This window comes from Rhinatrema bivittatum, chromosome 2 (assembly GCF_901001135.1).
Source record: "Rhinatrema bivittatum chromosome 2, aRhiBiv1.1, whole genome shotgun sequence".
NCBI lineage: Eukaryota > Metazoa > Chordata > Amphibia > Gymnophiona > Rhinatrematidae > Rhinatrema > Rhinatrema bivittatum.
Window position 1 is genome coordinate 524302871 of NC_042616.1, and position 72089 is coordinate 524374959.

Below are 72089 nucleotides of genomic sequence, written 5' to 3' on the forward strand. Positions count from 1 at the left end.
ATGTTTGGGCACATGTACGCTCGTTTTAAAACTATAAGCTTAATTCACACATCATTCTATTTTCGCATATATCAACAACTCCTCAAAGGAGAGGGAGGAGAAGCAGGACCCTCCTACTGCTGAAGCTCTGCGCCAGTACCACCACTACCAGTAGGTCCACAGATACCCTAGCCCCATCATACCAGGATCCACCAGAAGATGCACCAGCACTACCCCTTTTAATTCCCCCCACATAGGGACATCTTCCCTTTTGCCCTGGAGCTTGGGGACAGAGCTTGGGCCTTGGGTTTTGGCAAGATTATGGAGCATACAGCAAGCTAATAAAACATCACAGGCATTAGTGGGGCTGTACAGGAGTCATCCCCCTGATTTTCCAGGTATCTAAAGTGGCTTTTGAGTAGGCCAAATGTCCCTCTCTCTCTGACAGACCAGGTCTACGAATCTTTTTGTGGTGTTCACCTGCTGCACTCTCAGGGCATGCATGGGGATCATCAGCCAAGTTTTAAGGGGTTAATTTCTATCACCTGAGGGGGAGTAGGCAGAGAACAAGTGTATCAGAGAGGATGAGTACACTGTTGCTGGGCCTTGATGGAGAAACAGATGGCCTCCCAATCATCAAAACATGAAACAACCTCTAAGAAGCTGTTTGAGCATTGGAAAATGAAGATAATTCATTCTTACAAAGCATGAAAAGGCCATAAAAAGTTTTTCTAAATGCTTTAAACTAGCAATTTGAGTTGTTGGAAACATCGATATAAAATGGAAGTTACATGGAACTGTTGAAGTCAAGACGTGATCTGGAAGGCCAACAAAAATTTCTGCTAGAACTGCCTGAAAACTGATCCGAGCTGCAAAAGAGAACCCAGAAATCACTGCAAACAGGCTGTTGGAAAGTTTAGCTTACAAAGGATCAGTTGTCCACAGATGCAAAGTACGGCATTGCTTACAAAACAACAATCTGCATGGGAGAGTTGTCAGCAGGAAACCTTTCCTACGACCTCATCACAACAAAACCTCAATAAGCCTGAACTTTTTTGGAACATAATGCTGTGGACTGATGAAACAAAAATTGAACTGTTTGGCCACAACTACACAGGATACAGTAACTTCCATTTCTTAATGATTCTGAGAGTTGTAATTGCTAGCTGGAAACCTCTGGGCTTCCCCTGTTTTGTAACAGTGATTTACTGTATCTTCACCTTCAAATTCTCAAACACTTATAGTAGTAATGACTTAACTGGAAGGCTATCCGAACTTTTTCTCATGCCATATTCACTGTTTTATTATTTTCAAGCTGTTAAAATCAACAAATATATTTATACCATGCAGAAGTTGTGCCAGCTCCTGTTCATTGAAACATAGTTTGACCAGGTGTGCTTAAACGTTTGTATACAACTGTATTTATACATTATGAGTGTCATTTTCAAAGTTATTTGTACATGTAGAATCTAATTTCAACAGTCTGTGTAAGTCATCAAATGTATACGCAAGTCGACGTGTATAAATTTTCAGCAGTGTTTTAGAAACTGTGCAGCAGGAAATATAGTGCATATCTCTGCCTATGTTTCAGTGTGCGCACATTTGTAATGCGTACTTTCCCTATCTACTTCATTAAAGTAGACACACATATTTTATATGTGTAATGTCTGTAGCATGTTCTTGGAATAACCATCACTTGTACATGGAAACAGATATTTTAGAATGTGCATAATCCGCCTATGAAAGTTCCCTGTGCACGTACTTGGAATCACGGTTTCACCAGTACCTCCACCAGTTCATCCAGATCTCCCACCCAAAAATTACATATGACAAGTATGATTTCAGATCTGCAAGTCAATTGGCAGGTGTAAAAGCATGCGGACAAATTTGGTAATTTATGCATCGCTTGCAAAATAGCAACTAAACTTGTGCATGTATTTCCGAACCCCATCCTGGAATGCCTCTACACCACCCCTTTTTTCCACTTAACATTTGCACAAAATACTGCTACTATGTGTGTACTTCAGGCTTTTGCAAAATACTATTTAGCTTGTACGTGCTACTTACCGTACATATGTAACTTCCAACTTTACTCTCGTATACCTTTTGAACATTCACCCCATAAAACATAGGTTTATGCATATAAAATGACTTGTTATAAAATTGTGTGGAGCTTCAGTGCATAAAATTATTGTGTAACTTATTCTACGCATATTTTTATGCGCACAAAAAATAGATTTTCCGAGGACCGGAGTTGGGGTTTAGATGTATACTTTTGAATTTAAAAAGTGTGTGCATAAATTAACTCACACAAATTATGCTCTGCAAAAAAGCAGGGATAACTTTGTAAGGTTATCTTTGGCATGTTCTTAGGGACAATTTGTGTGCATTTAGGGATCATTTTCAAAGTGAACTTATGAGCATAAATTTGCTTTCAAAACTGGCATAACTCACGCACTTTGGCAATGCATATATTACATGGATTGCTATAAAAATTACCCTCTTATAGGCTCAATTCACCCAATATAGATTTGGCCCTTGGAAGACAAATACTGAAAAAAAGCTGAATATCAATAATAAAAGTAGATATGAATAGTAACATTAGATATTCTAAGATATTTGGCTCAAGAAAAGGTATTCAAAATGACACAAAAAAGATATGTGTGGTGTATATGAGTAGGTGCCAGCATGAACATTCCAGTGCCTGTGACCTGCCTATAAAGCCTATTTTACAATATGCATATCATATCTTTTAGTTACTTCTGCTAGCCCTCAGAATTAATAATTTAACTCCTGCCTGAAGCTGGAGGAATCCTGGGCAAGACCACAGACAAAATTGTGTAGCTCACCTTCATGTTAATTGAAATAATTCTGACATTCCAAAAAGCTTTTCTAGCTTGGGGCAACGAGGAAATCTTCATCTTTGGAACAGTGATATTTTATTCTAACCAAAATATCTCCCTAAAAAAAAATTATACAAATACTATGTTTGCACATTTCCAAAAGCTTATAATGCAAAAATCTATATTAAAGGTCAAGTGCCACTTTTCCCAGTTCAAATTAGTTATGCTTGCCATTTAAAAACTGCTTTTGGTTTCCAAATGTCTATTCTATCTAATACAATATTCATACTGTCTCTCTCTCACATTCTAATATAAGCAAACTTTTAATCATTATTATTTCATATGTCACACACTTATTTAATTACACCTCACACATTCATATGCCACACACCTTCTGAAAATGAAGTCTTGCTGGTGAATGTATCACTAATGTGAAAATTCCAACATCCACACCATATATCTGAATCTATTTTTTACACCATAGGGAACAGCTGACCTATGAGGAAAGGCTAAAGAAGTTAGGGCTGTTCAGTTTGGAGAAGAGACGACTGAGGGGGGATAATAGAAGTCTACAAAATCATTAAAGGACTTGAACAAGTTAATGTAACTCGATTATTTACTCTCTCAGATAATAAAAGGACCAGGAGGCACTCCATGAAATTAGCAAGCAGGTCATTTAAAACAAATCGAAGAATTTTCTTTTTCCCTTAGTGCATAGTTAAGCTCTGGAATTCATTGCCAGAGGATGTTACAGAAGTTAGTGTAACTTGATTTAAAAAAGGTTTGGATAAGTTCCTAGAGGAAAAATCCATATACTACTATTATGGTAATTAATGTGTTGCACTCACTGACCAGTCCTGGCCTACTTTAGGCCCAGTTCTACAGGACTCCCACGACTTGGCAACGAGTCTCCTGCCTCCCTAGTGATGATTCCCAGCACTTCTTCTGCTCAGTACCTTCCTTCTGTTCCAGTACCCGTTCCTGTTCCTGCCTCCAGCTCCTCAATCCATCTTCCCTTGCTCCTTCTTCCCTCAGATGGACCTCCCTGGCTTAGGACTTCGGATCGGACTTCAACTTGCTTGCATGCTGCCTGCCCAGGACTTTGGATCGTACTTCTTCCTGCCAGGTCACAGCCGTCCCTTGTACCTCGCTTCTGATACTTCGTCGGAGCTTCCACACAGGGGCCACCTAAGTCCAGCTGGCCCCGGCACCCAAGGGCTCAACCTGCGGGGAAAAGGGTTGGTAGTGGTGAAGCTCCAGCTGGCCTCTGTCTTCCTCCAGCCTTGCCTCCTGACATTGGGAACCTGAGGTAGGTCTTTCTCCTGGGTTGCATCAATCTCAACTCAGGCTAGGGGTCCACAGTCCACATCGAGGTCCCAACAATAAGCAATAGTAGCTTGTGATTTATCTAATGTTTGGATACTTGTCAGGTACTTGTGACTTGGATTGGCCACTGTTGGAAACAGGATACTGGGCTTGATGGACTCTTGGTCTGATCCAGTATGGCATATCTTATGTTCTTATGTTCTTAAAAATTATCAATAAAGGGTGATCATATGTCCAAAGGTATTTCTAGCATCTGTAATGTATGTTTATAATTATTGGATCCCCAACAAACTTTTTTATGTGCTTACATTTTGCATTTAAAAACATTCTGGAGAGACCATGTGATGCAATGAGCTGCGCAGGATGCGTGAACCTGCTGCTCCAGGTTCCTTCCTACTCCATCTTTCTAAACTATTGTTGCGACCGTCTCTTCCTGATGGCTTTTACTCTGCTTACCTTGCCTTTTTTTGCGGTTCCTTCTGCTCTTCACGGATGCCTGGCTGCCGCGGCAACCGCCTGCCGTTCCTCTCCGGCGTCCCTGGACCGGCTTGGGCGCTGGCCTACCACCATTTGTCTACAGGTACTTAGGCGCATGCGCCGCACGGCCCTCATTCTTTATTTCCTCATTGGCGCGTTCCTCAGGGGCATCCACCTGTGATGATTCATGCTGCCAGGATATTTAAGCCTACCAGTTTATTGCTTAGCTGGTTGAGTTAGCATAACAGGGATTCTTACGGATGGATTCGTTCTCCGTTACCCACGCTAATCTGCCGTTCCAAACTTCCCCATCTGGACTCTTTTGCTTAACGGGTGGTACCGGCTCCTCGGGGGCCTCTTTTGCTTCTTTCAGGTCGCTATCAGGTAACGGTACTCGCTCCTCGAGGGCCCATGTTTCCTGACCCGCGGGCCTGCATCTATCTCCTCTTCTACTTGGAAGAATTCGCTACAGGACACCATCAGTGAGTACGACTACCATCCACTCCTCAGAAGCTGTCTCCCCTGGAACCAGGTACCGCTCCTCGAGGGCCTGCCTCCGTTCCAACGCCAGTGCCATCTCCTACGTGGAACCGCATGTGTGAGTACTTTGCCAATGAGTCTCTCTGCTTCCAGGGATCTGGTACTCGCTCCTCGAGGGCCAGTTCTCCCTATCTCGGGGCTTCTCCATATTGGGACTCTGTGAATGTTTTATTGTACTCACTTTCTCAGTTCTCTCCACTACAGCCACTTGCTACCGGAGGGAACCGCTGTTCCAGTGCCCTGGGGAATACTAGCCAGCCGGGCTACATCTTCTACCTCACTACTGCCACCTCTGGTGGCTTCTCAAACTGTCTAAATAAAGAAATAACTGTGTTTGTGTGTCCAGAGCTGACCCTGACCTGTGGCCCCTCACGGGACTTCCCCCGTGGGCGTGGTCAGCTGCCACAGTGTCCAAGGGTCCACCCAAACTTCACTAATTATAACAAATATTTCCATTTTTATGCAACCAGTTTAATGGTGACCCTTCTCCCAACTACTGAAAGACTGGAGAGCTGGACAGGTACACAGTTTAGCCAGTTATGTCCACTTGTCTTGGGCGAAAAAAATAAAAAAGAGAAGGAGAAGGGTAAGGGTAAGCAGACTGACCTCAAAATGGCAGAGGAATCAATTGTCCCGGTGACCATGCCATCAACTGAAATGGAGGTCACAGAAATCATAGCTGCAGTGGTTCTAGAGTTAGAGGCCAAATTTAAGAAGTTTTCTGAGAAACTAGATGAAGTAACAGCGACATTGTCCACTTTTGAGAATCGGGGCTCTGATGTAGAGCAGCGCATTTCTGATTCGAATGATGAAGTTAATACACATTCTCCAAAGTTGTCTCAATGAAAGGAACTGGCAAAAAAAATTGAAGACAAATTAGATGACCTGGAGAAACAGATCTAGATGTAATAATCTATGCTTCAACGGTCTGCCAGAGAGCGAAGAAGATGTGGAGCTTCAGAGCTTCCTTGAGACTTGGATTTCCCAGGCACTGGCCATTGGAACAGAGCGGGAAAAACTGCAGATGAATGGGCCCAATATCCGGGTAGCAAGGAGGCAGGCTGCAACCTGACCGCAGGTGGTAATAGCACTCCTGCGTAATTTCAGCCACACAAATGGCTATTTAAAAGCCCTTCATTTTGGGAAGCAGCTGATACAGGATAACAAGAAGATCCTCATTTCCAAAACCGCTTGACTAAATGCCAGTCCTGTGAATTTGCTCCGGTCTGTTCGAAGCTTCATTCCATGGAAATTACTGCATGCCTACTCTACCCAACTAAATTGCAAGTCTCCTATCAGGGGAGTATTAATTGGCTTCATTCCCCAGTGGAAGCGCAGGCTTTCTTAACAAAGTTGAAGGGGAGGCCTTAAATGTCACTTTATTGAGGTGTGCTTCAGTCTCAAGGCAGAGAGATGCAATGGCCCATTCTCAAATAAGGCATCCTTGTGAATTTGGCAGAGTCTGCGGGAGACAGCCCCCACTATGCATTTTTGCTGTGACTTGCACTATGCTTCCGTACCAGGTTGGAGGTGTAGACTACTATGCACCACCCATGCTGATTTTTCTGTTTAGTTTTGGGAACAGCACTTCAATTTTGTTTTTACCAATTAAACCAATACGCCTTTGCTTATTATATTTTATACTGCGATTGCCATTCTATCCCAGATATGTCAGATACTTTGTTGGAGTACTTTTGTTTGTCCCTTTCTATATTTTAAACAGAGACCTGGTATTCTCAGCTCAGTACTATTGGGATACAATGCCTCTGCTTTCTTTACATTCTCTTATGTTTTCCATTTTTAGAGGCTATAATTGTTTTTCTCAGTTCTCTTTTTTCCAGTTTATTGAGGGTATTTTGTTTCGATGGGATGGAGTGGGATGGTACCCTGCCTCACATATATAATCTCCCAACCTGGGTGGTGGGAGACAAGATATGATTGAGTTTATGGTATATGAAGTGAAGGGGGTGGGAAATGGGGGGCATAGGGTGGGAAAGAGGATGATGGGACGTGAGGTGATATGGTCATGAGCCCTTGGGCTGTGGCATGATTGATGCAGCCTAGCAAGCGAACATACTAGGCCCACACCAACAGCAGGAGGGACTCACTCTGTTAGGACTGGAGCTGGAGCTTCACCTATGCCAGCCTCGTTCCCTGCAGGTAGAGCCTTTGGGTTTTAGGGGTCGGCAGGGCTTAGGTGAAAGTCTTATAAGGAGCAGCCTCATGAAGTCAAGACTTGGGTAGAGATCTGGGATGGCAGTGAGCAAAAGTATCTGGAACCAGACCAAGGTCAGGGAAGGCAGTGAGCAATCAGTATCTGGGTGCAGGCCAAGATCAGGGCAGACAGAGAGAAGGCAGGTTTAGATCCAAGCTGGGGTCAGAACAGAAGAGAAGTCGGTATCTATAGCAAAGGTCAGAACCAGGAATCAGGCAGAGACAGATGGATAAGATAAGACAAGGCATAGGCGACCAAGACACAGGCATGGTGGACACAGTAAGGTGATAGGCAGAGCAAGGCAAGAAGGAAACAACAAGACAAGACAGGGCAATGAACAGGCAAGACAAGGCAAAGGCAGACAGACAACTAACAACATGCACTTCAATGCAGGAGAACCTGTTGCTGAGGCATCGGCTGTCGCATGGCTTGTGTTTAAATACCCAGCCATATGACATCATCAGGGAGACGCCTCTGTTGGAGTTTCCCATGATGGGCCCTTCAAAGGCCAGTGTGTGCCTAAGGAGGGAGCATCAGTGGGTAATATAGGCTGGAGGTGATGACGTTTCTGCCATGAAGATGGTGCAGCAGCATCAGGGTGAGTGAGACCCAGCAGCATCATGTTATCAGAGAGACACCGCTGTTGGAGTTTCCCATGATGGGCCCTTCAAAAGCCAGCATGTGCCTAAGGAGGGAGCATCAATGGGTGACAGGGTATGGGTATTTGTCAATTGGAAAGGGTATATTTATAGTTTGCTAATGGGAAAAAGGATAAGTGGGGGGCCTAGGCTGAGGGGTCCTATCCTGATGTGGCATATATATGTATTTATTTATTTCATTTATTTATATGCCACAGTTCTAAGTGGCTCACAATATTAGAATTGTTGCTTCTAGAATATTATACAAATATGGAAAATGGGTAGTTCCACAATTAAGATTATCATTAAGCATGTGGCAGTTATTAATTCTGTTGTTAAAAGACAAAAGATTTTGAGTGCCCTGAATAGGTTAAAAGCTCTTATCGTTATGCTCCAGGAGACTCATCTCAATAACTTAGAACACCAAAAATTAAAATGCTGGGAGTCACATGATGCAGTGAACTTGGGAAGCCATGTTTCTGAGGCTCTGGGTGCCTTCCCTCTAGATTGAATACCATCTGGATCAAAGCACCTCCTTTTACCTGTATTTGTTTTTTCAGTGGTGGTCCCACTTCACTTTAGACAGTGTGGGTGGCTCTCCACTATGGCATGTCCATCCCTTTGATGAAAAAGGAAAAGGAGAAAATGAGTGAACCGGAGGGGAAAATGGCTTCCGCTAAAGAACCTGCTCCAATGGTAGTGCTTAATGAATCTGATGTGTCCGATCTGACAGCAGTGGTGGTGGTAGCTCTGGCGACCAGATTTAATGATCACTCAGCACAAATTGCAGAAATCAAAGGCTGCTTATCAGATTTTCACATTATTTGAAATTATCGAGGGCCAGATAGGCTGGTTGAAGATGACATACTCGCGCTGACTGCGAAGGTAGAAAAACTTGAAAATTTGATCGGAGCCCAAGAAACCAAGATCAACAAGCATGGAAATCTTTCACGTTGCTCTAATCTGCACTTTGTGGGCTTTGCTGACAATATTTCAGATGGTAAGCTACATGAGATTTTGGAACAATGGCTGCCGTTGGAACTGGGCCTAACTGATCTAGGAGTTTGCCTGCAGATTGAGCGCATGCATCATGTGGGATCTGTATCAATGGACAAATCGAAGCCGAGAATAGTCCTTGCTAAAATCTTGAACTTTGCCTATAAGGTCCGTATTCTTCAGAAATATCACAAGCGCAAGATTTATTATGATGGGCTGGTGCATACTAATTTTTCAAGATTTTTCGGCGCGAGTCACAGCCATACAAAGAGAGTTCAGGCCAATTTGTTCTGATCTTGTGAAACAGCAAATGCATTTCATCCTGATTTACCCTGCCAAATTGAAGATATGGAAGAAAGACTTGAAGAAATTGGATTATGTGACAAAACAATAAACTGGTTCAGATCCTACCTAAACAACAGGTTCTTTCAAGTCCAGATAAAAAAACACATTATCAGAAAAATGTAAACTTGAAACAGGAGTACCTCAGGGTTCAGCGCTGTCTGCTACCCTCTTTAACATATATATATACTACCCTTATGTCATCTGCTGGCAGGCCTAGGGATAATTGAAATTAACTGAAATGCCATTCAATTCTCCACCCTCTCCCCATGCCCTGTTGCCCACCCTAACCACTTGCCCTCCTCAATCTCCTTCTTCACCTTACATGCCCCCCCTTCCCTTATGATATTAATTAGCTTTAAATAACAGAAATATCCTCGGTACAATATAGTAGTTGTATCCATTCTCAGAACCTGTTTTGTATTAGATACTATTTAGTTTTTGTGTTGTTTTTTTTTTGTTTTTTTTTTTTAAGGTTTAATAATTACATCAATATTTTAATTGCATGTTATACATTATTGGATGGTCCACAGTCTGTCCAGCCTGTTTTCTGTCAAAACTGTTATATCGATTTTAGTATATGTAATACCTATTAATAATGTCAATGTAAAGCCTGTTGCTAAGTTATTGTTAAATGTAAACCGCGGTGATGTATCTCTTTACGTACTGCGGTATATAAAAACCCTTAAATAAATAAATAAATAAATAAATAAATAAATAAATAATACATTACATTTACGCAGACGACATTCAATTAATTCTACCAATAGACGACACAATTGAAAAAACATTAAGTCTAGCTAACATGTACCTAGACATAATTAAACAACTACTAAACCAGATGGAACTGGTTATCAACATTGACAAAACTGAATTTCTTCACCTTGAGAGAAAACATACTAAAATCATTCAAACACCGATAACCCTAAGAAATAACCAAAAAATTGAGCTAGCCGAAAAAGTAAGGAATCTGGGAGTAATAATGGACCCAGAAATCAACCTGAAGCAACACATATCTATAAAAGTAAGAGAAGGCTATGCAAAAATTATGGTCCTCAGAAGATTGAAAACCATTACTCACACCTGCCTACTTCAGAACAGTATTGCAAACACTTATCTTTTCTAGCACTGACTACTGCAACGCACTCTTACTAGGACTCCCAAGCACATCGATAAGACCGATAAGACCACTCCAGATACGTCAAAATACTGCAGCCAGAATACTAACGGGAAAAAAGAGGAGGGACCATATAACCGAAACTCTAGCAGACTTACATTGGTTACCCATCGAATACAGGGAGGAAACTTGATTTTCATTGCTTGGACTTTGCCTTTGTGTGTATAATTCACGCCTACTCCACATAGTTTGTAAAATTCCATTACTTAGGTTGGATCGATGGTCCTGCATTGTTACTTTAGTTCCAATTTGAGGTTTTCCCTGTTCACTTCTTGTCATGCTCCTAATCATATTGTTTATGGTGGGAAGCTAGGGGCTGTTTCCTCTCTATTTCTCTTTTTATATTTCTTTTTAGGGAAACCACCCAAGTTCATCTATGTGCTCTGAGCTCTCTGATGGTAGAGAGTAATTGGATGTTAGCTTTTTTTTAGTATTGGAGAGGGTGATATTAGGGTAGGGATGGGGAGAGGTTAGGCCAGGGGAAGGGTAACAGGAGCTATAATTCTCATAGTATGTTTGGCAGGTGTATCAGCTGTTCTTTTTATCTTAGACTGCAGTTTTTATTTGGCATATTCTGGGGCTGCAGGTCTATTCAGGGGGTGAGCTGCCCATCCGATATTTTTAAAAGTATCCCCTTTCTTTGTAATAACATGAGGTTTATAGATGCCTGGAAGGTACTACATCCATACTCTAAAGATTTTACTCACTATGCCAGAGCCAGTGATTCCAAATCCCAATTAGATTATGTTACTTTTTGAATCTTTATTTTCTCAGTTGACTGGGACAGAGATTGAAGCTATGGTTATTTTGGACCACTGCCCAGTCTCCTGTGTTTTTAGGGTCCAAATGTGGGAGGAGCTTATGTTAATTGGAAAATGCCTCATTGGCTTATTCAAGATAAAGCTTTTCAACAATTCTTGATTTCTTGTTGTCAAGAATTTGAGCAAAATAAGGCCCAACACAAAGTGGGGGCCTATTTTGTTTTGGGAAACCGCAAAAGTGGTTCTTCATGGGGATATAATCAGTTGTGTCATAGCTAAGAAACGGGAGTTAGATAGGGACATTCTGGAGCTTACAAAACAGTTGAATGTGTTACAACAGGAGGAGATCGGGCGTCAATTTCTCTCTAGCCATAAACTGCTTAATGATAGTATTGTTGCATTCGTGCCTGTTCTTGCCCTCGCTCCACCCTCTCTACCTCTGAGGCGACTCCCTTCGGGTCTGATGACCAGATGCTGCCGCGGCTTCTCCTCGCTGTTTCTTCCTGGAGTCCCCGGGCTGGCCTGACGCTGTGGATCCGCCATGTTCCAGATGACGTAGGGCGCGTGCTCCAAAGTTTGTACCAGCAAGGGCGCGAACCTCGGTGGCATTCCTCCGTAGTGATGTCAGCTACTTCCAACACAAAAGGTCTTTGCTTACGCTTCAGTATTGAGTTAGCAAGGGGTTTGATTGTGGGGATCATTCCGACCCACTTCATCCTCCACTGCTCTGCCTCTTCGAACTTACCAGGGGTACCCGCTCCTCGGGGCCCCGCTCTCTCCTCTTGTTTTCAGATTGCTAAGATGGGATCCGGTATTCGCTCCTCGAGGGCCTATGTCCCTGAATGCTCAGAAGACTCCCTACTGCCTGGAAGAGCTCGTAGACGTGAACATTGTGAGTTTCCTTTCCAGTCGCATATAGGAACCGGTACTCGCTCCTCGAGGGCCCATGTTCCTAGAACTGAAGACTCTCTTCTGTCTAAGACGCTATCGCAGGTACGGAGATTGTGAGTTATTACAGATTGCAGATAGGAACCGGTACTCTCTCCTCGAGGGCCGATATTCCTAAAACCTTACAAAGACTCACTTCTATTTCAGAAGCTATTTCATATACAGATATTGTGAGTTCTTATTACAGTCTGCCTAGAGACCATTACAGAGATAATTAACTGTGAGTTACCATCGCTCTCTCAGAGCGGTTCCTGGAACCAGGTAATCGCTCCTCGAGGGCCTTACTCTCTCCAGCTACTGAGCTTTATTATAATCTATGTGAGTGTATCATCTACTTCTGGTTATGTATCCAGCATACCCTCTCTCTACAGCTCAGCTAACCCGGAGATTGCAGTTCCAGGATCTGAGGGACTTCAGCCCTGCCAGGCACATCAGCTCACTACTGCCATCTCTGGTGGTTCTACTATCTGTCTAATAAAGGACTATCTGTGTCTGTCTCCATACTCCAGCCTAGTCGGTTGTCCCTCTCTTGATATCCTCTTGAGGGTGCTGTCATCTGCCATCGACCCAAGGATTCACCATTCTACATTAGAGTGCTCATCTCTCACACTTCACGAGCTGAATACAACAAACTGCTACCTTACAGTCTACCCTCAACTGTTGCTAACATCTTCTGCCTCTTCTTCCTCTTCTTCCATTTTCTACTTCTTAGCAGGGACCATACAGAGGGCCTACACCTCCCTCCTGGGAGACTCTTGTATATCAGGTTGCCACTCTGTACGGAGATTCATAAACAGATACTATTTCCTCCTCTCTGGAAGAACAGATCTTGATGGTGACCTCTTCTCTCTGGGGAGCAACTCCATAGCAGCTCCTATTACAGATTGCTACGCAGCAGTCCTAATCTATAACATACTTTTAACTCCTAGCAGACTAACAGATTGATCATTCCGCCTCCTAGCGGGGTAAGCCATAACAGACTGCTAACCCCTCTCTTCTACAGGAGTCAGATTACAACAGATTGCTACTCCGCCCTCCTGGCGGGGAAATCGCTAACAGATTCCTAACTCCGCCCCCCCTGGCGGGATGATCGACAACAGATTGCTAACTCCCTAGCAGGATTGATACCAGATTGCTAACTCCACCCTCCTGGTGGGGTGATCGATAACAAGTATACACAAGAAAGCAAATTCCTCCTTGCTTTCTTTGAAACAAACTATTTTTGTTTGGCAACCGCTCAGGCAAAATGTTAGCAAACCTCATGCAGGGTGACTATAAATGTGTTTTTGTCTCTGTACTGCATTCATGGAGGGGTGACCTGGTTACTTCAACTCAGAGAATTAGTGACATTTTTCGGGAATTTTATGAATCCCTATATACAGCATATGAGGATGACCTATTAGCTAGAAACAACTTTTTCGGTAAGGTCAATGTCCCTTCTTTGACTCCTTCACAGCTGGAGGGCCTCAATAGACCTATTGAGAGGTTGGAAATTGCATCTGTGATTCGAGATCAACAAAATTTCAAAGCACCAGGGCCTGATGGGCTACCAGTGTATTTTTACAAGGTGCTGACTCCGCATGTGTTAGATAGTTTGGTGAACTTGTTTGATGAGATGATTCAGGTGAGTGCTATGCCAGAGACTTTAAGAATGGTGCATATTATTGTTCTTCCTAAACTGGGGTGGGATCCCCAACTAGCATCCTCCATATCATCCCAGCTCATTGTTGAATATGGCTATCAAAATTTATGTGAAATTATTGGCCAATAGATGATCGGATATAATACCTTTCTTGATTTCTAAGGGTTAAGTAAGTTTTGTTAAAGGGTGCCACTCTAGTATAAATATGTCATATTCTACTTCTGCTAGAACTTTGTAAGCATGGTCATTTTGTGGATCCTGTACTGGTAGGCTTTGATGTGAAGAAGGCCTTTGATAGAGTCTCGTGGGACTTTCTTAAGTGTGTCTTGGATCTCTTTCGGTTTTCAGGCTTTATAACACAGACAATTGAGGTGTTTACAGCAACCCCATGGCAAAGATTTGGGTAAATGGAACTCTCTCGAGTCAATTCCATTTATCTAGGGGGACCAAACAGGGGTGTCCTTTGTCCCCTTTATTGTTCATTTTAACTATGGAGCCCCTGACTGCTAGGTTGTATAGCATTCTCCAGAATCATGTTGTTTTATCGTGATGTCCCTTTTTTGGCCTCCTTTCTTTTTGCCGACATTATTCTTTTTATACCACAAGCTAAGAACTTGCTCCCAACTGTATTAGATGTTTTTAAAGACTACAAATTAATCTTGGGTCTCAAGTTGAATTTGGAAAAGTCCCCAAGATGAATTAGTTTTGTTGCCACCAGTTGAATATCTTTGTTTCTAAACCACTATGATAAACAAATATACATGTTTTAATGTCCAGTTTACCAAACTTTAAATAAAATATTAGATTTTTTTAAAATTAAAACGAAGGTGTGTCTGACCTATTGAGAACTTCTTGATCTTAGTTTTATTTTCTGCTGGACCCAAGTGCTTTTATTCCAAATGGAAGTGAAGCACTGCAGTATGATAGGAATTGTTTCACTTCTTGCAGTTTGTACTTTGATAAGGCAAAAAGAAGTCAAAGGGAGGATTTTCCTGAAAAGGGAGATATTCAGCCACTATTCAAGCTATTTTGGAACACACAAAGACTAATTCATAAGGGCTTAAAAAAGATATTTAGAGTATACAGGAGGTAGAGCCTACCTATATTTCCTGTCACCATGTTCTGGTCCACTTCTAGCCCCACCACCAAGAGTTATTTGCTGTTACACTTGCCGACCTCAGGGCTCCACGGTCGGTGTCACTCACTTCCAGATGTTCTACAGCCGCGGCAGCGGGCCCAGCCTCCCTGGCTGCATCGGGGAGCCACTGCCAACACCAGCTGTACCTCCCTCAGGCCACCGGAGTCTCTCCCTCCTCTCCAGTGGCCGGGACGCCACCGACTCCCGCTCCTCCGTGGGCTCCTCCTATGCATGCGCGCCTCCTCCTGGGCCTTAAAGGGCCGGTGGAGGGAAATTGCTGCTGGCCCTCCCCGATGACATTTCCACTCCAGCCTATTTAAAGCTACATCGGGCACAGGCAGCTTGGCAACAGGTCTCCTCGCTGTCTTCTCCAGTTTTCTTATTAGGCTGTTCCTGCGCTCCTGATCCTGCATTCCAGTTCCTATTCCGGTTCCTTACACCTCTTCCCTCAGACTGACCTTAGCTCTTGACCCGGCTTGCTTCCTGACCATGTCTTCTGCCGCCTGCCTCTGACCTCTGGACCGACCTGACCACGTCTTCTTCCGCCTGCCTCGGACCTTTGGTCCCTCGTGACCATCTGCTTTGCCTGGCTGTGCCCTAAGAGATCATCAGCACAGAGGCCCACCTAAGACCAGCCGGCCCCAGTACCCAAGGGCTCAACCTGCGGGGAACGAGGGCTGGTAGTGGCAAAGCTCCTGCTGGCCTCTGCTTCCCGTCTGGCCTCGCCTCTTGATGGAGGGGACCTGCGGGGTCTCCCTCACAGGTAGCACCAACACCACCTCAGGCCAAGGGTCCACGTCAGCAACATTTGCCCACTATGATATTCAGTTTTCTTCATCTAACCAAGGTCTCTACCCTGAATAGATCGATTCATTTTCAGGCTAGGAATAAGTCTGGATAACCTTCCTCAAGTCCACATTTATTTATTTAACCAATTTCTATTCTGCCAATCTGAAAAGCTTGGCGTATTACAATTTCATGTACATAGTCCGACAGATAATATGAAATTGGGTTACGTAAAAATTAAAGCAAAATATGACAATAAAAACAAATTCAAATCAGGTACAACCATAACACAAATAGGTAAACTCAGTCAGCAAAGCGAACTGAAAAAGATGGATTTTGAGGAGCTTTCTAAAATGGAGAAAGTCTACCTCTGCCTTAATCTCTATGGAGAGGGAGTTCCAAGTTCAGGACCAACAATTTTAAACAATCGTACTCTTGACTTGGATAAACGAGCCACCTTAAGAGAAGGAATTTCCAGAAGATGCTGCTGTGATGATTGAAGTGCATGTGAGGGATGATATTTCTGTATTGATTCTGCAGGCAAGGGGCAGATTGACCATGAAAGGCCTTAAAAATTAATGTCAGTATCTTAAATTGTGCATGCTAGGCAATGGGTAGTCAGTGAAGATTAGAATACTGGACAGATATGTGCATGAGAAGGAGTGCCTGTTATTTATTTATTTAACATTTTTCTATACCGACCTTCAAGGTTAAATACCATATCAGGTCGGTTTACATCGAACAGGGGTAGATCAGTGTAACATAACATAACAAAGGAACAACTTTTTATAATTAGTGGAGGTAAAGCAGAAAAGTAAGAAAGTTACATAATAACAAGGACCATGAACTAGGAAGCTGAATTCAGCTGGAAAAAGAGAAACCTTAAGAATGTATTAAATTAAAATACTAGGAGACTAGTAACTGATGAGAATATTGAAGGGGCGAAGTTCCAAATTCAATGCTTTCACTAGACAACTACAACTACTCAGCAGCCTGTTACTAGGCAAGCTGCTGATTTCTGGATAAATTGTAGAGCTCTGATGAGGGACCTGGGTGGACCAAAGAAGACAGCATTGCAGTAATCTAATGAGCGAGTATGATGGATTGAGTAACCATGCAAAAGTCAGCAGAAGAAAGAATTGGTTTTAAAGGCCTGAAAAGGTGAAGCCTGATGTAAGAAGACTGAATCAGTGAATTAATATGGGGACACAGAGACAAGGAGGAATCAACCAAAATCCCCAAAATGCGGACCTGAAGTTTAATGGGGATAGAAAGTCCTTCAATGTGAAAAAAGAAGAAAAATCAAATCAAATAATCTGTTTTCTGTAGATTCAAAGCCAGAGAATTGTCCTGCAACCAATTTGTCGTGTGAGCCAGGCATAAGTATAAATTCCTATGGGAGGAAACATTTTTTTTCTCTTATCCTCCCAAGGAAAATCATGAGAGATGGCCACGCCATCCATTTTCCTTATACACTATTCAAATCCATTGGAATGGAATCAGAAAAAAAGTGGAAGGAAAAAGTGTAAGGAAGTCTGGTTACTGCAACACATTGTTCCATCAAATCTCTTCTCTTATGGATGCCTGCTGGGAATGCAGGAGAGATGATGCAAAGATAGAGCCCAGGTGTGTAACAGATGAGATCCAGTGCTTCTAGCCTTGCTGACATTTGTGGAAGCATGCTGTGAGTTTATCTTCCAATTCACCGTTATTCAGCCTCCTGTGCCTTCAGATTTGAACAGCAATTTTTATATTCACCAGCTACAGTCTCCTTTGCATCAAATTGGGTAAATTGACCTGTTCACATTAGTAGGTGCAAGAACACATGGACAGGCTATGATCTATGTGTTATCAATATCAGTAGCAAGGCCTGAGAGTACAGCAAACTATCTCTGTACTTCAGATTAGTAAAAGCAATAGGGGAATATGTTGCATCAGTCAAACTCTCCTTGCAAAACCAGATACTTAGCTAATTGTAAAGATGGATGATCGAACTGTCCGGATGGTCCTTGCCTAAATCAGTGGGACACTTTGTCAGGCTTGCTGACACCTTTCCTTTTATTTTATAAATTCACAAATTTCCCCCGTTTTTTTTTTTTTTTTTTGTTTGTGCTGCCTATTTGCGGTAACCATTGGTTCTCTATTTGTTATTATGTTCCAAAATTGATGCAAACATAAATGTTTTCTGTAGACAACTGAATAACTGTTGCTGTTCAGAGGCCCATTTGCATAGAAATCCTTTCTTTAGAACTTTCAGCAGCAGAGCCATCAACTTGGAGAGTTCTTCAATGAATTGCTGTTAGAAATTTACAAAACTTTAAGAAGCACCGCAAATCCATTTACATCCTTTGAGACTGACTATACCGTCACTGCTGAAATCTTGCACAGGTTCATACATAAGTATTCTGGTCATATCATGTAGCCAAGGGATTTTATGGACTTTTTGTTGAACTTACATTCTTCTAGGTTTAGGACTAGCCTATGTCTTATGAAATCTAGAACATGACCTACCTATTGGTTATAGTCAGCTGCATTCTCCGAGCATATCAGAATGTCATCTAAACAGACCATTATGTACTGTCTTAATATAACAATTCATATTAGAGATGTGAATCGGAACCGGAATCGGTTCGGATTCCGGTTCTGATTCACATGTGGGTTTTTTTTCATTGGGCCCGATCATGGTTTTTTGTTTATCGGCTGCGCCTGAGCTGATAAACAAAAAACCCACCCTGACCCTTTAAAACTAATCCCTTTGCTTCCCCCACCCTCCCGACCCCCCCAAAACATTTTACAGGTACCTGGTGGTCCAGTGGGGGTCCCGGGAGTGATCTCCTGCTCTCGGGCAGTCGGCTGCCCGAGAGCAGGAGGGAGCACTGGATGGCCGGCGCCATCTTTAAAAATGGCACGGGCCATCCAGTGCTCCATGTGACAGGGGCCGGCCAATGGCACGGATACCCTGTCACATGGTAAGGGCAAAGGGCCATCGGCGCCATTTTGATTAGTGGCAGCCGACAGCCCGAGAGCAGGAGATCACTCCCGGGACCCCCACTGGACCACCAGATACCTGTAAAATGTTTTTGGGGGGATCGGGAGGGTGGGGGAAGCAAAGGGATTAGTTTTAAAGGGTTGGGGTGGGTTTAGGGGTTATTTTTGTGTGCCGTTTTTCCCGCCCTCCCCCAAAATGATAAGAGAACACCCACGATCAATATCATGGTGTTTTCCTATCGTTTCGGGGGAGCCCCCGATTTCTGATGATTTTGAAAATATCGATGATATTTTCAATCGTCCGAAGCTCGATTCACATCCCTAATTCATATACAATGTTCTTGAATGAAGCTGGAGCATTCCTTAATCCAAATGGCTTTACTAGGTACTCAATGTATCCATATCGTATACAGAATGCTATTTTCCATCATCCCCCATCCCGGATGCAAACTAGTTAGTGGGCTTCCATAACATCTAACATGGTGAAAACATGAATGACCTGAAGATGTTTCAGGAACTCCTTAATAAGAGGGAGCCGGTACTTGTTATGAATAGGGACTACAGTAAGAACCTGTTAATCCACATAGAATTGTATAGAACCATTTTTGGTTTGAAGAAGATGAAGTCTCTTGCTAGGGAAGTCCAAAGTCGGATGAACCAATTTTTCATGTTATCTTGCAGATAATCACATAAAAGTCCAAATTTAAAAGGAGTTGTCTGGTTAATTTTTGAGTTACCCAATATCCACACAGACATTGAGGTTTAAATAACTGGCTAAATTTTACCCTAGTGAGTAATTAAGCTGGTAAAATTTAGCTAGATAAATCAGAGGCATTCTGGAATTGGACAAGGTTATCCAGATAACTTAGCTGGATAAGTTATCCAAGTAAGTCTGGTCATACCTGAGAGCAGCCCTAAATTTATGCAGGAACATGTTCCCAGAGAACTGCCAGGTTGATAGGGCTGATTCCCCAACCTCCTACCCAAAAATACTTTAAAAAATGTTGAGGCTTAGAATCTGATCCCCCAACCCCTCTGGTTCTGCCTTGAGATTTGGGGGCTTCTATGGTCTGCAAGGGTGGTGGTAGGCATTTTGGGCGAGAGGTATAAGGGAGTACTGAGCCAGAACTTTTATTCAAATATTTTATGTATTTATTTATTTATTTCGATTTGCTTTTTGCACTTTTTGGCACTTCAAAGTGGATTTCATTCCAGTACTGTAGGTATTTTCCCTATCCCCAGAGGGCTTACAATCTAACCCCTAGATTCATCAAAATGCTTTAATAATGCATGGATAATGCCCACGGTAAGAAAATGGGGTGAGAGAATATAGTAGAAATCTCAACTTTGTGAGACTTTCCTCTCTCCAAATGACGTCAAATCTTCACCAAGGTGTACTGTGCTGTTCATACATCTCACTCTGCATGGAAAACTGCCCTCTAAACTACCAACACCTCACCTCGAGCTTTTAGCTGGCCCTTCTATAGTGACATAAATAGTTGAATACTGTGAAGGTCTCCCTAGAGAGTCTGTGTTTCTCTCTCTCTTTTTCTCTCAAGCAGAAATGGCCAAAATGCAATTGTGTATTGCACAGTTGAATACCAGGAAATAAGGTGTAGTTATATTCCTTGATTTTGTTTGATGAATGATTTATGAGGACAAGTGATGTTTCTGTTTCTCCATTGCTGCATTGCATACAGAATCTGGCTTGTTGCAGTTTGTAGCTTCTGGTTCAGTTTCTGGTTATAGTTTATAATTTCTTTATTCTGAATTTGGTGAGCGTGAGTCTGTGTTCTGCATATTTAATTGAGGTAGGGTATTCTGTGTTTAAAAAGAAAAAGGAGGGGGGCAGCACAGTAATTGTTGGCACAGGGCAACAAAAGTGCTAGCACCAATCCTGTGTATACCTCTATCATATCCCTCCTCAGCCCTCTCTTCTCCAAGCTGAACAACCCTAACCTCTTTTGCCTTTCCACAAAAGTAAACACAAGTCAGTTTTAGCTATAGGGTGAACTGAATTCTAAAAGTTTATAATGTTACTTACAATTTCCAGATTAACATTTAGCACAAGTTTGAAACTTGGAAACAGTTACGTCATTGTCATCAAGGTCATTCTTTTCTTATAAGCTGGTCAGGACTTTTCAAAAGGGCTTTTCTCCATTTTATGCCTAAGGGAAAAAAAATATTGACTACATCGCTCGGTCCCATGTCTATCTCACTGATGCAGACAAAGAAAGATTAGTAGACAAAGCAGGGTACTGATTTAGCACGGTTTTATTTTTTTTATTCTAAAATACCCCACAATTTATGTTGTTTATGTCAAAAAGTTCTGCTCCCTTTTAGTTCTATAAAGACACAGCATAAAATACTTTTCAAAAAGTGACTTAGGTGTGGGCATCCGCTTTAAGCTTGATCTCCTTGCTCTGTATTGAAATCCTGATTTTCGTATAGCCAGCACGGTTCTTCTACACCATTTCAGATGTATATGATGTCATAGGAGGAGGAGTATAGCCAAATAGGAAAAATGAGGGGAGAGATGATAGTGAAGCTGATAATGTAATTTATGGCTCATAGAAGCCATCCTAGAATCCCTGATATCCATCCACCCTCAGTAGGGTGTGTTAAAGAATGATAAGGGTCCATCAATTAATCCCTTATATGAAGAACTTCAAATTCTGTGTAGCTATTTCAGGTTGCACAAATTGATATTACAAGTATTTAGGTCTGGATTCGCTGAACCATAAATTCGAATAACAAGTTCTTCCATGACAGGAGCACCCCCGCTCCAAGTTCCCTTCCTGCCCTTTCAGTTCATAGCAAAAAGAAGAACGCCAAGTCCCCTACGATCCCTGTGGATGGCTCCGCGTTCATGCCCAGCCCCCTCCGTGATGCCACGCCGTGGAGAGCCTGCCTGGCCTGCGCCCTGCTCCTCCTACGCCGGAGCCCAGGCGGCCCGGGCTGCTGCTCAGTGCGCAGGCACGGCGAGCGGGGCGCCGGCACGGGAAGATAACACTCAGTGTCTGAGGCTGGAGCCGCTCAGAGGGGATGGGACCGGAGCGAGAGAGCTGCTGCTGTCACTGCTAGGCTGCGCTGTTCAGCCAGCAAAGGCAGGGGATCGGGACAGGTAAGGACACGGGGAGCTCTCTTTCTTTCTTTCTTTCTTTCTTTCTTTCTTTCTCTCTCTCTCTCTCCCTCCTGAACGCTATGCATGCATCAGGGTCAATCCCGGGGATCGGGATCCGCACGGAGGAGGTGTGCGCCCCGGACGCGCTTTGCTGAGCGAGCTCGGAGAATCGAAGTGCGATCTGGACACAATATAAATGTGCTTCATTTTCTCAAGTCAGGGAACAAGCTGGGTTTTGGGGGTGGGGGTTGTATTTTAGTGTCCCCTGCAGACTCGTTCTAACTAATACTACGATTTAGCATTTAGAAACCGCCCCTAGTCATAACGTGCAAAAGTGTCAAATTTAAATATGGCGAAATGCACCGGAGGATGACAGGGTACTGTGCAGGATGCATGTTGATCGACAGGGCTGGATAGGAAGGGATTGTGATTCAAAACAGGAGACAAGTTAAAAGGAGGCAGCGCATCCAATGTTCTCCACGCAGATATAGGGGCATCGGTGGCTAAAATATACGTTAATGACAAGCGTGTTTTTATTAGAATGTTTTAAGATGAATAAAAAGCAGCTAAGCATAACAAAGTAATTGCTAAATGTGGACAAGTACTGGGCTGGCTTCCTGCTCGCCTGGATTGTGCAGCGCTCTCTCTTCAAGGAAAGGCGCGAGCTTACTCTGCGAGAGGACAGCGGCGTCACTGGTTACGTGGTTAGAGTCGGGGATTCATTTCAGCACCAGGGAGAGCTCTCCATGCACTCGCAGGGCATTGGTGAAGGGCACGAAGGGAGGAGGCAAGGCCATTATTTCAGTCCAGATAGAGCAAGAAGAAAGAGCAAACTATTTCCTCGTCTTGGATTCTGCTAGTTAGACTGCTGCTAGTTAGACCTTCCCCATAAAATAAAAAGATTGTATCTTTACGGTTAGTATTTAAATATGATTCATTTGACAGTACAGCTTTGCAATTTTATGTTGGCATTATTTTAACTTCCTTTGGTAGGTCATTGGAGAAAATCCTAGATTTAAAAAAAAAAAAAAATAATAAAATAACATTCTGACCATCCCTCTGGGGTTTATCTGAAAAAAAAAATCTGAAGGTTGATTCAATAAAACATAAAACAACATATCCGAACTATAGCACAACCTGTCCAATGGCAATAGTTTATTGCATACAGTGGCAGAATACTATAGAGCAGGGCTATCTTATAAGGGTAATGATTCATATCGGACATATGAAGGTTAAAAGAAGGAAACTGAACGCAGTCTGGGATACATTATATTTCCTACATACTGGATACATAGAGAAGTGAAAGTAATATTTAATAATCATTGTAAAACATGTATTTGTCCATACATGAAATTGCATTAACATTGTTTTAAACCACATTCTTAGAACCCTTGGATCAGACAAACATAATAGAACTATAGGTTTAAAAAAAATCTTTAATAACTGAAATACAAGAACAGATTGCCACAACCTCTTGTTATAAAATTAAAAAATGAACAAAAAATGGATGGATTTTTTTTTCACATATCAAATTCTATACACACTCTACCTTAATTAATTACTGAATTGTATTTGAATCCATATGCTATATCTTCTTTTCTGGCAAGATGAACACCTAAGAGAAGAATTAAGAGTGTGGGTGATCAGGAGGAGAAGATCTTAAAAGTAAGTACTTCCTAAACTGTATTTTATATTGGTTTATAAAGTGAGGTTGGTCTTTTAATGTGCAGAGCCTGTATGTCTGAATGAATGAGTGACATCAACATTTTCTCTGGTCTCTCTTTGAAATGTGTTAGTGTGTCTTAAAAACTTTCTATTTCATTTCAATTTTTCCAGTTTCAGTATAAAATTAGCATATCCCAAAGCTATTTCAAAGGAAAATGTTATTGTTAAAATCTGATTTAATTTATTTTTCATTCATTAATGGAAATGATTCTTTTAGGCCTCCAATGTAAAAAATGGATCATAATGTAGTTGAAAATATAGACCAAGGTTTGCTATGGGAACTTACATTGCTAAAGGACTATCCAATATCAAATGCTGCATGCCATGGTTTTGTGAAAGATTGGTTTAATTATTTTCCTTATAATTATTCATTTGTATTAATACAAAACAAGAAATAATTAGATGCACATTTAAAGAGTCCTGAGCACAGATTGTTGATCTTGCCAGATTGCACAGTGGTTTCATGCTGTGAACAAATGGGATGAGCCAACCCAACCTGGCATTTCCTTGGCAACATCTCATAAGTATATTGTGTTTCAGTGGTCACTCTTATTTTATTTATTTTATTTAAGTTTTTTTATATACCAACATTCAGGACGATAGTCCCATCATGCTGGTTCACAAGAAACAGGGGTGCAATAATAATAAAACTTTACAATTTGAACAATAGTGCAGAAAAGCAGTTACATATAACAAGGACTGTTACATATAACAAGGACTCTTAACAAGCTGGGGACTGTCATGTTGCATTATTGGAAATATGTTTAAGAAGATTAGGTAGAATCTTTCTGAATTATATCAGTGATGGTGGTATTTTGGAAATAATTGCTTCTGATATGGTATAATGAACTGACAGGGGGTAAATCCTTCTTCTTGAAACTATCCATTCTACTCAAGAGTTACTTGTAGACAATGGGCTAAATTTCCAATAGGACACCCAGCTGCAAAGTTATGCAAGCACATTTACATCCACACAGACAAGCTGATTTTCAAACATAAGCTTGCCACTGAAATTGAATATGAAAATCAGGTTGTTATATGATTAAATCTGTACACATACATTTCAGGGAATTAAAGCAAGGCACCTTAGAAGCATGCTGCCTACAAGTCTACATGGAATGCACACCTCTGGAGCATTACTTTATGTTGCTAATTTTGTGCGCATTATGAAAGTGTGTGCTCACTTTCAGACAGTAGAAAGTCCATTTACCCATATAGGGCTGACATACACATGGAGGCCAATATTCATGAAAGCCTTAAATAACTAGCTTATGTGGCTAAAGGGAGCCAGACTTAACTGACTATATTAAAAATATATATAGTTGGTTAAGTGGTAATGCACAGGTCAGCGGATTCATTGCCCAGTCCACAGTCAATATGTAAAATATGGACCCCCGCAAGGCCAGGTTTCCTTCCATACCTCTTAAACCCTTCCAAGAGTAGTTTTAAATATAAATCTGGTAGGGAGTCCACTGGGAAGTTTTCTCCTCGCCCTGCCCCTTCTCAGCTTTGGCAAACTGTGCAAGTAATACATCCTCCTCTACCTTCTCCCCCACCTTTCACATACACACACTCACCTAGAACCTTTAGAAACCTCTTTTTCTTCTGGGAGTGTGGTACACTAATAGCATAATCCTGGTGGCTTTCAGCACTGCTGTTACAGCAACACTAGAACCATAAGCTACTCTGATAGCAACATTGGTAGCTTTCACTTCTAGCATTGCTGTCACTGCAATGTTGAAAGCCGCCAAGATCGATTTATGAGTGTATCACAATCCTGGCAGAAGAAAAGGGTTTCTAAAAGTACCAGGTGAGTGGTAAGGTTGGGGGGGAGGGGGGAAGAGGAGGGGCATTACTTGCACAGCTTGCAAAAGTGGGGAAGAGGTAGGTGGAGGGGGAGGCCTTCCAGAAGACCCCTACCAAATTTATTTTTAAGTGTTCTTGCAGAGGTTTAGGAGTACTGGAAGAGCTCAGTCCAGAAGGGCTCATTTTTTTACATATTGGTTAAGGGTTGGAAAATCAGGAGGGAGATAGGGAAGGAGAGAGTGAGATGAGAGGGCATTACTTGCATAATTTGCCCAATCAGGGAGGGAGGGGGGAGGGAGGGAGAGGCTGCCCAGTGGACCCTGACAAGAATCTGAATATAGTACAAAAAGAAAATTTATACAATATAAATAAAACAACAATTAGTAGAAAAACTCAATACATATTTTCCAATAGTAATAAAATAAAACTCAAAATCAGTTCAAATAACTTAACAGAAATCAACCAATGTTCCAAATAAGACTATACATAGACACCAACACAATACAGAAATATATAGAACAGATGAATAAACTGCATATCATTAACACCCAGAGCAAGAAATTCATAAGTAACAATAAATAAGAAAATAAAAACAGCAGCACACTGATAAATACAATGTATACCACTCTAAATTTTTGAAGAAAGTCCCCCTCCAAAGACTAAATAAATAAATATATATATATATATATATATATATATATATATATATATATATATATATATATTATATATATATAATCATACATTTTACATTTATTCAATTCTTTTCTAGTCCAGGGACCTTGGGAATCATATTTCATAGTTTAGATCCATACAAGAAAAAGTGCATGCCTGCATTTTTGCCCAGTCTCACATCCTTTACTGATAGGACAGATAAAAAAAAAAAGCTTCCTGGGACAATCTCAATGCCCATGATGGAATATATTTCATCAATCGCTTTCAAAACATATCTTGATCCTAAATCAATCAATGTTTTAAATATTAAACATAGCTTCTTAAATTTGGCCCAAAGTGCAACAGGAAGCCAATATAATTCCCTAAGAATAGGTCAAATGTCATTCATTGGAAAATACCGATCAGATGAGCTGCAGAATATTGCAGAAGCTGGATCATGTGAATGCTCTCTGCTGGTAACCCAACATAGAGAACATTGCAGTAGGCCAGCCGGGAACTCACCAGTGCATGTCTGTGAAAGAAATGGTTTTAATTAGTGGACCATACACAATTTATTTAAAAAAAAAAAACAAACCATGCTTGGCCATTAATGATAAGCACTTCTCTATATTGAATTTATAGGCAGCAATACACCTAAGCTCTTCACTTTCTATTTCAGAGGAAGGGATATCTCATCTAAAACTATTTGAAAATCTGCTGACTCCCTATCTTATTTGATCACCAAGAGAACTTCATTCTTATCCAGCCTGAACTGAGTATTTCCTCAACCATCCAACTGAAAATATACTCTAGATACATATTAATGGCTGAAACTCTCTCCAACCAACTATGCCTTGAAAGACAAAAAAGCTGAATAGGATCAACTTAAAAATGTTTTCAAACCAAAATGTCTGACAATATCAATTACTGGACAAACATAAAAATAAAAAAGCATGAGAGACAGTATGGATCCCTGCTGGACTCCACAGTTCAGCATACAAGGTGAAGTAACATGCCCATTCCAAATCACCTTTTGAACTTGATCCACCAAATATGAGAAAAAACAATCAGCAACCATAGGCCCTAGACCAAAGATAGGCAATTCCAATCCCAGAGTCCACAAATAGGTCGGGTTTCTAGATATCCACAATGAAGATGCATACAATGAAGAGAGTGCATGCAAATATGTCTCATGCATATTCATTATGGATATGATGAAATAGATGCTCATGTTTTTACTCATCAATAAGAAATTTCTCCCTCCTCCCCCCTCCACAAACAACCTTCCTTCCCCCTCCCCATGTGCTAGTTTCGCTCTAATAGTGCATGCTGCTACTGTTCCTAGTTATGTTATATTATCCAAGTTGTTCACTCCCTTGTTCATTGTAAGACATATGTTGTCATTGTTTTCTACTTGTTATAATGTAAACCGGAGTGATAAGTAATTCTGTTACCTGAACTTCGGTATAAAAAAAAGTTATAAATAAATAAATAAATAAATGTCCTGAAAACCGAACCTGTTCATGGCATTCCAAGACTGAAATTACCTACCCTTGCCCCACACCCAACTCCGGCAGCCTCCTTAAAAGAATGCAATGATCTACCATGTCAAAGGCTGCTCTAAAGTCCAGGGGAATCAGAAAGTATGATACAATAGATTTCTGTTATTGTTTTTCCCTTTCTTTTCTTTTCTTTTTGTCCCAGCAGTTCCCTCCACTTTTGGACTTCCAGCTCAAATGAAACCAGCCTCTACTGGGCCATGGCACCGCATGTCTTCTTTTGCAACTACCTGGGGTTTCCTCCATTTTCTAAACTCTCCACACACAGTGACAGGCCTGGGTAGTAGCCACAGACCACATTTCCCTCTAGAACCCAGCACATGTGTGCTTTGAGTCTGGCTACTAGGTGTCTCCCTTATGTAATGACTGGGAACCTCTGCCCCACAAAGGGCCATGAATGCTGTCTTTGCAGCATCTCTAGCTGCAGCTGGCCTGGGAAGCAGAAGCTGGATTTGGGAATCAAACTTCAGTCTCTCACATGGCAGGGGGTAGCATTTGCTACTGGGCCAGTCCATAGTACAATGTTTATGGAATAGTAGGCTTCCTATATGCTGCTGTTTCTGATATGTTGCTTAATGCATAATTATAAATGCCTCATTTCAGGAATATTTTGTGTGGGACCTCTGATTTCAGGAGAGAAGGATGAGTTCCTATGCTGATATCTGTGGGTCCAAGCAAGCTCAAAATACCCCCGAGGGCGGATACCATCGCTATGGCGTCCGATCCTATCTGCATCAGTTCTATGAAGACTGTACTGCTTCAATCTGGGAATATGATGATGATTTTCAGATTCAGAGATCACCTAGTAGGTGGAGCTCTGCCTTCTGGAAGGTACAGTGTTATGTTTTGCTGGATTTTTTTTAAGCAAACTGAAAACCTGTAGAAAATAAATTGTTTAGGATCATTCTCAGAATGTTACCAATGGGAATGCTAATGAACGAGTCAGCGATTGCTCCATTAACTGGTGTTCTGCCGAGCAGGGGCTGCATTTCACTTCAGCAATGTGCATCCGCATACAACATAAGGTTTCTTTAAGGTCTAAAGGATATCAGCTTCTTACACCTGTACAAAAGTAGACCTGTTAATTTCATAGCTTGAAAAAAAAAAAAACAAGCTTAAAAATAGATTCTGTTATTAACTAAGGAATCAACCTGCAGGCTGTGGAGTAGGAAGTGACTGTCAAGCATTCTCCCTAAAGGTGCTAAAGAAAGAATAATATTTCATTTATGTTACTGTGATGTGAAAAAGAGAAAAAGGATAGCAACTACTTTTTTTTTTTTCAAAAATATAGGTGGCTAGTTTTGTGTTTTTGAAAGATACCAGTAATGAACACTGGCAGTGCCAAAGTCCCTACACGGTCCCCAAAAGACATCTCATTCCTGCTCAAGCACATGGGAGTAATGATAAGGAAGATCCTTCTCAAGGCTCTTCAGTCTTTGACCAGTCTACTCAGATGGACAGTGAGCAGTACCTGGAAGCAGTTGTTAGTGATGTGGATATCTATCACCTATCCACTCATTTTTTCCAACCTAGCCGAGAGTGCCAGATAGTACCATTTTAAAATTTCTTTTCATTTGGGTCAATCTATGGACCATATTTACATTGGCAATCCCATAATGTATTCATTCATTCATTCTTACTTCAAAACAACTAGGGACCTTCATTTTCAATTTTTACTTTATTTTTCCTGGGAATTTCAATGTTTTAACAAAAAAAACAGAGAAGAAAAATTACATTTCCACTGACTTTTCTCCCTGTTTGTTATAACAGTCATTTTTCACTGATTTGTTTTTAATTATAACATTGAAATTCCCAGGAAAAAGAAAATGAAAAAAGAAAATGAAGGTCCCTAAAAATAACATACATCAAACCCTGTTAGCAGTGTACAAAAAATGCCTCTTTTAGTTCCATTGCTATTTTACTGATCACCAGGGCAGAGATGGGAGCAAAAAAAAGTCATAAATTAGAGTTTAAAGTACCTTTATTGCCATTTTCATATCTCTCACACAGCAAATAAAAATCCTAAGATTAAAATTATTTCTTGAGGCCTAATTACAAGTTTGCTACTATAGTTTAGCAGCTGTTTAAAGGGAAGACTGTAGTCATTCATAGCAAGAAAACTGAAAATTAAATCTATGCAAATGTCATATTTATGCTTTTCCCATCTCAGATAACTTTGCTAATTGAGAATTTATTTATTTACATTCTGCTTTTTCATTACTTCAAAGCAGATTATATTCAGGTACTGTAGGTATTTCCCTATCCCCAGAGGGCTCATAATCTAACTGGGTGATGCATTAAGCTATGGTAGCGCTCTGTGTGTTTTATTGTGGATGTCGAGCGATATTCATAATATTTTACATCTACCCACCCAGATTCCCTCCCCTTTTACAATGACCTTCTTTGCATGTGATTTGCATGCATGACTAATACAAATGTATGCAAAGAAGTCCATTACTAGTCAATTCAATGTAAATATTGCAGCCAACTGAGAAAGTGGTCAACCGTGATAAAATAACTACACCTATTTGAAATGTGTTAAATGTGCGGCAGGAATCCTGGGATCCTAAAGCTGGTCCTGAGGCTCCCACCACACATTTAAAGCATCAGAAACAAAAATCTCAGCAAACAGGCATGTTGTGTTCGATAGTTCCAGGTCGGCCCCGCAAACTGCCTCTCTTACCTCCAGCTTCAATGCTGCTTCGGTCCCAATAGACTACTCCAGCCAGGCCGACGCTCCTATAGCAGGATGCTACCAATTCCCTGATGATGCTCTCAGCGCATGTGTGCATCTCTCTAATTTAAAGGGTCTGCAAGGGGAAATCCCAGCTGGCACCAATGGATGACGTTATAGCCTGTGGCCCATAAAAGGGCCTTTCTTCCTACAGTCCACACCTCAGCAATAGGTTGACTACCTTAAGTAGAGCAAGTTGCTTCAGTGTGTTCCTGGTCTTCATTTGTGTGTTCTTGATCTTCGTTCCTGAGTTCCTGGTCTTCATCCTGTGGTCAGTCTTCAGTTCTTCGTCTTTATTCTATGGGCAGTCTTCAGTCTTTCAGTGTCTCCTCTTACATGCCTGTGCTGTTCCTTGCCTCCCAGCCTGCCTTTCTGTCCCATCTTGTCAGCCCCAGCACCTGAGGCATCAACCTAAAGGGAATGAGGGCTGGTATAGGTGAAGCTCCAGTTGGACTTCTGCCACAGCCAGCTATGCCAGCTGATGGTGGGGACTGCAGGACTCTTTCCTGAAGGTTGCATCAACTTCACCTCAGTGCAAGGGTCCATGCCCACAACAGATTGCTGAGGCCATGGACTCAGTGCACATCAACACTCTCCAAGTCATTCCAGGTCTTGCACATTGGCTGCAGGAACAGCAGCAGTTTTTGGAACTTCTGGCAGCTTCCATGGAGTGACTCACTACTCGTATGGACATAAACTCAGCTCCAGCTGCACCTGTACAGCCATCAGTGGCACCATCCTCATCTGCTTCACCGAGTTGCCCCATTTCGCACCTCCCAGCTCCACCCCAGTATGCTGGGGATCCAAAAGAGTGTTGTGCATTTTTAAACTAATATTATATGCACTTCATGCATCAAGTGGCACTATTTTCTGACAACCTCGTGAAGGCAACCTCTATCCTCTTCTGGATGGCAAGGCCCTGGACTGGGCCTCTCTACTCTCAGAGTTTTCAGATCCTCTCTTACAAGACCTGCAGCAGTTTACCACAGCTTTCAAGACAGTCTTTGATGAGCTGGGCCAGCTGGCCACCATGTACTCCAAATGTCTGCATGTATGCCAGGGCACCCAGTCTCTAGTGGGCTATGCTATAGAGTTCTGGACCCTGGCCATTGAACTCAACTGGAGAGAGGATTGCCTCTGTATCACATTTCTGGAAAGTCTGTCTTCCAGGATTAAGGATGAACTGGCAGCCAATGAAGTACCAGAGTCCTTGAATGGGCTCATCGACTTGGCTGGGAAGGTTGACCGTCACCTCCAACAATGAGCCAGGGAGGTCCACCCTCCTCATAGGGCCATCATACTGGTTCCATACTTCCAGTGACCACTCTCACCACCAACTTCTGCTCCATCCTCTGCTGCTCACTCAGATGAACCCATGCAGCTTGGCCATGGTTGTCTCACACCGAAGGACAGAAGCTGTTGTCAGCAATTAGGCCTGTGCATTTTATTGCACAGGCCCGGGCCACCTGATTGCCCAATGTCCTGTCAAATCAGAAAATTTCGGAGTCTAGAATCTGGTAGGGAGATAATCCTAGTTTTCACTACCCCTGCTCCCCATTTAAATCTCCTGGTGACCATCACAGTGGACCATCAGGACCTCATTACCCTAGTGTTACTGGACTCTGGTACTGGGGAAACTTCATGATGAAAGAGCTGGTGGACCATCTTAAGATTCCCACTGTCCCAAGGAAGTCACAGCTTATAATTTCCTCCATTTATAGGGATCTTTTGCCTGGCCAGATTACCCTCGCCCCAGCTCCACTGACCCTACAAATGGGTTTGCTCCATAAAGAACTGATAATGTTCCATGTCATCACCTACACTGTTCACCCAGTCATGCTGGGGATTCCCTGGCTCCAGAAGCATTGTCCACAGTTTGATTTGGCCAAGCTGCAGCTTTCTCACTGAGGGCAGCAAAGCCATGACTCATGCTTGGAACACGTGAAAGCACGCACCGCCTAGTAGTGGTCACCACACTCTCAGGCCTTCCTTCTCAGTACAGTGACTTTGAAGACATTTTCTCCAAACATAAAGCCAAAATTCTACCTACCCCCCCCCCCCCCATCAGTCATATGACATAAAAACATAAGAACATAAGGTATGCCATATTGGGTCAGACCAAGAGTCCATTAAGCCCAACATCCTGTTTCCAACAGGTCAATCCATGTCACAAGTACCAGGAATGTACTCAAACATTAAATGGATCTCAGGCTACTATTCTGTATTGAATAATAGCAGTTAATAGATTTTTCCTTTAGAAATGTATTCAAACCTTTTTTAAAACCAATTTTTGTTATATGTAAACCGATGTGATGACTTTAGTTGAATGTCGGTTTTTAAAAAACAAACAAACAAACAAATAAATAAATTACACTAACTGTAACTGTAACTGGTCCTGCGCTCTCGAGCTGTCATGTCCTGGATCTTTCCTGCGCTGTCCCGTTCTCCTCATGGTCCTCTAGCAATGAATTCCAGAGCTTAACTATGTGCTGAGTGAAAAATAATTTTGTTCAATTTGTTTTAAATGAGATCCTTGCTAACTTCATGGAGTGGCCCCTAGTCCTTCTATAACCTAATTGAGTAAATATCCAATTTACATTAACCTAGAACATAAGCATATAAGATATGCCATACTGGGTCAGACCAAGGGTATATCAATGTTATAACGTTCCTGCCCGCAGGTTTCCCCGCGAGCAGGGTCACTCATCTCACGCATCTTCACCTGATGCGGCAGGACACCGCTGTCGGGCCTTCCCATGTGGCCGGATCCGCGGACTATAGTTCCTTCTGCGGCCGCCCTGCATCGTCCTCTTCACCGCGGCCGGAGCCGCGGACTACCCTGCCTTCTTCGGGGCTGGGACCGCCCCCGACGCTGCCTTCCATCTTCGTGGCACTAAGGCCACATCCCCGGGCTGGCCCGGTGGCTGAAGCTGCCCCCGGGGCTCCCCGCAGTGGCTGGAGCCGCTGCCGACGTCAGGGCCTGCTCCACAGGCCCTGCCCTGCTTCTTCGGCGTCTGTGCGCGATGACGACAGTGCAGGTCGCTGTCTGCAGTCCTGCACAGCTCCCTGCTGCTCTCCTTAGGCGCCGGCGCGCACCTCTCTGCAGAATTTAAAGGGCCAGACACAGGAAGTGTGCTGGCCCCACCTCTGTGACTGTTTCCTGCTTCAGCCCTATAAAGGGCTGCTCCGTCAGTCTGTTCTTCGCCTTGCATCGAGGTGACTTCTCTCTGGAGGTTCCTGCCTGCCAGAGCCTTTGTAAGGTCTTCTAGTCTTCAAGGAGCTCCTCGTCTCGTCCATTTGTATCATGTCAAGTCTTCATGCCTGAGGCCCTCGTCCAGGTGTCCTGGTGTTTTGTGATGATCTTCTATGTCCTGGTGTTCTTGCCTTCCTGGATGTTTGTTCCTGTGTCTTCATCCAATGCTCCTGAGCCTTCTGGTCTTGTGGGCCGGACTCCCTCGGACGACGTCTTTCCTGGGTTGGAGTGGCCTGCAGGTGGACTGGTGTCCTGCGCTCTCGAGCCGTCATGTCCTGGATCTTTCCTGCGCTGTCCCGTTCTCCTCATGGTCCATGACCAGCCTGCAAGGGCTGTGTAGGGCGCGCAGTGGGACAGGGTGGTCCGCACTCAGTCCCGAGGGTGGCCTGAGTAGGGCACCCTGAGAGACAGTGCCAAAGTCCGCCTTCCCTACTTCTTGTCTCGTCTGGATTCCAAGTTCCTTGTTATGTCCGCACTTCAGCATCATGTCTCTGATGTCATTGCATCGACCCTGGTCTGTGATGCCATCGCATCGACCACTGGTCCGTGATGTCTTCGCATCAGCCTTGGTGTCAAGTCTTCGTCTGCGATGCCGTTGCATCGATCCTGGTGTCACGTCTTCAATAATCCTGGTGTCATGTCTTCAACCCACGTCTTTGTGTCATGTGATGCCGTCGCATCAACCCAAGTCTTCGTGTCATGTGATGCCGTCGCATCAACCCAAGTCTTCGTGCCATGTGATGCCGTTGCATCAATCTTCATAGTCTTGTCTTCATGTCAAGGTCCATCTGCCCTCAACCTCAGGCCAGGCCTGCTGCTCCATGCTGCTCGCAGCAGGTCCGAAAGAGCTTGGAATGGTCGGAGGACCATTCACCTTCCAACATCCTTGGATGTTGGCCTTGGGAGCTTGCCAGCCTGGCAGAGGGTCAGACCATCAGCCATGCGGAGCCATTGTCAACCCTTGGCTCGGCCCGGAAGGTCTGGGTCGGGCTGAGGCCCATGGGCACACTAAACACCCCCGTACACAACAATGAAGCCCAGTATCCTGTTTCTAACAGTGGCCAATCCAAGTCACAAGTACCTGGCAAGTACCCAAAAATTAGATACTATTGCTTATTAATTACCATCATAGCAGTTTATGGATTCATCCTCTAGGAACTTATCCAAACCATTTTTAAACCCAGTTACGCTAACTGCTGTAACCACATCCTCTGGCAATGAATTCCAGAACTTAACTATTGTTGTGATGCTGCTCACGGCTAGGCCCATGAGCAGTCTCTCACCTTTGCAGCCCAGAGGCTGCTGATGCCATTGCCTTGCATGGCCCAGTGCTACCACCATCCTCTCTCTGCAGTGGGCAGAGCCACCGCCAACCCTGCCCTTTTGTGGTGGAGCTGCCAACTTCCTGGCCCTACCTCATGGCCTGGAGGCCACCAACGCTACTGTCTCTAAGCGGCTGGAGTGCCGCCACCAGCCCTGTTCTTCATGGCATGGATGCTGCTGCTGCTGTCCCCAGTCCTGGCTTCTCCTTAGGTGCGCAGTCATGCTTTCCCTGGATATTTAAAGGGCCCATGGTGGGAAAAGTCCCATGGCCCTGCCTGATGATGTCATCTGGGCATCTTCTCTTCAGCCCTATAAAAGGGCTCCTTGCCTGTTCCTTGTCGCCTTTACAAGGAGCCAGTCCACTCCTGGATTCTTCGTCTGTTTCAGCTCTTCATTCCAGGAGGCTCCAAGGTCCATCTTTGCTTCTTCAGGGTCCTCTGTTCTTCGTGGGAGCTCCCTTGTTTTCATCTGTGGTTCCTGATCTCTCGTTGGATCCTACATCCTCGTCCATCTTGTCTTCAGATGTTCCTGTCTCCAAATGTTCCATCTCCAGATGTCCTAGTTCTCCCTGTTTCCTCTCTTAGGATGTCTTTATCATCGGATGTACCAGCTCTTTGGTTCCTATCGCCAGTTGTTCCAGTATTTCTGTTCCTGTGTCCAGTGGTCCCTGATCCTTTAGTTTTTGGCTCTGGGTTTTAAGCCTAGCCTCTCTCGCTGGACTCCACCTCTAGATGACCATCCTTTGAGTAATTCCATATCTGATCCAGTGTCTGTTCCGGTCATTGGAGCCCCATTCCAGCTAGATCCTTCTTCGAGTGCTGCTAGGATCCCTCGTTCATCCTGAGCTTCAGTCCTGTGCATGTCCCATGCTCTGCATGGTCCACAACCAGCCTCCCCAGGCTGTGTAGGGTGCACAGATGTCCACAAAAGGACATCACCTCCTATGCCATGACATTTTCGTTTTCTTAGAAGCCTCTCATGAGGGACTGTCGAACACCTTCTGAAAATCCAAATACATCATATCTACTGGTTCACATTTGTCTGCATGCTTATTCACTCTTTCAAAAAAATGTAGCAGATTTCTGAGGCAACACTTCCCTTGGGTAAATACATGCTCGCTGAGACCCACTAAACCATGTCTATTTACATTTTTTTTATTTTATTCTTTATAACAATTTTCATAGTCTGTCCCGGCACTGAAGACAGGCTCACCAGTCTATAGTTTCCTGGATTATCCCTGGAGCCCTTTTTAAATATCAGGGTTACAATGGCCACCTTCCAGTCTTTGGATACAATGGATGCTTTTAATGATAGGTTACAAATTAATTGTAATAGGTCTGAAATTTCATTTCTGACTTCTTTCAAAACCCTGGGGTATATACCATCTGGACCTACTGCCTGACACTGAACCTCCATGGGGCAGATGTCAGGTTGCATCTGGGAGAATTTAGAGTGGGGTTTTATCCGACCATCATCATCCCCAGCTGGGGCTGGCATCTTCTTTGTGGCCAAAAAGGATGGGTCACCTAGGCCCTGTATCAAGTACTGTGGATTAAATACCATCACAAAGACATATCAGTATCCTTTACCACTAATCTCCTAACTCTTTGATCAGCTCCAAGGGGCTAGGGCATTTACAAAACTGCACACTCAAGGCCTTCCTCAAGACCTACATCAATGAAGCCATATAATTGGGCTTCCCTTCTATCCTGGGCAGAGTTTTCACACATTTCCCACAGCTGTGTGTTGTACTTTGGACATTGAAGCATGGGCCCCTGGTCATTGTAAGAGATGACACCTCCCACAGGGCGGAGCCCTGAGGGGACTTACAGCGATAGGCTAGCTCTAAGCAGAGATGTACACAGAACTTTATTGTACTGCAATGTAGATGGTAACCCGAGGATCGGGTGATAATTCTAGCTAGGAGAGGAGAACCCAGATGATGATGATCCATCTGAAGGTTTGCAGAGAGGAAAGGCAGTTTCTCAGTCTCACCAGACCTGAGGTGCAGGATAGGTTGAGCCTCTATGGAGAAAGTGATGAGACAAGCAAGATAGAACAAGAGTGGCAGTACTCACTCTGATGCTGGTAGTTGTAGTAAGGGAGAGTCCCGAGGAGTGGAGGTCTCGGACGAGAAAGACCCCCAAGGAGCGGGTGCCACAGGTGTCCTGGTAATAGGTAGACAATCCTGAAGGGTAAATAGGAGCTAGGCAAGGTCCCGAGGTGTGGGTTCCTTAGGCATCCTCATTGGTAGCAGGTACCCCAGAGGGTAAAGAGGAGCGAGACAAGGCCCCCAAGGGGTGGGTACCTTAGGCATCCTTGTTGGTAGCAGACACCCTGGAGGGTAAAGAGGAGTGAGGCAAGGCCCCCGAGGAGCAGGTACCTTAGGCGTCCTTGTTGGTAGTAGATAACCCCGAAGGGTATAGAGGATCGAGGCTAGGCTCTCATGGAGCAATTACCTAAGTCATTCTGGAGTGAGAGAACACAGAACGGAAGCATCTGGTAACAAGGAGAGATCAGCATGGGAGATTCCTTGCTAACTCATAGTTGGAATCGAGAAAGGAGTTTAAATACCAGTGCTAGTGATGTCATGCAGTGGGGATGCCCCCGAGGTTCCCGTCATGATGCACGTAAAGGACAGGGCTGCACGCGCATGCCCTAGGTGACTCCTGGAGAAAGATGGCACACACAATTGCCCATGCCAGACTGAGAACGCCAGAGGGTTCGGTGTGGAGAAGCGGAGGCAGCCATCTTATCAAAATGGACTGAGTCAGGGAGAAAATAGGTAAGCAACAGAGGGCGCAGCCATCTGCGACCGACGGGTGCAACAGTATCCCCCCCTCCTTCCAAGGGCCCCCCCCCCCAGGGGGTTTTGGCTTATGAGGATGAGACTGATGGAAGCAATGGATCATGTATTTATCCAGAATATTAGCCATGGGCGCCCAGGAGTTCTCCTCTGGTCTGTATCCTTTCCAGGAGATAAGGTACTCCCATCATTTACCTCTCTTGCGTACATCCAGGATGTCATCAACAGTATATGCAATATCCTCCTCTGCATCAAGCGGTGTGGGTTCCGGAGCTTTACTGGAAAATTCAAACAGTACGAGAGGTTTCAGTAGGGCCACGTGAAAGGCATTATGAATTTTCATGGATGGCGGTAGCTTCAAACTGTAAGTCAAATTCCCAAGATGTCGGATGACAGCAAAAGGTCCGATGTACCACAGAGCAAAACGTGCAGATGGCAGCTTTAAGCAGAGGAACTTTGTACTAAGCCTTACTTTATCTCCAGGCTGAAATTGAGGGGCCTTCCTGTGGTGAGCATCATAAGTCTTTTTGGCTCTTTCTCCTGCTTTGAGGAGTAGATCTTTAGTCTGTTTCCACAATTGGTGTAATTCCATTGCGGTGGCTTGAGCTGCTGGAGATGTCATGGAAAGTGGCAGAGGTAACAGAGGTAATGGTTGGTGGCCATAGACCACTTGAAAGGGTGTTGATCCCGTGGCAGCAGCTGGATGTGAGTATAGGGCGAATTTGGCCCAAGGAAGTAATTCTGCCCAGTCACTTTGTCTAGTATTCACATATGAGCATAAGAATTTTTTGAGTGTCCAACTCATTCGATCTGTTTGGCCATTGAACTGTGGGTGATAGGCCGAAGTCAAATCCAACTCAATGTCGAACTGACACAGAGCTCTCTAGAATTTTGCAGTAAACTGGACACCTCTGTCAGATAGAATGTGTTTGGTCATGCTGTGGAGGCGAAAGATGTGCTTTATGAATAATTTATCCAATTCAGCAACAGATGGTAATCCTGGCAAGGCCACAAAATGTGTGATTTTCGAAAACCGATTGACGATCACCCAGTTCATATTGTTTCCAGCAGAGAGGGGTAAGTCCACCACGAAGTCAGTCACGATGTGCATCCAAGGTTCCTCTGGTACAGGCAGAGGTTGGAGGAGAACCTAGGGACATCTGGCAGGAGGTTTTTGTTTAGCACAGGTGGCGCAGGATGCCATGTAGGTTTGGATATCAGTCTTCATGGTAGGCCACCAATAGAAGCATTGGAGCATAGCCAATGTACGTTCTTGCCTGGGGTGGCTGGCCAACCGGGAGTCATGTGCCTACTTTAGTAATTTCTACCTCATTCCCAGTGGCACCACTGTTTTCCCAATGGGGATGTATGCATGGCCACTAACATCACCTTTTCCAGACTGATAATATGATGAGGCTCATCGGGTACATCCACCATAGAGAAGGACGTGAAAGAGCATCTGCTCTAACATTCTTTTCTGCAGGATGGTACTTCAATAAAAAGTCAAAGCGGTTGAAAAACAATGACCACCTCGCTTGCCGATGATTAAGACATTGAGCATGCCATATATATTCCAAATTTTTATGATCAGTATACAGCATTATTTGATGCTGTACACCTTCCAGCCATGGGCGCCATTCTTCAAAGGCCAATTTTATAGCTAACAATTCTTTGTCTCCGATTCCATAATTCTTTTTGGTGGGCGAGAATCATTGTGAGAAGAAAGAGCAGGGATGGAGAACATTGGCATCACTGTATTGGCTTAGTCCTGCCCCCATGCTGATATCAGAGGCATCAACCTCAATGATGAAAGGATGCTGAGGATTGGGGTGGCAAAGACAAGGCTTAGTTTGGAAGGCTTCTTTGAGAGCTTGGAAGGCTGCAACAGTCTCAGTGGACCATCGAGATGGATCAGCTCCTTTTCTAGTCATGGCTGTGAGTGGTGCTGTTAGGGTGAAGTAGTGTTTGATGAAAGTACGTTAATAGTTAGTGAAGCTGAGGAAATGGCTTAAGGTTTTTAAGCCAGTGGGTTGAGGCCATTCTTGAATGCTTTTCAGCTTTTGAGGGTCCATCTGGAAGCCATTCTTAGAAGCCATGTACCCCAGAAATGGCACTGATTCCTGGTGAAAAGCACACTTCTCAAGCTTCGCATAAAGGCGATTGTCACATAGCCTTTGTAGAACCTTTATGACATCAGCCTGGTGAGTCTGGAGGTCCTGAGAGAAAATCAGTATGTCATCTAAATACACCACCACCACACACTGGTACAGTAAATCTCGCAGAATATCATTCATCATATTCTGGAACACTGCTGGTGCATTGCACAATCCAAAAGGCATGACTAAGTATTCAAAGTGTCCATCACGGGTGTTAAAAGCTGTCTTCCATCCCCATGATGGAATTGGACCAAGTTATAGGCCCCTTTTAAGTCCAGTTTAGTAAAGATTTTGGCCCCCTGGAGTCTGTCAAACAACTTGGTTATCAATGGTAGAGGGTAGCGATCCTTGATGGTGATTTTATTGAGACTTCTGTAATTGATACAAGGGCGAAGAGATCCGTCTTTTTTTCCAACAAAAAAGAACCCCACACCAGCCGGTGACTTAGAAGGTCTAATAAACCCTTTTTGCAGGTTTTCTTGGATATAGGCTGACATAGCCTCAGTCTCTGTTATTGAGAGGGGGGTATACCCTTCCTTTGAGAGGCTCCAAATTAGGCTTGAGATTTATCGTACAATCGAAGGTCCTGTGCAGAGGTAACACATCTGCTACTTGCTTGGAGAAGACGTCCTGAAAAGACGCATATTGTGGCGGTAGACCAGGCAATGAGGGAGTTGTCACCATGCAGGGCAGTGGTGAAACTTTGGCTAAACAACGATCATGGCAGCCAGGGCCCCACTCAGAGAGCTCCATGGTGGTCCAATAGAACTGAGGTGTGTGTTCCTGTAGCCATGGTAGGCCGAGTACCACGGAGTGAATAGCCTTCTCAAGGAGCAGGAAGGAGATGTTCTCAGTGTGTAAGGCCCCAGTACTAAGGCATATGGGCTGCATGGTAAGTGATACCTCCCCTGGAAGTGGTTCACCATGTATAGAAGACAGCAGTAGAGGAGTAGCTATGGGTGTAGTAGGTATTCGCAGATGATCTGCAATACTTTTTAGCATAAAGTTTCCTCCTGCACCTGAGTCCACGAGTGTGAGAGTGGAGAATTCTAGGCCTATGGAGATGAGAGAGATGGGGAGAGATAATGGAGGAGAAGGTGCAGTTAGATCTAGGAGGAGTCCTCCAGCAGATCCTAGGTCTGGCCTTTTCCCGGACCTATAGGACAGGTCTGGACAGCATGGCCGCAGTACATACAGAGACCAGAGCGTCTGCAAAAACGTCTCTCTTTAGAAATCAGGTGACTGCGTCCTAGCTGCATAGGTTCCTCTTCTTCCTCACCGGGCACAGAAGATTGGGCTGAAGTCGTGTGCATGGCTCGAGGGCGATTACCTCCCATAGGGTGCTCCTTGTGACACTTGACTTCCTGAGTCTGGTCACGTATCCTGCGTTCAACTCTCCCAACTAAATCAATGAGAGATTCCAGAGTGTCTGGCAGTTCACGAGCTGCTAATTCATCTTTTATAGGAGTGTTGAGGCCCTCTAAAAATATAGCACGTAGACATCCCAATCCCAATGAAGTTCAGATGCTAGTGTCTTGAATTCAATAACATAGTCTGGTAAAGGCTTGTTTCCTTGTTGAAGGTGAAGAAGAGTAGACCCTGCGATGGTCTGACATACTGGATCATCAAACACGAATTTGAACAAGTTCAATAAGTCAGTCAGATCATTCAAAACAGGGGCACTGCATTCCCAGAAGAGAGGTGAAGCCCAGGCTAGGGTTCTTCCATTGAGTAGCAATAGGATATTCGTAGTCTTGGAAACCACATTGGGAAAATAGTTTGGTTGCAACAAGAAGTGCATACAGCACTGGTTAATAAAACCCCTGCACATCTGGGCATCACCAGAGAAGCGTGTAGGAGCTGGTAGTAGTACAGTGGTGCAAACTCCAACCAGTTCAGAAGACTAATCTTTCTCTGGAACCGTCGGTATATTCAGTCGAGCATTCAACTGATTGAAAGCAGCGGCTGGTGTCTCCAGAGATTTCTGTTGCTTTGTAATCTGCTGGGACAGGTCAGGAATGGCCTGTAAGGCTGCGAGCTGTGCCGGGTCCATGGAGTTAGCAATCTGTTGTACTTTGGAAATTGTAGCATGGGTCCCTGGTTGCTGTATGTGATGACACCTCCCACTGGGCAGAGACCTGTGGGGACTTGCAGCAATAGGCTTACCTACACTTTTATAGGTCCCTTATATATAAGTTACTACCTTTGTAAATAAGTTACCACCAATCTTCTTGCTACACCATAGCAAGAAATTAGTTACTATTTGCGCTCTATCTTTCCTCTCTGCAAGTTTCCTGTTGTAACTACCTGTTTCCCCCACCCCCTCCCTGTTCATTGTATTTTCCATCTTTTAGTTACAATGTAAACCGGTATGATGTTTGCACACTAATTTCGATATATAAAAATCTCAAATAAATAAATATAAATAAATAAGCAGAGTTGGACACAGAGAGAAAGCTTTATTGTACTGCAATGTAGATGGTAACCCAAGGATCAGGTGAAGATTCCAGCTAGGAGAGGAGAACCCAGATGATGATGCTCCATCTGAAGGTTTGCAGAGAAGAAAGGCAGTTCTCCTTAGTCTCACCAGACCCACGGTGCAGGATAGGTTGAGCCTCTATGGAGAGAGAGATGAGACAAGCAAGATAGAACAAGAGCGGCAGTACTCACTCTGATGCTGGTAGTTGTAGTAAGGGAGAGTCCCGAGGAGCGGAGGTTTCAGACAAGCAAGGCCCCTGAGGAGCGGGTGCTGCAGGCGTCCTGGTAATAGGTAGACAACCCCGAAGGGTAAATAGGAGCTAGGCAAGGTCCCAAGGAGTGGGTACCTTAGGCGTCCTCATTGGTAGCAGGTACCCCGGAGGGTAAAGAGGAGTGAGACAAGGCCCCCGAGGGGCAGGTACCTTAGGCGTCCTTGTTGGTAGTAGATAACCCCAAAGGGTATAGAGGATCGAGGCAAGGCCCCCATGGAGTACTTAAGTTGTCCTGGAGCAAGAGAACACAGAGCGGGAGCATCTAGTAACAAGGAGAGATCAACATGGAGGATTCCTTGCTAACTCGTAGTTGGAATCGAGAAAGGAGTTTAAATACCAGCACTAGTGATGTCATGCGGTGGGGATGCCCCCAAAATTCCCGCCATGACGCACGTAAAGGATGGGGATGCCCACGCGCGTGCCCTAGGTGACTCCTGGAGAAAGATGGCAAACGCAATCGCCCATGCCATACCAAGAACGCCAGAGGGTTCGGTGTGGAGAAGCGAGGCAGCCATCTTACCAAAATGGGCTGAGTCAGGGAGAAAAAATGTAAGCAACAGAGGGTGCAGCAGTCTGCGACCAACGGGTGCAACACTGTGCCACTATTGGATCCTCACCATTCCAACTGGTTTACGGGAGACAACCGCTACCACTTCTGCCTCTTTCACATGGCAGTACCCTCTCTGGCAGCTCAATTATATGCCCAGGAACTACAAGACCTCTGGACCCATACCAATTTTTTCATCCATAAGGCAGCAGAGAAAGGGCTAAAAAGACACATATGCACATCAAAGACCTACTCCCAGCTTTAAGGTAGGTGAAAGGCTGTAGCTTAGCACCCACAACATATGACTGCTTCATGATTTATTGGCCCATTCCCAAGAATTCATCAGATAGGTTCTGTGACCTACCAACTGAAACTGCCGCCCACATTGAGTATACACAACATCTTTCATGTATCATTGCTGAAAACGCTGATATTCTCCTGGCCTTCTAGAGCACCTCCAAGACCTCAAGAATTGACCACTGGTCAGCTCTTGTTGGCAGCTAGTTTACAATTGCCTCCTTTTGGAAATGTAATTCCTGGATAGATCATTGGCATACTCAAGTAAGAGAGATGACAGATCTTGAATACCTAAAATATGCATTGAAAAATGAGAGTTTTAAATATGAGAAGATATGGGGTATTTATCATCAATATTGTAACACTTAGGGGTAGATTTTAAAAAAAAGCGCAATCACGTACTTTTGTTGGCGCACCAGGCGCAAACAAAAGTACGCTGGATCGGCGCACGCAAGGCTGCCGATTTTGGGCAGCCGGCGCGCGCCAAGCCACGCAGCCTGCCTCCGTTCCCTCCGAAGCCGCTCCTAAATCGGAGCGGCCTCGGAGGGAACTTTCTTTCGCCCTCCCCTCCCTTCCCCTACCTAACCCACCCCCCCAGCCCTATCTAAACCCCCCACGTTTATCCATGGATTTACGCCTCCCGGAGGGAGACGTAAATCCACGCGCGCCAGCAGGCTGCTGGCGCGCCGAGACCCGACCTGGGGGCGGTTCCGGAGGGTGCGGCCCGGACCGCCCTGGGCCGAAACCACGCCCCCGGGCCCGCCCCCGAAATGCCGCGTCGTTCGGCCCCGCCCCTGGCACGCCCCCTAAAAAAAACCCCGGGACTTACGCGCGTCCCGGGGCTCTGCACGCGCCGGTGGCCTATGCAAAATAGGCACGCCGGCACGCAAGGGCCCTGCTCACGTAAATCCGGGCGGATTTACACGAGCAGGGCTTTTAAAATCCGCCCGTTAATATGTTTTGTATGTATAAATGTGTTCTCTTGAAATGGAGGATTATGTTTTATGAATCCTATTTGGGGTTATGAATGTAACCAGAAGACATTGTTTTGTATGTATTTTCTCCTGTCACAAAAACTTATAAAGTTTAAAAAAAAAAAAAAAGAATTGACCACTGAAAACAGCATAGTCTACAAGGTGGAGGGGATTCTGGACTCACAGTGCAGAGGTAAAAAATGAGAGTACCTTATTACCTGGAAGGGTATAGCCCCGAGGAGAATTCCTGGGAATCTGCTTAGAGAGTTTTACTCCCATCATCCCACTAGACAGAGAACTTCAGGGAGGGGCTTTAAGAGGGGAGATACTGTTGCATTTGGTGGTTTGCGGGTCAGCCCCATGAACCACTGCTCTTACCTCTCCAGCCCTGACACCACTTCATTTCCCCCAGATTGCTGGGGGATCAGAGCACCAGGTTTCAGGCAGGCCAATACTCCTGCGGCAGGACATTGCTGATTCGCCAACGCTGCTCTAGGCGCTCACGCATCTCTCTGATTTAAAGGGCCCACAGCGGGGAAATCCCTGTGGTGCCCACAGATGACATCATGGCCTGAGGCCCATAAAAGGGCCTTTCCTCCTATAGTCCACATCTTAGCAATAGGTCAACTATCTTAGGTGGAGCAAGTTGCCACAGTGTGTTCCTGGTCTTTGTCCCGTGGTCAGTCTTAAGTTCTTAATCTTCATCCTGTGGTCAGTTTTCAGTCCTTCAGTGTCCCTTTTGCCCGCCTATGCTGTTCCTCACCTCCCACCCTGCTTTCCGTCCCGTCTTCCCTCGGAAGGATATCTGGTTCTGACTTCATCCTGCTGTGCCTGACACTCAATATAACTGAACTCCGCTTTCCACTGACCACTGCCTGTTTCTCGATTATGACTGAACTTTGCCTGCCACTGACCACTGCCTGACTCTTGACTATGACTGAACTCTACCTGCCTCTAACCACTGCCTAACCCTTGACCACGCTGGAACACCACCTGTCCTGACTGCTGCCTGTCTCTGACTATGCCTATACTCAGCTTTTCCCAGACCCTATCTTGTGACTCCACTGTCTCCATAGATCTCCACTTAATCAACAGAAGCCCGTGCCTAAGTCCTGCAGACCCTGGCACCCGAGAGCTCAACCAAAGGGAAATGAGAGCTGGTATAGGTGAAGCTCCAGTTGGGCATCTGCAACAGCCAACTTCGCCAGCCAATGGTGGGGACCTGCAGGGTTCCTCCCTGCAGGTTGCGTCAACTCCACCTCAGTCCAAAGGTCCACACCCGCAACACAGGAAAGTTGAGTGGGGATCAGTTCTGACCCCTGTCTCAACCTGAGGCCACCTCCCCAAACTGTAAAACATGTAAAAATGTAGATGCACGGGGATAGCGCCCCCCACAAAGGACCATCACGCCCCCCCCCCCCCCCCAAGTGCTTAAACATTAAAAACAGGGTCCTGGCTTCCTTCTGATACCCACCCCCCATGTCGACAATAGGGTCCCGGCCTCCTTCTGATACCCATCCCCCAAATTGACAATAAGGTCCCAGCCCCCTTTCCACTGGCACCCCCACCCCCAAGTAAAATAAAAAAAAGAAATGAGAGTTTCGGCCCCAACCTCACCCCACATCCCTTCTAATGGCACCCCCAAACCTTAATTTAAGGTGAGTCTCATGTCGGGGCTGGAGTACCCCCTAGCACCCCTCCTAATTTTCCAAAATGGCACTAACCTGACCTTGCCCCAGCCCATGACGTTGGGGCCGACATTGCATTAAAGGGCTGCTTGCCACATTCTTTTATCTCACGGTGTTTGGCTGTAAGACAAAATAATGCGCCATACAGGAGTGATGCTTTTTCAGCCACATCCTCTCCCCCAAAAAAACATCATTGCTTGATGCATCCAAAGGTAAGTTTGTACATGAGATAATGGAGGGTAAAGTGACTTGCCCAATGTCAGGCAGCAGGATTTGAACCCTGACTTCCCTGGCTTGCAGCCTGCTGTTCTAAACATCAGGCTACTCCTCCACTCCAGTTGATACACAAGCAACCATTCCTGACTTTATGCGTGTCAGCTTGAAGAGGATTTTTATCTTTTTGCTCATCTATCAAAAGGAATAGCAGAATCAGAATGCTATGAGTCCATTTGTTTTTCCTCCATGCATTGGGAACAGCTGTGGTAACATCCTGAGTTCATTACTTTGTGCGATTCATCAACCCTCTAACTCCAGTGCAACTGGCAGTGAAACAATGGTGAATTTTCAATGAGGGAAAAAAAAAAAAACAGCTGGAGGAAAGCTAGGATAATCTTTGTCCTGGAGCACAACTTTGGTCAAAACCCTCTTCACACACACGTACAAAAGAAAACTCGCACAAAATAGAAATGTAAGCTATATGCATTCATGCAGTTATAGAGCAGTTCCAGAACTGCAGAATATCCTCTGGCTATGTCTGCTTTCTGCCAACATGAACTGTCATGTAAAAAAAAACATCCAGAATTCTCAAGTTGACCTTCAAATTTGTAATCATAGAACAGTACAGGGGAAATGGAAAACAGTATATATAAACTTCTTCTTCCCACCTACCCCCTCCCAATTATATATCTATATAGTTATGGAGACCTAAGTAGTTTGAAAGAAATTATATTATTGTAATGTTTTCAGTTTTCTTATAATATGGTTTAAAAATAAACCCTTGTTTCTTGTCTGCCACAAAAATAGGAAGCCTGTTAATCTGAATGCATGTTTGTTTTTGTAGGTTGGACTCATATCCGGGATTGTGTTCATGCTAATAGGGTTGTCAGTGCTTGCAGTTGGTTTTCTTGTGCCATCAAAAATCGAGGCCTTCGGGGAAGAAGATTTTGATTTTGTGGACAGTCATGCTGTTCAGCTGAATGGCGCTCTCGACATCTGCAAGCTGGCAGGTGCAATCTTGTTTTGCATTGGAGGGACCACAATGGCAGCGTGCCTGCTGATGTCCGCCTTCGCTAAGAGCTACTCCCAGGAAGAAAAGTACCTTCAAAAGAGATTTCAGGAGAGAATAGCGGACCTCAAAGCCCATGCACAGCCGGTAACTAAGGCCCCAGCTCCAGGAGAGGCAACAATCCCTGTTACTTTGTCCAAAGTTCAAAATGTCCAGCCATCCTCTGAAACCTGACATTTTCCTCTCTTTTAATTCATATGTAATTTGATTTGAAAAGGTCAGCTTTTGTGATTATATGAATTTCTCTCATTCTATATTTTCACGTGTAATTTCGCTGTACTTACCTGAACAGCAATCACTGATGTTATGTTTTCGCTTACAAAGGCAAAATGCAGAAGGATAGAGTTTAAATGGTTAATGGTTAAAAAATAAACAAACATGAAATACTCTAAGCCATGCATACTGTTTTCAAAATTAAAACTATCAAAAACTGCAGGGTGCCCATACAGACTGGATCCTTGCAAAAATACATTTGGCTTGCATTATTCTTTTTAGTGTTCTCTTGCATTTGGTGCACCATTAAGAATGAATTCAATTTTCAACCATCTTGGCTATAGAACATGTTTACTATTTTATAAAGTTCATTAGCTTTATTTAGTTCTATCATTTTTAACATGGTTTCTAGAGCAAGCCATTTAATTTTTACATTTGAGCTTAATATGAAGATACAAAGCAGTGCATATACTGCACATGGAAAAGTTGGTTTCCATATTAGATTGAGTCAAAGCTGACACCCTATTTTGTCCTGTCTATAATTAATCCCAGCAGTTGACCTTAAAAATCTGAAAATAATAATATAAAATGTTGTTGTTATATTTTTATAGGTACTCAAATAGGGAACTTTACCCATATATAGAATATAAGTATCTGGATGCTCACCTGAAATCATTTCTCAAGGTAACAAAAAAAAATGACTTTAGTTTTGTTTTCAGATGGAGCAACCATTTCTTCTTTTTTCACTTTAGTTTATTCTGTGGAATTAAGTACAGTTGTCAAGAAAATGCTAATTTTGGATGCTCTTTAATTATGTGCCACCTTATAGTTCTGTCTATTTTTTTGAATCAAATAAAAAATATGATTGAGCTGAACATGACTTTATTTAATATTTTCACATGGATGCTTCTTTTCTAAATGTATGTTTTACATTTGATACCTTAACACACACAAAAAAATCCTTACTCTTCCCCCTTATCTGCTCAATTGCAGGTGTAAGTCTGAATTTGGTGCACTGAAGTAGTTTCAACAAATAAAATTCTCAATCACTCTGTTCCTCATGCACATAATACGAGATTTTTCATACTTATTTGGCCATGTCAATAGGCAAGTGAGTATTTTATTTGGCTAGCAGGCAGTATGGCCAATCTGCAGAATAAATATGCAGGCATGGATGTGGACTATTCATTTATCCTATCATAAGCTTACTCTTGCTAAATAATAGGCAAAGCCACCTTAAAGAAACCATTACAACCCCAACTTTTCCCCCCAGGCTGAGGAAAAAATAAGAGATCTTGAGAACAGTTATACCACACCAAGGCTATGCACAAGAATCCACCATCCAAATAAATGTACTCCATGCTGAGGCAGCACCATAGGAAACAAAAAACCCCCAAAACATTATAGCATAAGAGCATAAGATATGCCATACTTGATCAGACCAAGAGTCCATCAAGCCCAGTGTCCTTTTTCCAACAGTGGCCAATCCAAGTCACAAGCATCTGGCAAGTACCCAAACATTAAACAGATTCCATGCTACTAATGCCGGCAACAAGCTCTGGCTGTTCCCTCTTTATTAATAGCAGTATATAGACGTCCTCCAGGAACTTATCCAAACCTTTTTTGAACCCAGCTTCAATAACTGCCTTAAACACATCCTCTAGCAATGAATTCCAGAGCTTACTTGTGTGTTGAGTGAAAAAGAATTTTCTACAAATAAAAATATAAATGGTATTGCTCTCAGACTGTGTGACCTGGAAGACGCATTAACTTCCTATGGACAAAAAAGTAGATATTCTGGAGAGAAAGTATAGTTTTAAATAAGAAACAAGAAGATCTTGAGAATTTTTATAGTTCGCTGCTATTGGAAATGTTGCGGTATGATTAGGGGAAGAGTGTAATGACCTTGCTGGAATCTGCAACGAGGCCAGCAGGCTCTGAGAAGGAAGAGAAGTAGCACAGCCCAGCCATAATCTGCAGCATGGCCGGCAGAATCTGAGCAGCAGGAAGAGGGAAGCAGCATGGCCTGCTCTGCAGAAAGGAGCACAAGGGCAGAGCTGGGTCAGCTCCCAGAGCCCCAAGAAGCAGAGCTGTAGCATGCTTATGGATAATATGGCTTCACCATAGATAGATACCACTACCTGAAGTATGCCATAGTGCCACTGGTGATGTCACCTGCAACTGCTCTCAGGAGTGGCATGATCTGAGTAAAAGGAAGATCACTGTGGCCCTGCTGGAATCTGCAATGTGGACAGCAGGGTCTGAGAAGGAAAAAGAATGGTGCGGCCCTGCCAGAATCTGCTGCATAGCCAGTGGGGTCTGGGTAGCAAGAGGAGCAGCGAAACCCCACTGAAATTACCAGTGGGGCCTTAGAAGTGGCTTCGCCTGCTCTATAGGAAGGAGCACTAGGGCAGAAATGGCCCCAAGAAGAAGTTGTCCTATTGTCCATGGCTGAAGGAGGAGACTGCTGCTGCTATTTCAAGAGGGGGAAAAGTGACAGATTACAAGTGTGTGTGTGTGAGAGAGAGAGACAGAGTGTGTGTGTTTGTGTGTGAATATGATAGAGAGTGCATGTTTGTGAATGTGAGAGCATGTGTCTGTATGTGTGTGTGTGTGTGTGAGAGAGTGAGAGAGTATGTGTATGTGAAAGTGAAAGAGTATGTGAGTATGTGTGTGTGAGAGAGAATTTCTGTTTGTGAGAGTGAGAGAATGTGTGTGAGAGAGAGCATGTTTGCATGTGTGTGTCTGAGAGAGAGTGAGAGTGAGCATGTGTGTCTGATTTTGTAAGAGTGAAAGAGTTAAAGTATGTGTGCGTGTGTGTATTTTTGTAAGTGAGAGTGTTTGTGTGTGTGTGAAAAAATGAGGGAGGGCATGTGTGTGTGTGTGTGTGAGAGAGAGAGAGAGAGACAGAGAAAAAGAGAGATGGAGAGAGAGGAGAAAATTTGTGTACAATAACGCCCCTTTCTGTCTGCCTACTAATCCATGACAATCTCAGAGCTTCTGGAAATCAAAAGTTCCCAGGTATGGAAAGCGGGTGATTTTTAACAATTCTTATTAGTTTTAATAATTGGATTATATTTGATGTCTGTTTTGAAATACTTTATTAGTATTTGGAAAATGTTTATAGAGTTTTAAATTATTGGATATTATTCTATTCATTAGCTGTTTTGAATTATTCTTTTTATTGGTGTGGTTTTTACTACTATTGATATTTATATTTATTGATTTTATTGTTTTATGAGCAATGGTAATGTTTCTGTTTTTCCATTGTTGCACTGCATACAGAATTTGGCTTGTTGCAGTTTCCAGTTCAGTTTTTCTGCACATTTCTATTTACATTTTAGGATATCTTTAATCTGTATTTGAGGGCCTGTCTGTGTTTTGCATGTGTGACTAAAGTGAGGTATTCCACTACCGTGTACTTTCTGTGTAGGATCTATAGCAGTTTGGCTTGTTTTGCTTTCCTAACAGGGGTGTTATTGTTGTCTTAGGGCCTGTTGTGATGCCAAAGCTCTAGGCAGCATACAGCATCACATGCATAATCAATAAAAACAAAGCGAAAACATAAGGTTTCTTACAACCAACACAAATACTAACACAAATAACAAGCCCGCAAGAAAAGATGCCATACTTGTTACAGAAAAGCTTACCTAAATAAATGAGTCTTTATTTGTCTTTTAAATTTTTTTAACTCTGTTACAAGATGCAGATCTTGGAGCAGTAAGTTCCCTATTACAGGGCCTGCCATTGAAAAAGCATGTTCCCTAATTTCAGTCAAACTCATATGGCATAGAGATGGCACATCCAACAAGCCATGCTGTGATGATTTTAGCACTTTGGAGGGATTATAAATCCATAGGATGGAATTTGCCCATGTGAATTTGCCCACGTGAACCAGCATGTCTGTTTTATAAATTATGTGCCATTGTATTGGCAGCCAATGTAGCTCAAATAATATTGGAGTAATGTGTTCCCTTATACTGTGGCCTGTTAAAAGATGAGCAGATGCATTTTGTAAAAGCTGAAGAGAACATACCAGAGTCGCAGGAAGACAATATATACTGAATTACAGTAGTCGAACAAAGGAGTTATTTCAGCTTGAGCCACTGTTCTAAAATAAATGCTACTTGAGAGTGGCTTTAAGCTGCAGAGAACTTGCAGTTTAAAGAAGCCATTCCTGATCCTGGATCTAATTGATCCTTGAATCCAGTTTCAGAATCTATGTAGACACCAAGACTGTGGATCTTAGAAGAGACTTGAACTGTAGTGCACTCAGCCTGTAGCTGTAAGGGAAGTTCAATGGGGGGACCTCACTAGATGATAAAAAGCTCAGTCTTAGAGAGATTCAGAGCCAACCTATTGTGGGTGAGCCTTTGTCAAATGACAGACATGCAACAAGAGACTACTGCAGATGTCTAAGTCCAAGAAGAAATGAGTTGATGAAATATCTAGGGTGACTAGGACATATCATTTGCCACTATTGAGATCTCTTCTTAGGGAGTCAATCAAGGAAAGCAAAAGTGTCTCTTGTGTTTAAAGTTCTTCTGAATCCGAATGGAAAAGGGTCAAGCAATTGATGGTCATCTAGAAACTCAGACAGCTGTTTAAACGCAACAGATTCAAAGCTCTTGGCAACAAATGATAATGAAGATATCAGGCGGTAATTTGTAAAATCAGATGGATCAATATTATGGTTTATTTGTTTTATTATAATCAAACAGATGCTTTTTTTTAATGACAAAGGTACTTAACCTCTGATAAGGATACATTCGCTAAGTTTGTCATAAAAGGACTAATGTCAACTTTCAATGCTTTAAGGATTGATGCTCCACAAGGTATGAGTGGCAAAAAGATGGATTTTAAGAGGATATAATGTTAATAATCTCGATCCTGGAGGTGATCTCAAAAGTGGACCATCTTATTTCACAATTGTTTGGAAGTTTCTCGTACCAATGATGAACAGACTTGAATGATAATACAACATTCTCAATTTTTTCTGACAATCCTGAGATAAAAGACTCACACTCAACTGAACTGGAGAAATGTGACCTATCATCTTTAGATGGAAATGAAGTCAACTTCAGAGCAAACTGAAATATTATTTTTGGATTACTGCCAGCAGCCTGTATCTGAGCACCATAGTAAGCTTTCTCAGCATGATCCATTTATATTTTAGAAACAAGAAGCAGCTCTTTGTATTTTAGCTGGATAACTTTAGAGTGAAGGTGATGCCAAAGGCGTTCTTGTTTTCTCAAAGACTGACTGAATGAAAGTAACTCAGATGATACCCATGGGATTTTTTTTACGGTGAGCAACTGGAACTAAATAAGAGGGAACAACTGTATCTAATGCAGTAACTAACAGGTATATTTTAAAAGTGTTATGCATGCAAAAATGGCCCCATATACACATATGTGGGCCATGCACAAATTTTGCATGGTTTAGGCTGAGAGAGAGAGTGAGAGAGAGAACCTCTGTTAGAGAGATAATATGACACTATATATCTCCCAATGTAAGAGGGGCACTTTCAGCTCAGAGTGGATTTCTTTTTGGAGGGGGGGTGCCATATGTCATATTGATATGCCTAGGACACAAGGGTCTGTGACCCTTGTAACACTGCTCCCCCCAAAAAACCCCACCTTGAGTAGAAAGTTCCCCTCTTACAGTGGAAGATATATAGAGTGTCATATTCTCTCTCCCTCCCTCTCCCTCTTGTAAAGACTTCGCATACACTGACAGGGATATTTTAAATGATATGTACTTACACGCATGATATAAAATTAAGTGTATCTCTGCTCACATGTTCCTTTTAAAATTTACCTGTAAGGTATTATCCCATGTAGAGACAAGACTGCCAATTCAGCATAACAAATTACCAATGTCCAGATTTTCCATTAAAGCATTACAAAGTGCATCACAGTTGATGTGACCCCCCATTCCTCACCACCAGGTTCTGAGCAAAATCTGAATGAGAAAATGGAATAGATACCAAGAACTTAAAACTAATTAAATGATGTTCAAACCAAGGTACAGGAATTGTTTTAAGTTGCATTTGTTGCTTTGCAAATATGGAAGCATTCACAAATAATGTATGACCAAGTTTGTGGTTAGGTTGGTCTACTACTTGCTGCCAATCAAGTCCAGACATACCATTCAGAAGCTGCTCCCTGCTGGTGGAAAGGAATGCCACCTCCAAATGTGGATTGAAATCACCCAGAATCAACATATAGTTCAGACTGGAATTGGATCACAGCAACTGTTAAAAAGCGGTGAACAATTTGAGTTAAGAAAACCAGGAGGCATGTAAACTAAACAAGGACTAAAAGCATCAGAACAAAGAACCAACATCTCAAGAGATGAACCTATGCCAAAATTTTTGGTTGAGAACTTATAATTGCTCTTATGGTTCACCAGTAGCCCACCCCTCAACTTTTAGCTCAAGGCTGAGAGATGACAAAATAACCCAGTGAGCTCAGGCAATTCAAGCGAGTGGAATCAACATTAACAATACAGGACTCAGTAATACAAAGAAAATTAGGAGCCTCAGAGGACAGCAATTCCTTCAGTACAGGGATTTTTTGCCTGACTGACTGTTAATTAAAACAATCTTAAGATATGAAACAATGGATTGTACCAGAGGCTTAGCAAAAACATAAGGAATGGAGACCAAACAAGATGGCCAACAAGGAGTTTTACCTTGGTGAGCCAAGTCATCATACCTTCCATAGCCGGAGATTACTGGGATAGCAGCTGAAGCAAATAGGTCAAGACATGAAGAAGACAAATGAACAGCATTGTAAGGGCCACTCAATGCCCCTTGATGCACATGAAGAATCACACAAAAGAGCCATTGTGCAAGACCACATAATAGCATATTAATAAGCAAACACTTCAAAAACAGCAGGTTCTCTTGCAAAAGATATGGGATTTAGAAGCATAAATAAATGGCTCTAATAAAGTTCATGGGGTATTAACTCTGGTTTGAGATGAATTGAGAACTTTGCAATATAATCCTATTCAGGATTGGCCACAATCTGTCAGACTCCAGGCCTTACAAACTTCCTGGGCTTTCCCAATTACTATAGACAGTTCATGCACAGATACTCCTCAGTGGCGGCTCCCCTCACTTCTCTTACCAAAAAGGGTACAGACACCAGGCACTGGCCCGAAGAAGCCATGCAGGCCTTTGACTATCTCAAACAAGAATTCCTATGGGATCTTTGTCTCCACCACCCGGATCTATCTAAGTCCTTCATTTTGTAAGTAGATGCCTCTGCCATTGGGGTAGGGGCTGTCCTCACTCAACATAATGACCAAAGGACTCTCACTCCATGCTTCTATTTCTCTAAAAAATTCTCCCCTGCTGAAAAAAAAAATGTGATCATTGTGGGCCAGACTTTAGTAGCTACGTGCAGGCGTAGAGTTGTGCGCGCAACCCGATTTTATAACATGTGCGCGCAGCCGAGCAATGTTATAAAATCTGGAGTCAGCATGCACAAGGGGGTGGACACTTGTGCATGCCGAGCCCTAGGGCAGCCCCGATGGCTTTCCCCATTCCCTCCGCACCCCCCACCTTCCCCTCCCCTCCCTTCCCTTACCCACCCCCAGCCCTACCTAAATCACCCCCCTACCTTTATTTTATAAGTTGCGCCTGTTTTGCATCTGTCGCTGCTCGACGCCCTCACTCCACCTTCTTTACCTCTGTGGCAACTCCCTCCGGGTCTGATGGATGGCTGGCTGCCGCGGCATCTCCATGCCGTCTCCTTCCAGAGTCCCCGGACCGGCTCAACATTGCAGATCCGCCATGTTGCCTGATGACCTAGGGCGCGCTCTGATTGAAGTACCAGCTAGGGCGCGAACCTCAGGGGCGTCCCCCTGAGATGACGTCATCCGCTTCCAATATTTAAAGGTCTCTAATTCACTATCTAACTGAGTTAGCAAGGAGAGGATTCAGATACGGATTCGGCTACATTTCCTCCAAGCTACTCTGCCTCCTCGGACTTACCAGAGGTACCCCGCTCCTCGGGGGCCTCACTCTTTTCTTTACTTTCAGATTACAGATAGGACCCGGTACTCGCTCCTCGAGGGCCCATGTTCCTGGACATTCTGAAGATTTTCTACTGCTTGGAAGCTATCGCTGCTACAAACAATTGTGAGTTACCATCGCTTTCTCAGAGCTTTCCCTGGAAACAGGTACTCGCTCCTCGAGGGCCTAAACCTTTCCAGCTCCTGAGCTTCCTTGAGACCTTATGTGAGTTTTGTCATCTAGTTCTGTTCATGAACCTTGTCTACTCTACCTACTCATTTTCTACAGTTTCTCAACAGCTCAGCCATCCTGGATCGCGGTTCCAGTGCCTGAGGGACTACAGCCCTGCCGGGCATATCAGCTCACTACTGCCACCTCTGGTGATTTCCAAAACCTGTTTAATAAAAGAACTATGTGTGTCTGTCTCCATACTCAAGCCTAGCCGGTGGTCCCTCTCGGGATTTATTTATGTATTTGTTTGTTTGTTTATTTATTTATTTATTTTTCTATACCGACATTCGATTTGACATATCACATCGGTTTACATATAACAGGATGTCTAAGGCTGGCCTTATCATGACATGCTGCAGTATAACAGCTTAATTGAGTAACTAGCTAATCAAGTACATAAACTGTTTTATAAGATATTATTACAATATAACAAGCTTATTAGAATAACTTCTTACAGAGTATATCAAGAGTTAAATAAATTAAATTAAATTAACTATGTACAGTGGCAGGATTGGAACTGGGGGGCAGGAGGGGGCTTGTTATAAGGTGGGAGGGGGGGGGCTGTGCGGGATTATTTATCTAGTATGAATGCTTTCTGGATATCCTCCCGGGGGGCATGGTCATCTGCCACCGGCCCAGGAATTCACCACTACTATCTCAGATTCTTAACAGATATAACAGATTGCTACTCCTCACGGAGAACCTTAACAGATTGCTACTCCCTAGCAGAATTCTAACAGATTTCCATCAGATTGCTATCTGTGCCATTTCTTTCTCTATAACATCACCAAAATCAGTCCCTTCCCTTCTGAACACACTATCATAACCTTTATCCACTGTCTCGTCACCTCCTGCTTAGTGAGCCTCCTCATAGTGAGCCATCTCTCTCCACTATAAACTATCCAAAATTTAGCAGCACAATTTATCTTTTGCTAGTCATTACACCCATATAACCCCTCAGGTCATTAAATTGGCTCCCTATCCATTCCCGCATACAGTTCAAACTCCTCTTACTCACCTATAAGCACTTTCACTCTTCAGCTCCTCACTATTTCTCCTTTCTTATCTCTCTCTACACCTCTCCTCATGCACTCCACGTACCAGGCAAGTCACTCCTATCTATGCCCTTCTCTTCTACCGTCAATTCCTGACTCTGTGCTTTGCACCTGGCTGCACCATATGTTTGGAATAGATTTCCTGAGCTGGTGCACTATGCTCCTTCTTTTGCTTTATTTAAATCCCATCTAAAAACCCACCTTTTTTAGGCTGCTTTTAAATCTTAACCCCTGATTGTTCCACTTATAGCCTTATTAATTGTAACCATTGTCTTAATAAAATAATTCCCCAAATCTCTTTTGCCCTATATGTTTGTCATGATTAGACTGTAAGCTCTACATAGTTGGGACTGTTTCTTATATGTTTTTGTGTAGCACTGCATACACTGAGTAGCACTATAAAAGTGTTAAGTAGTAAGACAAGGAGGAGGTAGTTAAAATCCGGGCAGAGCTACAGAAAATTACAATCAATGGAGATAATGTTCAAAGGTGTTATGTGTGTAAAAGTAACATACTATTGTAGCAATTTTCAAAAGACAATTACGTGTGTAAAGTGTACTTATGCTTGTATGGACAATTCAACAGCACATATTGTAGTAATTTTCAAAAGTCCACTTACACAGGTAAAGTGCATTTATATGTGTGAAGCCCATTTTTAAGCATGTAAATGCTTTTAAAATTCATGGCCTATAAACTGGGCAGTCACTTGTTCTGAGTGCACAATTGTGTTTATTGGGAAGATGGGAATGATGCGAGTGATATCTCATTTACTACATGCATCGAGAAGAAGTGTATAATTTTCATCTGCAAGGTTGTTTATTGTTTTAGTGTATAATGTTCACTGCCATTTTTTAGTCCCCTGACTCTATACCTTGCACCTTTTTGTCCTCTGCTCTTCATATGGTTATCCTTCCGCCTTAATTCCTGTGCACGGTTTGCCCAAACTCTCTGTATAATTTTTTGCTTGCGACGTCCCACTCCCCCCAGAGTGTACAGTCTGTAAAGTTTAATTTTTTGTACATTTTAATCTGGTCCTATATTGTGCCTATAATAAGGTTATCCCTGCCTGTACCTCCCCTCCCAGGTACTGTTCCTATTTTTTCTTTCTTCCTTAAAGCTCTCCTTCTCTGCTGCCGCTCGTTCTCCTCTCTTCACTTCTGCTCCCCTCCCCCTTCCCTGTTTTTTGTACTTTCCGTGTTTTTTCAGTTATATTGTAAACTGGCATGATGTGCCCTCAAATGTCAGTATAAAAAAGTTAATAAATAAATAAACAAATAAATTTTTAAGCATGTAAATGCTTTTAAAATTCATGGCCTATAAACTGGGCATTCACTTGTTCTGATTGCACAATTGTGTTTATTGGGAAGATGGGAATGATGCGAGTATACTATGAAAATGAAACAATTGGTATCTCATTTACTACATGCATCGAGAAGCACCATTGTATTCTATTGGAAGAAAGCACCACAACTGGAACACTGGAGAGGTGTTATGGTAGAGATTGCTTTTATGGAAAAACTTAGCTACTTAAGGATAAATCTGAAAAATATGAACAAATCTGTGGAAAATATTGGTCTTGGTGCAAATCTTTATGTCAAATGTAATGGTTATTAGTAATGAGGGGTAATGTTATTTTATCTTTCACACTATCCCTATTATTTATTTATTTATTTATTTTAAAAGTATTTTTATACCGTCTTTACAAACAGTGTTTAGTCAAAACGGTTTACATATATCGAAAATAATAATAAAAATGAAAATAAAAACGAATTAAAATTAAAATAAAAGTTAAAGTAAGAATAATAATGATTGAAAGTGGGTTAACATATAAAATATAAATTACAAAAATTTTCATTAATATAAAATAACAAATTGTTTAAATTAAAATAGGTAGCAAAAAGAAATCAATACACAGAACAAAAGAATGTTGGGTGCCTAACTGTAGATATGTATTCTGGAAATGTGAGATGATTATTTAGTGGGTGGTATCTGAAATGCGGTTCGAAATAGGTAAGTTTTTAAAGATTTTTTGAAATGCTTAGGATTGGATATGGATCTGATAGGATCTGGTAAAGCATTCCATAGAATGGGACCTATGACTGAGAAAGCTCTTTTTCTGGTAATATCAAGACGGGCTTGTCTAGGTGAGGGAATGTCAAGAAGGTTTTTTTCCAATGATCTTAGGTGTCTAGTCGGTTTGTAAATTCGGAGGATGGAGCATAAAGTAACCGAGTTGGGAGTGTAGATAAGAGAATGTATAATGGACAAAATTTTAAATTGTATTCTATGTTTAACTGGTAACCAATGTAAAGACTGAAGTATTGGAGTAATGTGGGTTTTTTTTGATGAATTTGTTAGGATACGTGCTGCTGCATTTTGGATTAGTTGGAGTGAGTGAAGTGTGTTTTCTGGGAGGCCTATATATAGAGAATTACAGTAATCCAGTCCAGAGAAAATGAGTGATTGAAGAATAGTCCGGAAGTCATGAAAAAAAAGTAAAGGACGTAGCCGTTTTAAGAGTTGAAGTTTATAGAAGGAGTTCCTAGTTAACATGGATATGTGTTGTTTTAGTGAAAGGTCTGTATTGATAGTTATGCCTAGATTTTTTGCAGATTTTGATATGGGGATGGTTGTTCCATTGAATATAAGTTGAGAAGGGGGGCCTATATTACTTGCTTTTGTTCACCTTTGTATATACTCTTAATATATTAGCATTTTTATATATCTCTGTGAGTTCTACAAATAAAAACTTTAAAAAAACACAACATAATGATATGAAATGAAAATATTTTCTATGCACATCTCTAGTCCTTCAACAGATCTACCATAACATTGGCCAACCTGCCTTTCCTTTATTTATTCCCTGACACTCAAAATTTACTTTCTCCAATCCAATGCCAATGACCATTACACTGATTACCCTGATGAGGAAGAGGATACTCCATGGGTGGTAATGGGGTACCAGTATTCCCTCAACATGATGAACTAGAGGAATACTAAGAGCCAGGGCCAGTGCTTCCATTAGGCAAACTAGGGACTCACCTAGAGTGGCAAGAATTTTATGGTGGCAAAATTCTGCCTGCGTAAGGACCAGAGGAGTACTGTACCAGAGCCAATACCATCAAAGGGGCTGATGCAATACAGTGTGTTCAGCCGAGCGCATTGTATAACCGGCAGTCAGATGCGGGTTGAATAGGCACTAATGAATCCCCTAATGCAATAAGGGGATTGGTGCCTATTCAACGCGCGTCTGACATGGAGTGAGTCTAATAGCGCTAATCACATGCAAATACACGTGATTGAGGCTATTAGCATTCACTCAACATGCCAAAAAACAAAAATGTGCCTCTAGGATGCACATCTAGTGCTCAGCAATTAATGCCTGCCTGGAGCAGGCGTTAATTGCGGCATCCTCCTTAAACTAGTACAGAAAAGCAAAAAAAAACTGCTTTTCTCTACTGCCTCCTACTTAATACCATTGCGATATTAAGTAAGAGGAAAAACAAACTTAAATAAAGTTAAAGAGTAGAAAAAAAATACAAAACACTGGCAGTCGGGTGCAGGAAACAGACGCTCGACTAACGCGACCCCCTAATTTAAATATTGCATGGCGCTCCCTAATTTAAATATTGCATGGTGCCTGGGGCGTGTTAAGAAAGCGGGCACTGACTATTCAGCGCTCGCTTTCTATGCAAATTTATTGCATCTGCCCCAAAGAAAGGAGCACTGTGCTGGAACAACTGTTACCGGTAGGAGGGAGATCAATGCTAATGCTGCTGCCAATAATTAAATTGGAGGGTGGTGAATGACCAAAGGTTCGCCTAGGGCACCAAATATGCTTGCACTGGCCCTGCTAGGAGCTCCCTATGACCATGGACTCCTAAAAACAAGTGCTTCTGATTTCATTCTCTTCAGCCCATTAATACATTAAGTATACCCGACACAATAACACATACCAAAAAGGCCACCAGGGAGTGTCACATCATTGAGCGGAACATGTTATGCTTGAACATATCCTTCACTACATCCATTTCCCCCTTCACTGATTCAAAGGTCAGAGAGGTCCAAAAAAGCTTTTATGCTATTTCCTACTTCCCTAGTTTGCATAGTAATGTGGAATGTTTTCACACTATTTGGTTCAAATCAAGATTCATATATCCTGATTCAAAAAAAATTCCATGAGTACATAAGGTGACAGAAACACACATGGCTTGATACTGCATAAGTAACTTAAAGCAACAATGTACTAAATCAAGATAACATTTCACAAAACCAGCTTTACATGCAAAAATAGCAAATACTGGGGCTCATTCACTAAGCTGTGTTAGAGCATTTACAACATGAAAAGCACTGTTTTTTCTGTAGTAAATAGCCTAATGGGGAAGGGAATGTGAAGCATTTCAAATACCTCAAATTATTTCAGCCCCAGCATTGTGTGTATTTAAATGACCTGATTAGTATGCAAATGCATGCCAATCTGCTTCTAAATACAATAAACGATGCTAATCAAATAAAGTGGCTTGCTAAAACATTTGCAAGTTGCATTATCTGACCTGATGAAAAGTATAAAAAATGAGATTTGTACAATGTACTCTCGTCCTAGCTTAATACACTCTCTACCTAGCTGCTATCAAGCGAGGTCAAGAGTACAATGTACAAATCTCATCTGTGTGGTCCTTTCCTCACTTCAAATCAAATCAAATCTTCACTGATGTCTACTGTGCTGTTGGGAGTTCTGACTGTGCATGTAAATCTGCCCCCCCCCCCCCCAAACCTAGGCCAGCACCAAAACCTCACCTTGAGTAACAAGTTTCCCCTCTTACAGTTGCATAAATAGTTTACTTATAGGAGAGCCTTATAAAGTCAGTCTCTCTCTCTCTCAACCAAAATGCATGTTGCAGTAAATTAGCGATGCAATGTGGTATCTGGAAAATTACCACCACCACCCCCCCCCCCCCCACCCACCCCCTTGTTTTTATTGCAGGTGCTATTCTCATGAAATTTATAGCTAAATGATGAATCTAGGTCTAAATTAGCTTTTGAGGGCACCTAGCATATGAATAAATACTCAACTTATGACAGGTCATTATATTGATGTTGATTTATTATTTTTATTGGGCTTATTTGTATATATCCCGGTAGAAAAAGGCCACACAATTTCACAAATCCTTTCTTGGTTTAGCACAGCTGTCCTTGTAACTGCTGCATATGAACATAACTAACAGCTGCGTATTCAGAAAAGACTACTCGACCCATCCAATCTGTCCAGTTTTTCCTGCGCATGCTATGTAGAGCGTGACCCCTTGTAAGATATCCAGAACAGCTTTTGTTTTCTTCATTTGTATTCTACTCTCTCAAACCAATGAGGCTACAATATCCCCCACTTTTTCACACCTAGGCCAGCACTCCCCTCTTCCTTTGATCAACTTCTTACTGTGTACTGATGACTTCCAGGAAGAATCTTATGATTAAATGATGCCAGTTTGGCGGTATTCCCATCCAATTGGGCTAGTTTTTGAGATTGGCTGCAGGACGTTTTTGGCTTTTTTGGGTTGCGGATTTTTAGGCTAGCGCTTATGCTGATTCGTCACCAGCTACTGCCCAGCTTTTTAGATGGCTGTAGAGAGCAATTAAGGGGCTAGATTCATCATTCCTGTGGAATGATGAGCTGCCGTGGTAAAGGGGGCAGGGGGGGGGGTGAAAAAAGGGGCAGGGGGCACTAGTGTGCAGCTGGCGAATCACGGCGGTATGGTTTCACCTGCGGCGGTGCGACCGTGCCGCACACTATCGCCCCCATAGTGCCACGCTAAAAGGTGGTGCTACTTCCTGTGCTATTGCCGGCGATAATATCCAAAACATTATTGCTGGCAGCAGTGCCGCCACCCCATTTCCTTAAACCCCTCCCAAACTCCTCCCTAACTCCACCCCTTCTCCTAATTTTAAGGTTACTGCCACGATAAGCCTATTATCGCGAGTGTTAGGGTGCTATCACTTGCAGTAATGCCCTAATGCACGTGATAATGGGCTATCACACCTTGGAAAATGACCCTGAAGGTTTGTATCTAGAAACAATGTTCTGCTCAGATGAAATAATTTGAAGGTGGTACAATTTTCAAGTATTGTTATTGCTGATATTATTAGTATTTTTTGTTTCAGGACTGTGCCGTGCCATGGTGTGAATGTATGTATCGCGCTGACTGCACACTATGGGTGAGAAACAAGGCAGTTAACAGAGGCTGGTGGTGGAGGCATTAACGGTGGTGGAGGCATTAACGGAGCAATTAACTGAGGCATTGGTGAAGGACTGGGATGCAAAAGATCCTGGAGTGAACCAGAACTCGGTTCATATGCTCACAAAAATAGAATGAACACATATCTTTAACTAATGGGAGTATGAAACCTGAGCGTGCCACTGTGGTTGTAGTCAGTGAAATATAGCTGTAAGTGGGAGGTGTGGGGGAGTATCCCATTACCAAAAGCTCTAGACGCTCCCCTTTCTACCCCTCCGCACCCCAGTATGCTCTACCTACCCAGTGGACCCTCTCCCCCCAACTATGCAGTCAAACTCAGCTATACACTGAAACTCAATAAAGTTCCTGAATCTCTCAGATATTATGTACTGCCAGTGAAGCTGGTTTTACTTACTGAAATTCAATAACATTTAGTTTGTGTAGAGGTACAAAAGGTCCATAGGTCGCCAAGTTTGGAGATATGCCCATGCATTTGAAAGGCAGAATTCAAGAAAACTTGAAAACTTTCAAGAAAGAGCTAAAAACATGGATGTTTACCAAAGCCTACCAACTCACCCAATGACTAAAAAAAACCCCTCCGCTCCCATCCTTTCACACTTGAAAACAGATTGACCCAAGAATCTTGTGATTTACTTAGCTCTGGATTATGTTCTTGATTAATTTATAAACCTAGTTCATAATGTTATACTCTATATTAGCAACCATATGAACCGTTTTTGAAAACACTGTTAAAGTTCATAACTTTGTAAACCGTTGTGATGGTGAAACCGAACGACAGTATATAAAAATCGATTAAAGAAAGAAAGAAAGAGATAAACAAGTAAATAAATAAATAAATAATTGTGCTGGAGATTTGAAGCAAAGGAAAAGTTTTTAAAGAACAGTTATAGCTTGATTATTGGAAGAATGGAGAAACTGATTTGTTTATAAGATGACATTTTTTGAAAAGTGTATTTAATCACTGATTCAAAATTAACTGCTTGGTCATTTCAGGTTCTTTGCAAGAGAATAGTTAGCATTTAAAACATAGCATGGGAGATTAAATCAAACTTTTCATTCATATTTCTTAGTTCAGATCATGGTTCCTGAGTTTTTAAATACATATGTTTCATTTAAACTGTACCATATTGTGATTGCTGTATTAGTCCACTTAGATATGTAGAAATAAGGGTCACCAAACAAGCTGAAGGTAATACATTTTTATTGGACTAACTTAAAGCTAGTCACAGCTCCTGTACACTATAATTAGGGACCATCATTTAATTTCTGCTGTAACAGTTTTGAGTCGACACCATCTATGTTGCTTTGTTTTACATCAGATATGTACCGATGTTATGGCAATAAGAAGAACCATGATAACTTAGATTTCTAGGCTTTTCTAGCTTTGTTTAAAATGTTTTTATATCCATAGTTATTTTTGTCAGTTTGTCTGCATGTGCTGCAGGACTTTGTATAGAATCTTGCATAATTCATTTTTTTAAATTATTTTTTCGTTTTGGGCTAGATGTTGTGATTGGTTGGGCTATAAAACCTTTTGGCATCTGGCAACACTGCTTATGATTTTGCATTTGTCTTTCTTTGTTTTTGCAAGGTAACAGAAGCTAGTTTTTGTGATCCCACTCATGTGCCTTTTCTCAGGCTCTGGAAAGACATAACAATGATACCTTTAATTTAACATAGTCAGTTGACTCTAAGGAAGGGGGGGTGGGGGAGGAGGGAGCGAGATCACTATGGGTTGCAGAATAATTTTGGAATGAGACATGGTTTGCTTTTACCAGATCAGAATAGCTTGGGAAACTATCCCTGTGGCACAAGAGGACCCTCCCTATTAGCAAGAAGCTCCAGCTGGGGCAGGGCTGAAGCAATGACAACAACGGGGGGGTCACTGTTACTTCACCTGAGGAAGTCAAGATTATACTTCTTATACAGAGGAGTATACATTGAATGCATACATTCTTTGAGTGTGCCAGAAGGAAAAGATAAAGTGGGACATAAGGAACATGGGAGCTAGGAGAAAGGGGAGAACTGTGAGTGAGAGAGAAGAGGCAGAGAAAGGCAAGTAAAGAGATGGGTCTGCCTTTAACATCAGTAATTCCAGAGCCTCTCCCAGAACTAGAGGAATCTAATAAGATTTCTAAAACACACCAAAACAGGCAGCTGAGACAGATGAATTGTGTCCATACAGGCTTTTTGAGCAACATGGCTTACCCAGTGAATGCAGTTTTGCTATTATGTATTGGACTTGTTGATCCTGAATGAGTCTCACATGTCATATTCTTTCCAAATTTATCTGGTGCTGGATACATCACATACCTGAGTTTTACAGCGAGCCTTCTCTTTGTCCTGCTTCTTTGTGTGAATTAGGTAGGGATTCAGAGCTTGAAGAGTTGTCTGATCTCTCCTTAGAAGTCATAAGAACATAAGAAATTGCCATGCTGGGTCAGAGCAAGGGTCCATCAAGCCCAGCATCCTGTTTCCAACAGAGGCCAAACCAGGCCACAAGAACCTGGAAATTACTCAAACACTAAGAAGTCCATGTCTGTTATACCTTATACTGAAACTGTGATGATTTCAAAGACCAAGCAGGCCTCTACTGGGCACAGGGTATTGTTGGGTGGGAGTTGGAGGTGATTTAGGGCTTGGATTGAAAAATCAAAGGGACACCATCATCAGCCCAGTGAGTGACTGGCGTGCCATCTGGATAGGCGGGCATTTTCCTTGCAGGGTAAAGTTCCCATTTCTATGCAATGCTGGAGCCATGTCTTCTTTCTCTCCTTCTGTTTAACTGTTAGGAAGAAAGGTTGCTGGAGACAAGCAGTAGCCATGGAGCTGTTTCAATATTTCTTAGTGAGTTGCCTGCCAACATTAGGTTGAACACTTCCTATTATTAAGGTCCTATGATACTGGAAGGAGTAAGGTGGGGGGTTTATCTTTTACTGGAAGTGTTACTATTCCTGACAAGCTTTCCCTGTATAAATCTGAGATACACTATGTGCATTCATTCTGTGGACTCTTTTGGGGTCTAATTTATGGGACATATCCAACTGCACCTCTGGGACTTTGCTGTGGCTTTTGATGCTGCTTGCGAAGGGCGGGTTTCATCTGGGCAGAATGATATGACTCATAAAGGAATATTAAATGAAAAATATGGAATTTGAGTTGTCTTGCTTCTAAAGCAAAGAGACAAAAAAATAAGAATGCAACATGACTATGACATTTCACAGCTAAAGGTAGGAAGAGACTGCATGACATATAGGCATTTCAGTTTTGAGTTAGTAATCAAAAGGTGTACAGAAAGAAATGGAGCAAGGAGGAGGTCATATCCTATTGAAGATCTTGCTTTCCTCCAGCACTGTCAGATTGGTAGTGTATGTGAAGCTCGGAAACAGGACAAGACATTCTGCCCTTTTCAATGTAAAGTTTAATTAAAGATTCTGGATAACATAATGTGACATTTTATGTCCTACACTACAATTCATTGAGGAAGATTAAAATGACAAATCTAGCACCTATTAGTCATTTTCCCACATCTGCAGTATCTTTGAATACATTTTCAAAACTAATGAATGAAAAGTGGCCATTATTAAGGAAAAACATACAACACTGTAAGTTTTACAGATCTGCTAAATGACCAAGAGCATTTAGTGTATCTCCAATGTACATATTTATCTTTATCAAAAACAGAACTATTTGTGCTTCTTTTAAGTACATCAAATGACACATGATGCCAGAGAGCATCTTTAGGTATATGCAGTATTTTGTGAAAGATTTTGTTTAGCAGCAACTTTATGTCTTAGCTCTTAGGCAAAACATGCACTATTTCAAAATTGCAGCATATTTTGAAGCGGGATTTGTTTTTTGTCTGACCCTTAAATATGGCACAAGCCCAAAATTCATTGTCCTTGCAAAATACTTGCAGGGTTGCTGAGGTTTTTTAATGTTTGTTTCCTCTGATTTAAAATGTGGGTCTTTTCTTTACTAGTAACTCAGTCTTGCATAGTCACTCCATAAGCATGTTTTGCTATTCTGCTAGGGCAGTGCTTCCCAAACGTGCCCTGGAGGACCTCTTGCCAGTCAGGTTTTCAGGATATCTTCAATGACTATGCACAAGATAGATTTGCATGCAAATACAGGCAATGCAAATCTCTCATATGCATATTCATTCTGGATATCATAAAAAGCCAAATGGCTTGGGATTTCCCAGGACAGGTTTGGGAAGCACTCCATTAGGGTAAACATATTCTAACCCAGTTTTTTCCAACCCTCTCCTGTAGGCACATCTAACTATTTGGGTTTTAAGGCTATCTAATGAATATGCATAAGAAATCCAATTAGATATAAATGCCTCCAGGAGAGAATTGAGAAACACTATTCTAACCACCAGGATGTGTGTTTACACATAAGAGTTTAGCTCATCTAATTGAGTTACTCTATGGATATAATTATTTACTAGGCAGGTAAATCACATCAACAGAATTCATTTCTAGCAACTATTCTTGTTCACAAAAAGCAAGAGATCTATCATTGATTAGCTGTATTAATGGTGCAAAGATGAGGGATAGAATTATACCACAATTTCAAGAATTACATTGGCTCCAGGCTCAATAGAGAACTTACTTTAATATGTTAGCAGTGATCCTTAGAATTATTTATATACAGAACATTTCCAACCTCACAATATTGTTAGAGAAGAATGGTAGTCAACGGGCACTGTGTTCTGGACAGATTCAACTTGCTTTACCTTTGGTGCGTGAATATAGGCTTCAAGTACCTAGGGAGAGGGTCTATTCATTTGCAGGCTCAAAGTTATAGAATGAGCTTCCTAGACAGTTGCAAGAAGAATCTGACTATTGTAAGTTTAGGAAGAAACTGAAGATTTATCTATTTATGCAGGCTTTGGATGCTAATGGTTTTTGTGTTAAAAATGATCTTCTATTTGTTAAATGTTTAGGGGTAGATTTTCAAAGGGATACGCGCGTAACCCCCGAAAACCTACCCCTGTGCGCGCCGAGCCTATTTTGCATAGGCTCGTCGGCGCGTGCTAGCCCTGGGACGTGCATATGTCCCGGGGCTTTGAAAAAGGGGCGGTCCGGGGGCAGTCTTGAGTCCTCCGACACAGCGGCCGGCCAGTGCACACAAGATTCACCTGCAAGAGGCAGGCGTAAAAAAGAAAATAAGGTGGTGGGGGGGATTTAGGTGGGGCGGGGGGGTGGGTTAGATAGGGGAAGGTGGGGGGGGGGGGACCGAAAGAAAAGTTCCCTCCAAGGCCGCTCCGATTTCGGAGCGGCCTTGGAGGGAATGGGAAAAGCCATCGGGGCTCCCCTCGGGCTTGGCGCATGCAAGGTGCACAAGTGTGCACCCCCTTGCGTGCGCCGTCCCCGGATTTTATAACATGCATGTGGCAGCACGTACATGTTATAAAATTGGGTGCACATTTGTGCGCGCCGGGTAGCGCACAAATGTACCCCACGCACGTAAGATTTAAAATCTGGCCCTTAGTGTATATGTTGTTGCTATATATTTGTGTTTATTATAATTGTGAATGTTTTAAGGTGTAATCTGCATTGAATGAATTTGGTTTTGGAAGTTGTGGAATATAAAACATATAAATAAATAAACAAATAAAATAAATCCAGCTCCAAAATACAATGAAAAGGTGACAAATTATTTTCCTCCTGGGCACTTTCTGACATATATCATCTTGTTTCCTCTGTATCCGATTCACTTGAATATACTCACCATTCTCTTTGCTGAGCAAAACAGGAAAATATGTCACCTTTTTACTAAATTAAACCACTGAAGTAGTGGCACTTTCATTCTTCCAAAGATTTAAGCCAACAAATATGTACCATGTGCAAGGAACCAAAAGACCTCCATAATATGCTTCATTAAAGCAATCATGTACTGCGCAAAAGTTCGCCTGAAAGTTGTTCTTTGGTTTGAAACAACACAGCCACAGTATGCAAATTTGTTTGCACCTTATTTGCATTACATTCCCTATTGTTTTTTATTTATTTTTTATTTTCTATTTATACATTTCCAAAAATATACAAGTCATAAATCTTGAAAGAAAATAAGTAATTGAAAGAGACAAGTATTGCAAAGAAAATGAGATCATCACCATGCAATCATTTCAATTTCCAAACTAACTGGGTCATTTTTCAAATCAGTAAGCCGGAGATGTCGATGCCAAATAACTTATAAATTTGAAAATTTAGAAAATTGTTAAGACCATATTATCTTTAACAATAGCTTCTTGGATATTCTCAACCCTTTGAAATTTGGAACTGATATTTTCCAATTGTTCTTTCATATCTTATTTATAAACTTCAAGGGAAGCAATTCTATATATACTTTAGAGCTACTTGATTCCCCATTGTAAAGAGGTCTGAGCTATGACTGCTTTCCTCAAACTCTCTATTGCCTCCCAAATGTCTTCTAAGATAGCCAGTCTCTCCAAATTTCACTCAGTTAAACCTGTCTCCAAATTATTCTGAAAAGGTACCTGAACAGTAGCCAATCCATCTAAAATTTCAACCTCAATTTCCTGCTGCATGATTTCCAAACCTCTAGCACCAAATCTGCTGGCAATTGCTTCTCCTGCCACATTCTCCAATCACTTCATGGTCACATCTCACCCTCTAATGTCATTGATTGGTGACAGGGCTTCTACTGGTTCAGTGGCCCAGACAAAGGCAAGGTCCCCTGGAGGTGTCCTCAGATCAGGTCTAAGAAGAGAATTCAGGCCAAAAGGAGACGTGGCCCATATTTTCCCCTCTCACCAAACTCCTCAGTGGTGCAGGTCCAGCTTGAAAAGTCACTTGGTGTACTAGAGTCAATCAGGCCCATAACCAGAAGGCACAGGCTGGACAATCATGTTTCCTTTCCTCTTCTGGACCAGAGTGTCAGGTAAAATTTAAGAAAAATTATCAGCTCAAGAGTTTCTGGCAAGAGTGGCTGCTATCAAGATGGACCATTAACAAACATTCACTCCTAGAGCAAGAAATGTCTATATTATATCTTAGGGTGAAAGTCCAGTAAACCTTCACCATAGAATAGGATAGGATGACTGGTTATGTAAAACAAGTTGTGATCTTATTCATTTGAACTGATGTGTTAATGAAGCAAACTGACGGCCCAGTGGCAGCACTGCTTTCGGCCATATCTGTTTAACATGTTGTTTCTTGGAATATTTGTGAAACTTATAAATACATTTTAAAAATGAAATCTGTAAGTGTTCAGTGAACCCTAGGACGAATAGGGGGTCATTGACAGAGAGGAGCAAAGGTAATGCATGCAGCTCTCCCTTGTTGTCAGAGAGGGGAAGGCAGATTTGTGTCTAGCTCTCTAATATCAAGGTTGGAGTAGGTTCCTGAGGTACCTTGACAAATGCAAAGTGGGAAAAGCTGATTTTCTATGTTCTGATCAGATTTCTGAGGAAGGACCAGGCCTCTTAGGAACAAATGGAAGTTCCAAGTTCCTGGCTTTTTGCTTGTGCAACGTAAAGAATTGTATCTTTGATTTTCTACCTCTGTACTGTTTCTTCAATTGACATTTTAGGATTTACTAAAGTTTTACTTTTTTTGCAACAATTCATTTTGTGAGACATTTATTGAGAGACTGTCTGATCCCCCTTGGGTCTAAGATCAACTGCTCTTTCCCCCCTTTCCCCTTCACCAGAGAACCTTGTCCCAGTACTGTAATGAGTTATGTCCAGACTCTGTAGCACGTGATGGTGGCCAATTACTTTTACAGGGGCATCCTGTGAAAGAGGTTTTCATATACATTTCGGGGAGTGGGTTATCCTTAATTGCTCTGAAAATAACCCTTGAATTATGAGGATGAGTATTCTTTTTTACACTAATGGATAAGGGCAAGAGCTAAAAGTCAAAAGATTCCTTCTGTTCATTGAAAAGGTTCTAGATTCTCCATCATCTAATGAGTTCTTGCATTAAAATCCACTGGAGCTAGCAAACTGCTTCATATACTCGTATCTTCTCTTTTCTCCATTGCAATTCATACCACATGACCAAACATCTGACTTGACTTAAAGATTCTGGAGAACAGGATCCATTAGCTAGGCAGAGTAAATTTTAAAAGAAAGGCGCGCACCAAAATCAGGATATGTGCATACATGTAGGACATTGCATGTGTCCACTCAATTTTAAAAGTCGCCTACATGCACACAAATCTCCTGAAATGTGAATATCTCGCTTTGAATGAAAAAGGGTATGGTGTGGGCAAGGCATGGTCATTCTGGGGTAGGTCCAAGAGATGTGCGCACACTTACATGGCCTGGACATGCTCCCAAGTACAGTGCCATATAAATTTACTTCTGCTATGGAGGAGGTGTAAGTTAAAAAAAAAAAAAAAATAAGAGCATCCCTGAGAGGTTTAACGGGTCTGGGGAAAGTGCAAGCTAAAGAACCAGGTGGGTTTGGAGGGCCTAGCTCTAGACTGGGCGAACTGGTGAAACTGGTCATGGTGTTCACTTGCATCTGTTACAAAATTCCATTTGCGCAGCTCAGACCTGACTTTGCGCAGCTGTGCGCACCCACTTGCAAAATTAGGCACACACATATGTGCACCTAGGCTATTTTATAACATACATGTATGTGTATGTTATAAAATTTCCACTTCTCTGTGTGCACGTGGACACACACATGTACATGTGCACCCGCTCGCCCATTTGAAAGTTATCATCCCTGCGAATAGATCTCCCTATTAGAATCTGCTGGGCGCTTCCAAGTGACCCAGATTGGCCATTGTCAGAGACAGGATGCTGGCTCAGTGGGCCATTGGTTTTGTCCACCATAGCACTTCTTTTGTCCTTAAT

At 42.6% G+C, this 72089-nt stretch overlaps 1 protein-coding gene across 2 annotated transcripts; it reads left to right on the forward strand.

The window, feature by feature from the left end:
* Positions 1–21733: 21733 nt before the first annotated feature.
* Positions 21734–48559, forward strand: NRSN1 (neurensin 1). Of its 2 annotated transcripts, none has more exons than XM_029590760.1 (4): positions 21734–21920; positions 23528–23585; positions 28268–28495; positions 47253–48559. In XM_029590760.1, exons 3-4 carry the CDS (start codon positions 28307–28309, stop codon positions 47649–47651), a joined length of 588 nt encoding a protein of 195 aa, XP_029446620.1. In that variant the 5' UTR covers positions 21734–21920; positions 23528–23585; positions 28268–28306; the 3' UTR covers positions 47652–48559. The 2 variants fall into 2 exon arrangements, with proteins under 2 accessions (XP_029446620.1, XP_029446619.1); XM_029590759.1 differs by having other exon boundaries at positions 28298–28495.
* Positions 48560–72089: the final 23530 nt, after the last annotated feature.

What these genes read in the sequence shown, in the direction of transcription:
- NRSN1 (XM_029590760.1), top strand. Translation starts at nt 28,307, where the DNA reads ATGAGTTCCTATGCTGATATCTGTGGGTCCAAGCAAGCTCAAAATACC. An exon ending in GGAGCTCTGCCTTCTGGAAG is followed by an intron (nt 28,496 to 47,252) that starts GTACAGTGTTAT and finishes TTGTTTTTGTAG; the next exon opens with GTTGGACTCATATCCGGGAT.